Genomic DNA, 72,089 nt, shown 5'->3' with positions numbered 1-72,089 from the left:
CTTATTTGTGAGAAGCTTAGATGTCCCAACCTTCGATGCCATAACCAGTGCTCTTCATCCTTGCTAAGATAGCATTGTTGTTGTCCTTCTTCAAATATGTACAGATTATTTGGAGTTCTTTTGCCTTTGAGAACTGTTTTACCTGTATCAAGATCACGAACAAGACATCCATTCGATCTGAAAATAACCTCTGTTTTTTGATCACACATCTGGCTGACACTTAGAAGATTATGCTTCAATCCATCAACATACAAAACATTTCCAGCCTTGACCTTTTCTTTCAAAGGAGCAATACCTTTTCCTTTTATAGTTGCAGGAGTATCATTTCCAAAAGAAACTTTCTTTCCCTTTTCTAAAGTAGAATAAGATTCAAGTTTTTCTTTATCACCTGTCATATGTTTCGAACATCCACTGTCAATGTACCATAGATTTTCCTGTCCTTCTGCATAAAATGCTATCCCACATCTTTCTGTTTGAGGTTCCTTTATTCTCCATGTTTTGGTGCTTGTGGCTTGTTCCTTTTTCTCCTGAAACCTGCTCCTGCATTCAGAGTCTTTATGACCAAAATTATTGCAAATAGAACATTCAACTTCATTTTCAAGCACCGAAAAGTTGTTATAGGTCCTTTTTGTAATCCCTGTCATACTTCTTTGTTTTTGAGCTTCCCTAGTCATGATTGTTTTATATGAAACACATTGAGTTGCTTTGTGACCAAAGTTGTGGCAAGAAAAGCATTGTCCATTGAAGAAGCTTCTGCGGTTATTGAATCTACCAGCCAACTGATTGTAATTTCTATTTTCATCTATTCTTGAGCCAAACTGAGAAGATTTTACCTGTGGTTGGTTGTAGCTTTTGTTCATCCTTAAGGAGGATTGTCCCTGATAGTTTCTGTTTGTAACTCGTCCCTGCTTTACCTGATTATCTTCATTGTTCTTCCGCTCATTTCCTCTTGCTGCATCAAGATAACTTTTTGAGGTGGATGCTTGAGAGGTTTCTCCATTATAGCCCAAACCTGTCTTGTTTAGAGGAGACCGCTGCACACTGATAATCTCATCCAAAGTTTCAGATCCTTTGACAAATTTAAGATTAATAGCTTTTGTTTTCTCAATTTCTTTTCTGAGACCAACAATTTCACCTTCTAGTTTTTCAAGATGTTTTTCCTTTTCATCAATCTGAAATTGCAAAGTATCAATGATCACATTCTTTTCTTCTATGCCTCTCTTGAGTCTAGTGATTTCATTATAGAGATTATCCACATCTATAGCATCCTCATAATCATCATCTTCAAATGCCATTAACAGCTTATATTTATTACCTTGTTCATCTTCATCACTGTTTGATAAGCCATCACTATCTTCATGGGTGTAGTAGCTTTTCCTATTTGCACTTTGTTTCTTGTTCCATCTAGCAGGTTCTTTTCCTTTATCCTTATAAGGACATTTTGCAGCATAATGACCTACTTTCCCACAAGCAAAGCATTTGAAAGGTAGCTTACCTCTGAACCTTCCAGAACCCCTTTGAAGATTTCTGACAAAATTTGATTCTTCTTCCTCTTCTTCTGGAACATGGCTTGCTTCATAGTAATCTTCTTTTCCTGATGCCTTAAAAGCAGCTTCCCTTCTGTCAGATGGACCTCCCTTTCTCATTTCATAAGCGGTTAGAATTCCATGTAGCTGAGACATAGTGAGAACACGGAGATTTTCTTTTTCTTCTATTGCAGATACTTTAGATTCAAACTTGGGGGATAAAGATCTTAGAATCTTTTGAACTACTATAGTTTCTCTTATTTCTTCACCCAAATTTTTCATACAATTAACAATCTCATCTACCCGAAGAAAATAATTAGCCACACTTTCATCATTATACATCTTGAGAGTCTCATATTGAATCCTGAGTGTTTGAAGTTTAGCTTGCTTTACCTGTTCATCTCCTTCATAGCTAGTGATCATTTTGTCCCATATTTCTTTTGCTGATTTGAAGTGCATGACCTTCATGAATTCTGTTTGAGATATACTTCCTAATAGAGTACTGACTGCTTTTGCATTTGTTTCATATGCCTTTTTCTCAGCTGGATCTGTAGGAGTAGCTGAAGGAAAAGCATAGCCTGTTTCTACAATGTCCCAAACTTCTGTACCAAGAGATTGAAGATATGCAGTAACTCTTACCTTCCAATAATTGAAATTTGTTCCATCAAAAACCGGTGGCCTGATTGATGCTTCTTTCTCGTAGTTGCTCATGATGAAAGATCTTCCTTCAAGCGATCAAGCTTCTCTGAAGGACCTGCTCTGATACCAATTGTTGGAAATAATACTGAGAGGGGGGGTGAATCAGTATTATTAGATTAATCAAACTTTTCAAATGCCCAGAAACATATACGCTACTTCAGTTAAGTGAACCAGCGTGTACACGCTACTGTGACGAAGTAAAACAGCGTATAAGAAGAAAACTCACAATTTAGTTAGCTTATTCTTCAATTAAGTGCATCAGGACATTATTTAACAGTAAACATGTGCAGTATAACAGAACAGATAAAAAGCCACACACATGAACACCAAGATATAAGGTGGAAACCCAATGTGGGTGAAAACCACCTGCTGCAAGTTGTCTCTATCTTTCTTAATATGAAACTTCAGTTTACAATCTTTTGTACTGGTGCAGCCTTATACCAGTACGCAGGCTACAACCTGCAGAAGGCTTCAACCTTCTCTCGTTCTCCAAACTTCCTTGGAAGGGAGCTCCAACCCCCTTTGCTCTTGTACTAGCCAAGATACTAGTACGTAGGTGCTGACCTACAATCTTCCTTCTTCCAGGTATCACTTTTCATACATTTTCAGACTTGGATATTCCTGAAGCACAACATTACAATCTGAAGACCACAATTCATTCAATTTCCACAACAGATCATTGAAGCATAAAACAACCAAACTTTGAATCACTGAACCACTGAACCCTGTCAATCACCAGTTACCAGAACACAGAGCAGACTACAGAACTCTGCAATAACAGTCAGACCCCACTGTAAACCCAAATCAAGCTTCAAAAGATATACGCTACTTTAATGAGCAGAACCCGCGTATACACGCTCTTTTACCGAAGCCAACCTGCGTACAGATCTAAAAATAAACTTTCTCAATTTGCAGCTGTACCAGACATTAGTTAGACTCAGAACGTAACATTGCGACAATATGCAGATCTAGAAATACGCATAATCAACCATATCATGATAGTGCATTTCAAACCATTAGATCCCGATCTATCCTTAGATCTAGTCTTCCATTAACCGATGTGAACTCTCCTTGGCTTAGATCATGCAACTCAGAACCTGCATATCAGATCTCTTTCTCTCTTAGATATTCATGCCTTGTCGAAAGATGATTTTGCCTAATGATCTTCTTCTCCTTATATAGCCTTAGGCCTTTCTCAATACCAAGAGCCAAAACCATAGTAACACAATACCATCAACTTTAAAACTAGGGATCGACACGCCCGTCGAGACATAATGGTCCGAAATCATAGGCACAACTTCCAAGGACTAACCACCATGAACCAAAGGAACCTTTCCACATACACGCGCTTTTTCTGAATCGAACTAGCGTGTACACGCGACTTGGGCTTAACGAAACGGCGTGTATGAGCTTCCTTGGCATGCTGTACTGAGATCTGTCTTCTGATTAAGTTGCCATCACCTGTACCAACCTCTGAGCACCTGTACCATCTACTGAGTGAGTTGCCATCAAGGACAACACTTGAATCATAATGCCAACATAGAATTCTTATCCAATTAAGATTGCATGTCTATTAATGCATTTATTTTCATTTCTTTGTTAATGGAATGCATGTTGCAGGATTTTACCAAGAAGGTGAATGGAGAAGTTGAGTAGGAGACTCACTTTGTTGCTGCAACATTATATTTCATTTCAACTTTGAAAGTAAAACGTGCTTAAGAGAAAGTTGAAGGATGAAATTCATGCATGGGAATGTTTTGCATGAACACAGGGATGTTGATGATTTCCTTGTTTTGAACATGCATGTGTAATTAACTTGCAGGGTTGATTTCTTTGACATGCATGTGATGTAATGTTGACTTGGGAGAAGGTAACTTGGTCTCCAAGATGGAGATAATGATGAAGTGTTTCATCTTTTGAAAAAGAGTCCTAATGGTATTTTTCTACATGCTTGACTTGAAGGGTAATTTGTTTTAAAGGCATGTTTTGTGGGCTTGTTATCTAGACCACCATTTGTATGAAGATGTAAGACATGGAGGTGTTCACGAGATGTGAAATCTGTTTCTTTTGTTGAAGGAGGAGTTTAGGCCATCCAGTTGTAGTCTGTATTTCTGTTGTTGTTAACAGTTGTTGTTGGCAGCTTGTCAAACAGCTACAAATGAACGTTTTGTGAAGCAGATGTACTTCACATTTGTTTGAGCCACCTTGGATCAATGATCAAGGCAGAGAAGTTAAAACTACCTTCTGTGACCATTTCAGCAGGAGTTCTGCAGGAAGGCAAGGAGGAAGACAGTTCTTCCCAGGAGGACCAACACATCCAGGAAGGAAAGTTGTCAAAGGATTTGGTTCAGAGTCATTATGCAAGGCAAGTGCGTGGAGGCTGAAAGAAGAGGGTGTTGTTACTCTCATTTACCATTCAGATTAGTATATTAGTCTTTTGGAGAGAAAAATTTCTTTAACGTGAAGGTGTGATCCAAAATGGATTTTCGATAGACTTCTAAGTCTAAGTGTTCCTCACAGAGGAAAATGAAAGTCCAAGGATGTTCCTGGAAATAGCCCCATTGTAGAGATATTTTCCTATTGAATCTTCTGCAACTTGAATGGGCTAAAATGGACTTAGGATGCAGAAGTTATCATAGAAAGAAGCTGCCCTTTGTTCTTTAGAAAAAGAGCCAAAATCCCCTAAAACTGGCAAAGAAAACCCTTACAAAGGGAAATAGCATCGGAGATGGTCCAAGAGGCAGACTTAAGCAGAGGCAGAAGAGACCCCGATTTCCGATCCCCGACATATTGGGTCAGAGGCAGGCACATGCACATGACATAAGGTATGGACCCTATGCTGATGTGATATTGTGATCACTGATATCGACGGATCTGCATCAGCGATGGCATGAGACAAGGGAAAAACCCTCAGGCCAATGCGACTTGTGATTGTGATACATCGGATCACGAAGTTGCGTCATAGCGATATAAAGGAGCGATAACATGCCAAACCCATCAGATTTATAAGCACGACTTTATAACATTTGAGTTCCGCCATAAAGGGACTTTCTTGTGTATAAGCACATTTCGGTGTAAAAACCGAAATACAAAGGAAAGACGCTTGAAGCGATAAAGCCGGACCTGAAGGGGAGTGATAGGCGCAATTTCTAAAATTTGAGTTCCATAAGCAGGATTTCAGGTGGGCCTCAAGCGGTAAATGGTATTGGGCCAGCTCTGCCCAATCCCATACAATGAATGATGCATGGCTGGCAAAGGAGAGAGGAAAGCCACCATTCCGGGCCGGTAACCTTTGTACCCTTAAGCCATCGAAAATTGCATATTGACCATTGGGTCGGGGATCCCATAAATCAATGGTGGGACTTGAGATAGTAGCCAAAGGCAGACCCGATGTGATTATAGGGTGGATGCGATAAATTTTGAAGTCTGATAGAAAGCGCTTTGACATGTTTTTCAATGTATTTCCTCTATATTTGGGATTTTACCCGAAAATCTTATGCGATGTGATATGCCACCTAATGGCAAACCCAATAGGGATTTTAGGGGCGATTGAATGGAATTTCACGTCCGAATTTCACGTCTGATAGTGTATTTTCCAGAAATCTCTGTGTAATGAAATTTTCTCCGTTTTCAAGTTTTTTCCTAAGAGAAGGCCGTGAAAGCTCTGTAACCACTCCAGATCCTCATGCCACGCTGCAAGCAAGTGTTTTTATAGGAAATGATGCATTTTGAAGCCACAGATCCATAGAGCCAGATGGCCAGTGGAACTAACAAGGAGCAGGGAAGCCACAAAGGCACCGAGAGATGATGATACGTAGAGAAATGGCTGGGGTAGCCGAAAAGCTGGAAAGTACCTCAAAGGAGGTAGAGAGCTCAATTGAGGGCAGGCAGAAGCAAGAGAGCAAAGAGAGCAAAAGCTAATGTGCAGAGCAGCTGAGGGAGTCACTTGGAGGTCAAGCGATCCATTGGTGCACATAGAGGCCAAGAGAGAGCTCAGAGAAGGCAAAGCCAAAGAGCTAGAGCCAGAGCCAAGAGCCATGAGCTAGAGCCAAGAGCTAGAGCCAAAGCCGAGAGCTAGATCTAGAGCTAGAGCCAGAAAGCCTGAGAGCTTCAGAGCAAGGGATGAGATGGTGTTCTAAACCCATTGTTTCTGTGTAATACGGTGGATTTGAGCATGGAGCTTGTAAAAGGACCTTGCCATAATCCCAGAGAGCCTAGTTGAGTTTACTAGAGCTCAAGGAGATGTAGCCCAAAAGTTTTGAGTGAACTCCATATTAAACGTATTGTCTTATGTGTGATTCTCATTTGTTGCATTGTTTCACTGTTATATGTTTTATATTAGTTTAAGCAAATCAATTTACAACACATAAACATTTTTAAAATGACCATAAGCATACACCTTATTTTCAAGCACATATTTAATTCCGCATTGGTTAATCATAAAGACTTGGGAATATATAAGCTTTAGAAGCGGGAGAGGTACTTGTAAGCTCACAAGAAGCCTTTAGTGCCCCATTTTCATATCAGGTGGTATCAGAGCTTGAGATTGATTAACCACACCTTCAAAGAAGGTTATATTAGAATTCTTGATTGACAGACCAAAGATTGCTTGTCTGAAAGGTGTTTAAATAGTCAGAAATTGTTTGTATGCTTGTTTGCAAACTGACTATTGTTTGAGTTTGCAGAGGTGAAGGGAAAGCTATTGGTAGCTCAGTCCAGGAAGGACAAGAAGGAAGAAGGGTTGAAGGCACTCTTCTATCCCAAAGGACCTCAAGGTAATCCTTTAAGCACAAGAGGTTTGTTGCAAAAGGTTGCTGAATAAGCTCTTTATTAATCTTGTTTGAAGTTCTTTTGTTCATTGGCATAATGACAACTTCTACAACTGAGTCCTCAAATTCTTCTTTCTTCATCACAAGAATCCTTGATGAAGACATGAAGCAAGACTTGTCCACCATGATGAATATGGTGAGAGAAATGTATGAGGATGGAAGGAAGCGAAGCATACTTAGAAAGAAGTTGAATTCTGTGAAGGAAGAGAAGCAGTTTCTTTCTGAAAAATTGTAGGAAATGGAGAGGCAACTTCATATTGCAAATATGACCGTGAAAAGGATGCATGAGTTGGAGTCATAGATCTTTGTTGACAAAGAAGCCTTGGTCAAGTATCAGTTTGAAGAAGAGGTGTTCAGAAGCGCACACTTGAAACAGAGAGTTGTGGAGACTCTAACATCCTTGAAGAGATTGATGGTGTTCCAAAGGGAGCCACTTCTTCATTTGCTTCACCTCCTCATGAAGGCAATAAAGGTGAAAGAGAAAGGTATAAATCTGGTTCTAAACATTTTCCTTTTGATTGTACAAAGCATGATAAATTTCCATATAGGTATTGGAAAATAATTGCATGTTCCTTTTGTGGTTTGGATAACCATAATGCTTCTAGATGTTGGGAGAGAATGGCCATATACTGGAAACTTTTGAAGGAAAGGAAGCAAGAAGCCAAAGGTCCATTGAACAAGGAAAATCATGGTGTCAAGAGGATGCACATCCAATGCACTTACTGCCATAAGCAAGGCCATCTTTCTGAAAAGTGTTGGACTCTGAATCCAGCAATGCTTCCACAAAAGCTAAAGAAGATGGAAAGAGGATGGAAGAAATTCAAAGGAAGATTCCATGGATGATGTGTTTCAGGATGATTCACATGTTGATGCTGATGTGTAGACAAAGGTAGTACCTTTGAAAGGGATTGGTGAGGAATGGTTAGAATTCTTATCCAATTAAGATTGCATGTCTATTAATGCATTTATTTTCATTTCTTTGTTAATGGAATGCAAGTTGCAAGATTTTACCAAGAAGGTGAATGGAGAAGTTGAGTAGGAGACTCACTTTGTTGCTGCAACATCATATTTCATTTCAACTTTGAAAGTACAGTGCGCTTAAGCGAAATTTGAAGGATAAAATTCATGCATGGGAATGTTGTGCATGAACATAGGGATGTTGATGATTTCCTTGTTTTGAACATGTATGTGTAATTAACTTGTAGGGTTGATTTCTTTGACATGCATGTGATGTAATGTTGACTTGGGAGAAAGTAACTTGGTCTCCAAGATGGAGATAATGAAGTGTTTCATCTTTTGAAAAAGAGTCCTAATGGTCTTTTTCTACATGCTTGACTTGAAGGGTCATTTGTTTTAAAAGCATGTTTTGTGGGCTTGTTATCAAACGATCATTTGTATGCAAATATAAGACATGGAGGTGTTCACAAGATGTGAAATCTGTTTCTTTTGTTGAAGGAGGAGTTTAGGCCATCCAGTTGTAGTCTGTATTTCTGTTGTTGTTAACATTTGTTGTTGGCAGCTTGTCAAACAGGTACAAATGAACGTTTTGTGAAGAAGATGTACTTCACATTTGCTTGAGCCACCTTGGATTAATGATCAAGGTAGAGAAGTTCAAACTACCTTCTGTGACCATTTCAGCAGGAGTTTTGTAGGAAGGCAAGGAGGAAGATAGTTCTTCCCAGGAGGACCAGCACATCTAGGAAGGAATGTGGTCAAAGGATTTGGTTCAGAGGCACTATGCAAGGCAAGTGTATGGAAGCTGAAAAAAGAGGGTGCTGTTACTCTCATTTACTATTCAGATTAGTATATTAGTCTTTTGGAGACCAAAAGTTCTTTAGTGGGAAGGCGTGATCCAAAATGGATTTTGGATAGACTTGTAAGTCTAAGTGTTCCTCACAGAGGAAAATGAAAGTCCAAGGATGTTCCTGAAAATAGCCCCATTGCAGAGATCTTTTCCTTATGAATCTACTGCAACTTGAATGGGCTAAAATGGACTTAGGATGCAGAAGTTATCGTAGAAAGAAGTTGTCCTTTGTTCTTTGGAAAAAGAGGCAAAATCCCCTAAAAATGGCAAAGAAAACCCTTATAAAGGGAAATAGCATTGGAGATGGTCCAAGAGGCGGACTTAAGCGGAGACAGAAGAGACCCAGATTTGCCAATCCCTGACATATTGGGTTAGAGGCAGGCACATGCACATGACATAAGGTATGGACCCTAGGCCGATGCGATATTATGATCACCAATATCGGTTGATTTGCATCAGTGATGGCATGAGACAAGGGACGGACCCCCGGGCCAATGCGACTTGCGATTGCGATACATCGGATCACAACATCGTGTCACAGTGATATAAAGGAGCGATAACATGCTAGACCTAACAGATTTATAAGCACGACTTTATACCATTTGAGTTTCGACATAAAGGGACTTTCCTGTGTATAAGCATGTTTCGGTGTAAAAACCGAAATACAAAGGAAAGACGCTTGAAGCAATAAAGCTAGACCTGAAGGGGAGTGATAGGCGTGATTTATAAAATTTGAGTCCATAAGTGAGATTTTAGGTGGGCCTCAAGCGATAAATGGTATTGGGTCAGCTCTATCCAATCCCATACAATGAACGACGCGTGGCTGGCGGAGGAGAGAGGAAAGCCACCTTTTCGGGCTGGTAACCTCTGTACCCTTAAGCCACCAGGAATCACATATTGACCATTGGATCAAGGATCCCATAGATCGACGGTGGGGCTTGAGATAGCAGCCAAATGCAGACCTGATGTGATTATAGGGTGGATGCAATAAATTTTGAAGTCCGATAGAAAGCGCTTTGATGAGTTTTTCAATGTATTTCCTGTATATTTGGGATTTTACCCAAAAATCTTATGCGATGTGATATGCTACCTAATGGCGAACCTGATAGGGATTTTAGGGGTGATTGAATGGAATTTCACGTCCGATAGTGTATTTTCCAGAAATCTCTATGTAATGAAATTTTCTTCGTTTTCAAGTTTTTGCCTAAGAGAAGGCCCTTAAACCTCTGTAACCACTCCAGATCCTCATGCCATGCTGCAAGAAAGCATTTTTACAGGCAATGATGCATTTTGAAGCCATAGAGCCATAGAGCCAGATGGCCAGTGGAACTAACAAGGAGTAGGGAAGCCGCAAAGGCACCGAGAGACGATGATATGTAGAGAAATGACTGGGGTAGCTGAAAAGCCAGAAAGTACCTCAAAGGAGGCAGGCAGAAGCAAGAGATAAAAGAGAGCAAAAGCTAATGCATAGAGCAACTGAGGGAGTCACTTGGAGGTCAAGCGATCCATTGGTGCACATAGAGGCCGATAGAGAGCTCAGAGAAGCCAGAGCCGAAGAGCCAAAGCCAGAGCCAGAGCCAGAGCTAGAGCCAGAGCCAAAAGCCATGAGCTAGAGCCAAGAGCTAAAGCTAGAGCTAGAGCTAGAGCCGAGAGCCAGAGCCAGAGCCAGAGCTAGAAAGCTTGAGAGCTTCAGAGATAGGGATGAGATGGTGTTCTAAGCCCATTGTTTCTGTGTAATACAGTGGAGCTGAGCATGGAGTTTGTAAAAGGACCTTTCCATGATCCCAGAGAGCCTAGCTAAGTTTACTAGAGCTCAAGGAGATGTAGTCCAAAAGTTTTGGGTGAACTCCATATTAAACGTACTGTCTTATGTTTGATGCTCATTTGTTGCATTTTTTCACTGTTATATGTTTTATATTAGTTTAAGAAAATCAATTTAAAACACATAAACATTTTTAAAACAACCATAACCATACACCTTATTTTCAAGCACATATTTAATTCCGCATTGGTTAATCATAAAGACTTGGGAATATATAAGCTTTAGAAGTGGGAGAGGTACTTGTAAGCTCACAAGAAACCTTTAGTGCCCCATTTTCATATCAGGTGGTATCAGAGCTTGAGATTGATTAACCACACCTTCAAAGAAGGTTATATTAGAATTCTTGATTGACAGACCAAAGATTGCTTGTCTGAAAGGTGTTTCAACAGTTAGAGATTGATTGTATGCTTGTTTTCAGACCAACTATTGTTTGAGTTTGCAGAGGCGAAGGGAAAGCTATTGATAGCTCAGTCCAGGAAGGACAAGAAGGAGGAAGGGATGAAGGCATTCTTCTATCCCAAAGGACCTCAAGGCAATCCTTGAAGCACAAGAGGTTTGTTGCAAAAGGTTGCTGAATAAGCTCTTTATTAGTCTTGTTTGAAGTTCTTTTGTTCATTGGCATAATGACAACTTCTACAACTGAGTCCTCAAATTCTTCTTTCTTCATCAAAAGAATCCTTGATGAAGACATGAAGCAGGACTTGTCCACCATCATGGATATGGTGAGAGAAATGTATGAGGATGGAAGGAAGAGAAGCATACTTAGAAAACAGTTGAATTCCGTGAAGGAAGAGAAGCAGTTGCTTTCTAATAAATTGTAGGAAATGGAGAGGCAACTTCATATTGCAAATATGAACCTGAAAAGTATGCATGAGTTGGAGTCACAGCTCTTTGTTGCCAAAGAAGCCTTGGTTAAATATCAATTTGAAGAAGAGGTGTTCAGAAGCACACACTTGAAACAGAGAGTTGTGGATACTCTAACAGCCTTGAAGAGATTGATGGTGTTCCAAAGGGAGCCACTTCTTCACTTGCTTCACCTCCTTATGAAGGCAATAAAGGTGAAAGAGAAAGGTATAAATCTAGTTCTAAACATTTTCGTTTTGATTGTGCAAAGCATGATAAATTTCCATATAGGTGGGAAGCAATGCTTCCACAAAAGCTAAAGAAGGTGGAAAGATAAGATGGCAGAAATGGAAAGGAAGATTACATGGATGATGTGTTTCAGGATGATTCACATGCTGATGCTGAAAGGGATTGGTGAGGAATGGTTAGAATTCTTATCCAATTAAGATTGCATGTCTATTAATGCATTTATTTTCATTTCTTTGTTAATGGAATGCAAGTTGCAGGATTTTACCAAGAAGGTGAATGGAGAAGTTGAGTAGGAGAATCACTTTGTTGCTGCAACATTATATTTCATTTCAACTTCGAAAGTACAATGTGCTTAAGTGAAAGTTGAAGGATGAAATTCATGCATGGGGATGTTGTGCATGAACACAGGGATGTTGATGATTTCCTTGTTTTGAACATGTATGTGTAATTAACTTGCAGGGCTGATTTATTTGACATGCATGTGATGTAATGTTGACTTGGGAGAAGGTAACTTGGTCTCCAAGATGGAGATAATGATGAAGTGTTTCATCTTTTGAAAAAGAGTCCTAATGGTATTTTTCTACATGCTTGACTTGAAGGGTCATTTGTTTTAAAGGCATGTTTTGTGGGCTTGTTATATAGACCATCATTTGTATGAAGATGTAAGACATGGAGGTGTTCACAAGATGTGAAATCTGTTTCTTTTGTTGAAGGAGGAGTTTAGGCCATCCAGTTGTAGTCTGTATTTCTGTTGTTGTTAACAATTGTTGTTGGCAGCTTGTCAAACAGGTACAAATGAACGTTTTGTGAAGCAGATGTACTTCACATTTGTTTGAGCCACCTTGGATCAATGATCAAGGCAGAGAAGTTCAAACTACCTTCAGTGACCATTTCAGCAGGAGTTCTGCAGGAAGCCAAGGAGGAAGACGGTTCTTCCCAGGAGGACCAGCACATCCAGGAAGGAAAGTGGTCAAAGGATTTGGTTCAAAGGCACTATGCAAGACAAGTGTGTGGAGGCTGAAAGAAGAGGGTGTTGTTACTCTCATTTATTATTCAGATTAGTATATTAGTCTTTTGGAGACCAAAAGTTCTTTAGTGGGAAGGTGTGATCCAAAATGGATTTTGGATAGACTTCTAAGTCTAAGTGTTCCTCACAGAGGAAAATGAAAGTCCAAGGATGTTCCTAGAAATAGCCCCATTGCAGAGATCTTTTCCTTATGAATCTACTGCAACTTGAATGGGTTAAAATGGAATTAGGATGCAGAAGTTATCATAGAAAGAAGTTGCCCTTTGCTCTTTGGAAAAAGAGGAAAAATCCCATAAAAGTGGCAAAGAAAACCCTTATAAAGGGAAATAGCATTGGAGATGGTCCAAGAGGCGGACTTAAGCATAGGCAAAAGAGACCTCGATTGCCAATCCCTGACAAATTGGGTCAGAGGCAGGCACATGCACATGACATAAGGTATGGACCACCGGCTGATGTGATATTGTGATCACTGATATCGGCGGATCTACATCAGTGATGGCATGAGACAAGGGACAGACCCTCGGGCCAATGTGACTTGCGATCGCGATACATCGGATCACAACGTCGTGTCACGGCGATATAAAGGAGCGATAAAATGCCGGACCTGACAGATTTATAAGCACGACTTTATAACATTTGAGTTCTGCCATAAAGGTACTTTCCTGTGTATAAGCACGTTTCGGTGTAAAAATCGAGATACAAAGGAAAGATGGTTGAAGCGATAAAGCCAGACTTGAAGGGGAGTGATACGCATGATTTATAAAATTTGAGTTCCATAAGTGGGATTTCAGGCGGGTCTCAAGCGGTAAATGTCATTGGGCCGACTCCACCCGATTCCATACAATGAACAATGCGTGGCTGGCAAAGGAGAGAGGAAATCCCCCTTTTCGGGTCGATAACCTCCGTACCCTTAAGCCATCGGAAATTTCATATTGACCGTTGGATCAGGGATCCTGTAGATCGACAGTGGAGCTTGAGATAGCGGCCAAAGGCAGACCCGATGTGATTATAAGGTGGATGCGATAAATTTTGAAGTCCAATAGAAAGCACTTTGATGAGTTTTTCAATGTATTTCTTGTATATTTGGGATTTTACCCAAAACTCTTATGAGATGTGATATGCTACCTAATGGCGGACCCGATAGGGATTTTAGGGGTGATTGAATGGAATTTCACGTCCGGATTTCACATCCGATAGTGTATTTTCCAGAAATCTCTGTGTAATGAAATTTTCTCTGTTTTCAGGTTTTTGCCTAAGAGAAGGCCCTGAAACCTTTGCAACCACTCCAGATCCTCATGCCACACTACAAGAAAGTATTTTTACAGGCAATGATGCATTTTGAAGCCACAAAGCCATAGAGCCAAATGGCCAGTGGAACTGATAAGGAGCAGGGAAGCCGCAAAGGCACTGAGAGATGATGATATGTAGAGAAATGGCTGGGGTAGCTGAAAAGCTGGAAAGTACCTCAAAGGAGGTAGAGAGCTCAATTGAGAGCAGGCAGAAGCAAGATAGTAGAGAGAGAAAAAGCTAATGCACAGAGCAGCTGAGGGAGTCACTTGGAGGTCAAGCGATCCATTGGTGCGTGGAGAGGACGAGAGAGAGCTCAGAGAAGCCAGAGCTGAAGAGCCAAAGCCAGAGCAAGAACCAGAGCTAGAGCCAAGAGCCAGAGCCATGAGCCAGAGCCAAGAGCTAGAGCCAGAGCCAGAGCCATAGCCAGAGCCGAGAGCTAGAGCTAGAAATTCTAAGAGCTTGACAGCCAGGGATGAGATGGTGTTCTTAGCCCATTGTTTTTGTGTAACACAGTGGAGTTGAGTGTGGAGCTTGTAAAAGGACCTTGCCATAATCCCAGAGAGCCTAGTTGAGTTGACTAGAGCTTAAGGAGATGTAGCCCAAGAGTTTTGGGTGAACTCCATATTAAACTTGTTGTCTTATGTGTGATGCTCATTTGCTGCATTGTTTCACTGTTATATGTTTTATATCAGTTTAAGAAAATCAATTTATAGCACATAAATAGTTTTAAACAACCATAAGCATACACCTTATTTTCAAGCACATATTTAATTCCGCATTGGTTAATCATAAAGACTTGGGAATATATAAGCTTTGGAAGTGGGAGAGGTTCTTGTAAGCTCACAAGAAGCCTTTAGTGCCCCATTTTCAGATCACAATAATATCTTATTCTCCATTTATTCTAAAACTCCCCCTTAATGGAGAAAGGGTTCTTAAACACACCTAATATGTCCCTAAACAACTCAAACTTCAGTCTTCCTAGAGGCTTAGTAAATATATTAGCCATATTATCACAAGAATTACAATATTCAACACATATCTCTTTGGACTGCACCTTTTCCCTAACAAAATGAAATTGAGTGTCTATGTGCTTAGTTTTTTTATGAAACACAAGATTGTAAGCTAGTTTTATGGAACTTTGATTATCGCAATTGATAACCATAGCTTCTATCTGTTCTTATCCTACATCTTGGAGAAGTTTGCGCAACCAAACTACCTCATATGCTATTGCACACATAGCTTGCTATTATGATTCTGCTGAGGATAAGGCTACAACACATTGCTTCTTGTTGCACCAAGAGATGACCCCAGATCCAATGTTAAAGGCATAACCTGTAATTGATAATCTATCATCTAAATTTCCCGCTCAATCAGAGTCTGTATAACCTGTCAAGCTAACATCAAATGAATCAGAATACAAAATACCAAAGTCTGAAGTTCCTTGCAGATACATCAGTACTCCTTTCACTGCAAGCCAATGATATTCATGAGGTTGAGTCATGAACTAGCTCAAAACACTAACTACATAAGCAAGGTCTGGGCTCGTTGTAGTCAAATAGATAAGACTACCAACCAACTATCTATACAATGCTGCATCTACATTTTTCGAACCTTCATTCACCTGAAGTTTGCTATTCTGTTGTAAAGGTAAAAATATAGCCTTACACTCATCCATTTTAAATTTAGTCAACAAACTCTTAGCATACTTACCCTGGGACAAGAAAGTTTGACCTGAATCTCTCCAAACTTCCTTCATCTCAAATTTTTGTGATAACTACTGCTTGATTTCCTCAATGAGGTTGTCTACACTTCATGTCATGATAAGATTATCTACATATAAAGAAATCAACACTATCTTCCCCTCATCATTAAACACAGTATACAAATTAGGATCATTTTTGCTTTGTTTATAACCATGCACGAGGAAAAATGAATCAATTTTGTCGTACTGGGATCTAGGAGCCTATTTTAAATCACATAAATATTTCTTTAATCTACAGACTAAATTATCTTCTCCCTTCTTAACAAACCCCTCAGGCTTCATTAAGTATACTTCTTCTTTTAAATCACCATTTAAGAAAGAAGATTTAACATCTAAGTGATGTATTTTCCAATGATGCTTAGTAGCTAAAGAAATAATCAATCTAATAGTATTTAATTTTTTTACAGGGGGGGATTTTTCCTTAAAGTCAATATCTTATTTTTGGGAATACCCCTTTGCAACCAACCCTGCTTTATACTTATCAATAGATCCATTTGGTTTAAATTTCAACTTAAATAACCATTTGCAACCTATGGGTTGTTTACCATGAGGAAGCTTTACTAGATCCCAAGTATTATTCTTAATAATAGATTCATATTCCCCCTTCATTGCTTCCTTCCATTCACAACTCTTACTAGCTTCATGAAAATTAGAAGGTTCCCCAATGTTTAACATACCAGTCATGAACGCACAATTCCTATACCGAGATGGTAACTGTTTCTACCTGCTAGATCTCCTGAGTGGTGGAGTGTCCTATATTCTACTCGGTTCTCCTCTCTGTGGACTGAATTCAATTTTCTCCTCTTTATCTTGTTGCTGTTACTATTATTGCTGTTGACTGATCCCTGTTTCAACATCCTCATCTGAAAGTAAGGGTAGATGCCATTCTTCATTATCTTGAATAGGATTTCCATCATCAACCTGTTCATGGAATACTACATCTCTACTAACAAACACCCTGTGAGTAGAAGGATCAAACAACTTATAATTCTTATACTCACTGCATTATCCTATGAAAGTACATTTAATGGCCTTTGAATCTAACTTCTTCTTGTCTTCCTTGGGAATATGAGCAAAAGATTTACAACCAAATACTCTAAGGTGACTTACTACAGGCTTGAAGCCAAACAATGCTTCAAAAGGAGTTTTATAATCAAGACTTTTAGTGGGACTCATATTCTTTAAATATACTGCATGTATTGACAGCTTCTGCCCAAAAACCATTAGTTAGATTCTTACCTTTTAGCATACTATGAGCACTCTCCACTAATGTTCTATTTTTCCTCTCAGGTACTCCATTCTGCTGAGGAGTGTAAGGTGTTGTAAACTACTACTGTATCCCATGCTCTTTGTAGTATTTGATAAAATCCCCTTTCTTGAATTCTCCACCTTGATCTGATTGAAGAATCCTTATGAACTTTCCTGTCTGCTTTTCAATCATGATACTGAACTACTTGAAATACTCAAAGGCATGACTCTTATGTCTAAGAAAATACACCCACGTGAATCTTGTACATTCATCAACAAAAATTAAAAAATATTAGGCCCCACCTAACGATCTTGTCTGCATAGACCCACATAAATCAGTGTGTAGAAGTTCAAGTGTATCCCTCTGTTTCCTATCTTTAACATCAAGAAATCCATCTCTATGTTGTTTTCTGAATGCACATGCTTCACAATCAATATGAAATTTTTTCAAAATAGGAAGACCATTCACCATACCTTTATTCTGCAACAATAGAAGATCACTGAAATTGATGTGCCAAATCGCTGATGCCACAAGTTTTCAGCAAACTTATTTAATGACATCAATGCTTGTTGTGGTGTACTCTTCACATCTAGTTTGTAGAGTCCTCCTATATGAACACCTATAGCAATAGGCTTCATACGATCCAACAAGTCTTTAATAATACAATAGGATTTAAATAATTCTACCTTGAGATCCTGATATGTTATCTTTGATACAAAAATCAGGTTCTTCTTAATACCAGGTACATACCACACATCATATATATTCCTGATGTTTCCATCAGGTAGAGTGACAAGGACATCTCCATGTCCCTTGATCTCGTACCCTCTATCATCTCCAAGGTATACCTTCACTCCACTGTTGGATTCTCTAAATTTTTTGAACCATTTCTTTTTACCTGTCATATGTCAGGAGGCTCCCGAATCTATGAACCAGATTTCTGATTCATCCTCCTAAGTGACTCGTGCATTCTTATCCATAAATAACCTGACATCCTGGTTCTGATCTGCGTCAGTGAGATGACCTGAATTTCTTCTTTGCTTGTGCCTTTCCCTGTCTGCCTTTTTCTTATGGAAAAATTTAGCAATATGGCCTATCTTACCACAATAAAAAATTTAGGAGCAGAGTCATGTTTATAAGAGGTCATACCTTGTGGTGACCTTTTCCATGATGTGTTGTGATTCCTCTGATCAGCCACTGCTTCCCCTTTGACTTCATCTTGGTCATCAATGCAAGATCAAGATTTTGAGGTTTGAGGGAAAACCTCCTTTCCTCTTCCTGTAGCAAGATCTTGGTAACCTCTTCAAATATTGGAGGCTTTTCTCTTGCATTCAATCCCATGATAAACATCTGATAATCATTTGTCATGGGGTTCATGGTAATCATCACCAGATCACCATTCGATACAACCTCATTGATATCACTTAGTCTATCTTTAACATCTTTTATTCGGGATATAAATGACGATACATACTCATTCTCCTCCATCCTGATGGAGAGAATCTTTTTCTGAGGAACAAAGCTCGACTGGTATTCTAGATCTTGTACATTTCTTTGAGAGTTGTCCAAATTTAATTCGTCATCTTGCACTCCCGAATGTGAGGGATGATGCAATCTTTGACTGATAACTTGAGGAGAACCTTTGCCTTCATCTCCCTTTTCTCCCAGTCTTGAATTACTATATTATATCCACCTGTTGTAGTAGTCGGCTTGACCTCATCACCGGTGGCAATGCCATAGGCATTCTGTCCCTCAAGCAGAGTCTAAAGCTTAAACTTCCAATTGGTGTAATTGGAACCATCAAGCTTATTACTTTCATTGAGATAAGCTTCCGCAATTTGATTATTCTTTTTGAATGAATAAAAAAATTCAACAATTTAAAAAAAATAATCCCAGATCTTCTTGAAAATGATCTCTTCAAATTCCCTTTAAAAAAAAAAAAAAATACACCCCCTTTTTATCAAATAATAAGCCCCTTTCTTTATATCAATAAAGAGCCTCTATATTTTTTATAATTAAAGAATTGAAACTTTAATTAAAAAAAACTTAATAAAAAATGGTGAAGGGGTTGAACACTAACTAGTTACCACTGACGCGAAACTGGGGATAGAACTGGCAGTCTAAAATAGGCTTTATCATTTGTCGTGGAAGATAGATTTCACATTCTATCATACCAATCTGAAATTACAGGAAATTTTTCGGATTGCGTTATAATTTAGAGGGGAGGGAAAATATAAAGAACCCGTAGGGTTGTATCAATGCATCTGGTGCATTAGCTGCTAATCCATACTGGTTTTTTAGTTTTAATGGTGCAACTTGGTTAGCTCTAGGTCATCACTTTCATGACAATGCAATAAATGTCAAAAAGACTTTGATTTACCTCTGGGGTGTGTACAACACTATGAAAGGAAGCAAATTGATTCAGAGAAGTAAAAGAAATCTTATCAATGGTAGCAAATTGACTAGGATGTTAAAAAATAAAACAAAATTTAACAAGATACAAAATAGAATGATATAGATAATTTTTAATAAATAAATTAAATTAGAACATTTATATTTTATATAAAGGGTCTTTAAATTCTCATTAATATGAACCTATAATAAGTATCAAAGTATTTCATATATATAAATGCATAATAAGTATCAAAACACTTATTATATCATAGATTAAAAAATAGAAAAATAGTTTTCTTCTTATAATTATTATATAATAAAAACATAATATATATACATTTAAAAAAATATGGAACTATAGAGATTTATACCCACTTTATCATGGAGATTCTTAACCTATAAATAAGCTTTGTGACAATATCATGGGCCAATACCCTGGCTTATCAATACCACATGCCTAAAAAACCCTAACTCAATTCATATGGCACTTGTTCCTGTGACATTTTTTAATTAATCAATTTTATGAAAAAGGAAAAAAAAACATAACTACTTTGGAGATAAATCTCAATCTTTGATTCATGTATACTACTATGAATGTTCTAGAATATTTAGTGGAGATTAAATCTCTACAATCCACTCTATAATTATTAATAATTAAATTAAAATTGTGGAAGTCGCATTCGAAAATAGATATGTCTATTGACATAATTTTAATTTTTTTTTTGGCATCTAGTGGAATCATCAACCAATAAGGTTGTCGTGACCCCTAGTTGCCTTTCAACTATCACCAATTGGGTTGCCCCCATCATGGTGTCAATTTCAACCACTATAAACCCTAGGTGCCTTCCGACCATCACCAATTGAGTTTCCCCCAACACAATATCAATTCCAACCACTATAACCCTTAGGTACTTTTCTGACATCACCAATTGAGCTTCCGCAAAGAGCTACACCTATTGACATAATTAATAATATAATTAAATAAATTTATTTTAGGAAAAAGTAAAGAAAAAGGGTGAGTTAAGTTATATTAAGGAATTTTTAAACTAAATAATGATTGAAAGGATTTACCAAAAGTAAATTAAGAAATTTTAAAAAGGGATAAATATGTTATGGGGTTACTCTAAAGGAATGTAGAGTCATGTTTGGAAGTGCTTCATGGATGTGGGATGTATGATATATGGTTAGCATTGTTTGATTTGTGATGGATTTTCATATTGGAGGTGGCCTACTCATTGGTTGTTACATTCATATGAATGTTTGGATGACGTCTTCCTATGAGCATTGGAGATAACTTAATGACATTTTATAGGGTGGCTACAAGGAAGGGGTTGCTTTCTTGGAGAGCTTTTAATATTCTAGTGAGAGAATTTGGTGTTTTGGAGAAAGGCACTAAGTCCTTGAAATAATTGGGTTTCTTGGATGCCAACATAAATTCTTGAAGTCGACATGCATTTGGTTTGCAATAGTGATTATACACAAGGAGTGGACCTAGAGGGCTAATGGTTTAGGAGAAGCATTAGAGCATTGGAACCACTAGAGGAGGAATGATGAACCATGGACGAGGAGCATCTTTGTCTTTCATCCTTGCTTATGGATGACCATAAATCTAGAGATTGGCATGTGGCACTTGTAGGGGAAGCATTTTAAAGGTGTGGACTTACTATATGTTTTTTGCTAGGTCTATTTAATATGTATAATTTCCTTCACTTCTCATACTTATAGAGGAAAGAGAGAGTCATTCACATTATCATTGTACTCTTTTCTTTATACTTGTCTTAGAGTTGTAAGAAGCTAGGGTTCATGAGGAAGCCCTAGGAGAAGCTATGAAGAGGGAAAATTATGCCTTTGTTGTGAGGTTGCTCTTGTGAGATTCTAGTGTTTGATATTGGGTACAGGAAGTTGGAGATTTTTATCTCATACCAATCAATGTTGGGAGATATTACGACTTATTTTTCCTTGTTTATAGATGTATGAAAATGAATGCTAATCTCTCTCTCTCTCTCTCTCTCTCTCTCTCTCTCTCTCTCTCTCACACACACACACACACACACACACACACACACACACACACATACACACACATACACACACATACACATTGATTTTGTACTTTATTTCTTTTGTCTTAAGGTGCTAGAGTTAATTAACAATACTTTAGCATAGGATTTGTCTTTCATCATTAACAAGAAATTGCATGTACAATTTGTAGATAAAACCTTAGGTTGTAATTCTTTAAGAGGAAGAGAAGACAAGTCACCTTACATGATGCCAAGGAAGACCTGCTATTGTCACTCTATCTTGCTAGAGTATCTTTGGTGGACCATTTTTTTTTTTTTTTACTTTCCCTAGCAAGAATGTTGAAGGGAATGGAGGGTTGTACAAACTTATATCAATTTGAGAGTATGTACATGATATTTAACTCACGTGTGTGTGTAGTTTTAATTCAGTCAAAAATTTATTATTGTAGATTTGATTTTTAGCTACCATTACTGTCATGATACGGCAATTTTCATAAATCATGTGTTACTAATTTGACATAAGTTGAAGTTGAAATTGTTTAAGGTTAACATTAATATTGGAGACATTAATTTGTAATTTGTTTCTACAATTATTATTTCCATAAAATATTTTAGATCTGATTTACAATTGATATGATTTCTGCAGAGGAGTGAAACTTATGGCATAAGTCAATATACTTTCTCTCAAATTTCTTGGTAGATTTGGGTCATTACGAAGTAAAATATTATCCAATTTTGATTTCCCTTTCAATAAATTTTAGATCATACCTAATGATTTTGATTTACTAGGATTGGATTCAAGAAACCATTAGTGAGGAGGTGAGATTTCTTATGTTGCAATAAAATTGAATCCAAATATCTCTACTTGGTATCAAAGATTTATTTTCTAAGATAAATCTTTTGGTGAAAGGGGGAGTTAATATTTTGGTTGTGGTGTACATGGCTTATATTTTTTTATGTTGTTGATTTTTTTCTTTAGTTGTTTAAGGTTGTTTGATCTAAACCATTACATAACTTAGGAGAACCATCAAGACCCTTTGAAGGGTTTTGTATACTTTAGTTGCAACCAATTTTGTATTTGGGGATTGTTTCCAGATGTGTAATATGCCTCTTGGTCTATGGGAGTGTGACAGGTTGGAAGGAGCTTCCAATTTTATTTATTTTAAGATTATATTATATGTTTTTCCCGGAGGAAGTTGAACACTAGGAAAATGTTATGAAATTAGTTCGAGACTCTACTAATCCAAAATAGTGGTTTTCACATTCCAGGAAGCAAGCTAAGGTAAAGAAAATTATTCTAGATTTGGTGTACGGTCATTTTATCCATCCCATTTTAGAAAAGATATTAAGTGATGACATCTTTGGTTCTTTGGTTGATTTGCTCCAAATAGTGATGGATGCACTTATGAAACAAGATTTAAACCATTCATATCAGTAATATATATATTTTCATGAGCTATAAGAATAGGATTGTAGAGGGAAGAAATGAGTGGGACACCATTGTGTTAGAAATAGTAATTACTCCCACATGCATGCAATGCATGAAGAGATGAGTTGAGTTAAGTCAATTCCAATATTATAAGTCAAGTGTGAGTTTGCATGGAGCAGTTTGATGGAGAAAAGGCAAGTCAATTTAAAGTTTATATGATTCCATATTTAGTAAGTGTCATCCTTATATACCCATGGTTGGGTCATTGTAATGTGTGAAAGCGAAGAGGAAATAAGAGAGAAAAGTCGCAGGTCATTAGATGTAATGTGAGAAAGATTTATGAATTGCAGTTTATTTTGTGTTTTCCTCCTCTACCTTTCCATTAAATTGGTATTAGAGTTGAGGTGAAATTTCAAGATATCAGTAGTGAGAACGACATGAGTAGCTTGTAGAGCCACCATTGTAATGAGAGAAGGATCAATAACACACCTCACCAACATAATAATTCACGTTATAACCCATGAGAGGCATACCAACTTGTGTGTTACGAGTCACAAACTTCATAGTCACAACATTAACACAAATGCTCCTTCTCATTGCATGTGTTAGCAATAACACGAGATCTATCAATAGCAAGGCACCTTATTAATGTGGCCCATCTATTTCGTAAGGTGTGTTACTCATACTAAGGAAACCACGTAAGTTTAAGGCAATCACGAAGGTCAAAATTCATGTGGGCAAGATTTTAAATCGATTTTATTTGAAAAAAAATTAAATGGTCGTTGAAGGTTTGATGTTTAAAAGTGTTTAATTTTTTTTAAAGAAAAGGATCGTATTGTTCTAGTCATACCAACTATTATCATAGAAAGTTTAAAGTCTCTAAAAATTTTATGAAAGGGTTTTCTTTCAAGGTTGGAGATAAAAAATGGGTTATTGGAGTTTTTTAAAGTTTTGGACTATTAAAGAGGTATTAAAGGTTTCGGCTATTAAAGATTGATTGCCATTAAAAAGTAAGTTGGTTGGTTGGTTGGTTGGTTGTATCGTTTGTTTGTTTGTTTGTTAGTTAGTTAGTTAGTTAGTTAGTTAGTTAGTTAGTTAGTTAGTTAGTTAGTTAGTTAGTTAGTTAGTTAGTTAGTTAGTTAGTTAGTTAGTTAGTTAGTTAGTTAGTTAGTTAGTTAGTTAGTTAGTTAGTTAGTTAGTTAGTTAGTTAGTTAGTTAGTTAGTTAGTTAGTTAGTTAGTTAGTTAGTTAGTTAGTTAGTTAGTTAGTTAGTTAGTTTGTTTGTTTGTTAGTTAGTTAGTTAGTTAGTTAGTTAGTTAGTTTGTTTGTTTTTTTTTTTTTTAAGAAAAAAGTGCATGGTAGGAAGGTTTATGAAGAGCTTATAAAATGTTTTTCTAAGAGATATTAAAAAAAAGGTTTATGGAGATAAGGGTTTTATTTGAATGAGAGTTTAGGGCTTTGAAAAGGTGCATTGATCTGTAAGATATTTTTTGTTTTGTAAAGTATGACAATGTGTTGGGTGTTGGAAACATAATTAGTTTTGGTCTTTATAATTGTTATTGTACTTATTTCAACATGTATCTTATGTAACAAACAAAAGAATAAAAGAGAAAGTTATTATTTTAAAGCATGGGTTTCATAAACATTATTGATGTTAATCGAGTTTAGGCTTCTGTGATCCATATCAAGTTAGAGAAAGATTTCGGCGAAAATCACATGGAATCTCATTTGTCGACGCGTTTCGAACCAACCAGTGTGGTTCATCGTTAGGACAACATGTCCTGACGATGAACCACACTGGTTGGTTCGAAACGCGTCGACAAATGAGATTCCATGTGATTTTCGCCGAAATCTTTCTCTAATTATTGATGTTATTCTAGGTAAAATCGTGTTCTTCATGCTTCTAGGGTTTGTTATGTCACAGGATTTATTATCATGAGTCAAGAGAGCCAACATCATGTTTATAGGACCCTTCTGGGAAAAAGGTAACTTGTAAATGAATTTATTTTTTAGTCTATAAAGTCCTGGAAGTCGCCTAGCACAAGTTGGTCCTCGCAAGGAAAGTTGGCCCAGAGAGAGGTTATTAGACCTCTTGGAAAGGCTATATATAGAGACATCTTCGACCTCATTTGAGACACAACAACAACAAGTTTGATCTACAATAGAAAGAATGATAAAGAAGAGTGAAGGACAAGGAATCAAGAAGAAATCCCTAGCGAAGGAAAGAAGATGATTTTTTGGGAATTTTCTCTCACACGTGTGAGTTCCTGGAGCAACTACATGGGCCAAAATTTCTGTAGTGATTGCAGGTCCAAAATTGTGTTGCAGGGGGGGGGGATTTTTGAGATTGGTGCAGTTGTGGAGGGCTGACTTGGTGCTTGAAGGAGGACTTGGTCTAGGGTTTGGGTCTTTGTTGTCTCATTTGAAGCAAATTCTATAAGAAAAGAGTTTTTTTAGGTTTTCCCCTTGGAGAGGATTTCCCCTGGCTTGGAGCCTAGTAATTGTGTCCATTTTATTTATTGTTTTGATCTTTATATTTGTTTGATTAAAACATCTAATAAAGAAACACAAGAAGATAAATAAGATTCACAAGAAAGTAATAAAGAATAAGGAAAATCTGAATTAATAGTCACCACATTAGATTTTCCAACATGGTATCAGAGATAAGGTGAATAAGAAGGCAAATGGAAGGATCATCTTTTGGACATAAATAAGGGTTTTCTTGAATAGTTAGATTTCAATATGCCTTAAGGATGCAAAAATTATAGGTCCAAGTTGCAAGAGATTGAGTTGCAGTATTAAGTTTCTAGAAGAACATATATTCTATTTTGACCTTGTTTACCTTGGAAATATCTCTTGCTCAAAGGAGGAACTTTTAAAGGACTATTTTGTACCATAAATAGGGTTTTTGCACCATTCATAGGATCGAAGGTGCAGTTCAAAGTTGTAGGTTTGAAATTAAGGAAAAAAGGTGTAGCTCGTAGCTAATGTAGGATTGAACGAATCTAACCTAGACATCCTTGAAGGAAACATAAAACATTTTTGATATCATTTGTCACTCTCGGAAGTTGTTGCTAAAATTTATCCTAGAAGACATATTTCTAAGACATCATTGAAGTCTCACTGAAGATCTTTAAAGTCTCAACATGGTCCAGACAACATCAAAAAAAGGGAGGACTCTTGGTCGACAAGTAAGCATTGTATTCTATGTTTGAATATAAAGGTCTTATGGGTTCTTTCCCCAAGGAAAGCAATAAGCTCGTTTCCTCAACAAATTTCCTAGCATGGAAGAAAATGATTGACCTAGCACTTACAAACATGAAGTGATGGAATATGTCCATGGTGAAGTTACTGAACCTAACAAAGCTAGGACTCAAGAACTAGAAAAATAAAAGAAAGGGGAATTAAGGGCACAAAGGATCATTGTTGAATCCATTAAGGATCATGTAATTCCATTTATTTCAAATTTGAAAACTTCTATGGTTGTGTATGACAAGCTAGTGCATTTTTACCCTATAAGTACATCAGGACAAAATATGTCCTTGAGAAATAAACTATATAAAATGAAGAAATCGAAGAATGAGGATATGGCCTCCTTTCTAATGAAGACTAGTCAAATAATAGATTAGTTGCAGGGGCTTGAGAAAACAATTTCTAATTCTAAAAGGACCTATATTTACTAAATGCTTTACCACCAAAATGGAGCAATTTTTCAATGACCATATACTCTAATAAATACTCAACTCCTTTTGATGAGTTGTGGGCTCAATGCAACCTGGAAGAGACTAGGATCAAGGCAAAGGATGATATCAAATCAAATGAGTAGTCTCAAGCCCTCATTGAAAGAAATAAGAAGCTAAATAATAGAATGTTTGGGAAGTCCAAGAAGAAGTAAGAAATGTAAAAGGCTCAGTGATTTGGATGTAATGAATTTGGACACTTTATGAGGGACTGTTAAAACAAGAAGAACAACAAAACGAAGGAAAGAAGTGAAGCTCACACAACTGAGGAGGTGGGAGAACCTTAGAAGAAGCCAAAGAAATAAGATGTCAAAGATATTTACTATTGAAGAAGGAATCCTTCTTGTCATTTTCTTTAGGAATTTGGTCTCTCCTTTAGAATATCATGCATTATTGTTTGCTCTATGAAAATCTTGGTTTTGTAAATGCATAACATCATAGATAAAATCATGTGATAGTGGCATGTTTAGAGTCTACTTGATTAAGTTTCTTTGTATGATTCATATACTCTTTAAATAATGAGAAATTTGGACGATTTTGCATAATGTTCATCCATACATTGTCTAAAATTATGTTAAGGGTAGTCTTTTTTCTAGGATCGATCATTAAGATTCTATAGGAGCCATCATTTTGGAAGGCTATTGAAAGAAGCATTATGATAAGGTTAGTATATATTCCATATAATGCGGAAATAATACTCTTGAAGGATGAAGGAATGAAGTTGGTCAAGTTACAAGCTCATTTTCGGGCGCAGAGCTAGATGATTGAATGAAAGCATAACATTGCATATTTCAAGTATCTCTTGGGTAGGATTCATGCATACATAATCCTATAAAACAAGTTGGTCATGAAATTCTTAGTATGGTTATATGATTATTAAATGAAGAAGTTGACTTACCCTATAATTAATAAAGGATCAATAATTTCTCACTAGACTATATAGAATAGTAATCAACATCTAGTATAGTCTTGAGAAGAAAATTGAAACTTGGTAATCAAGTCAATCCTTGGGCACTCTGATGCATCAAGGAAGTTTCGTGTGGAAATGGACAATGAGGATGCTAATTTCTTGATGAGAAATCCATCACGATGAGATAAGTCTAATATGAATATTTCTAGTTGGTTATATGGTTAACATATTAGTTTTCTTCCTGGAAGGATATTGGAGGAATATGTGATGATTGTTGAGGCAAGATCAACATATGATTTTGGTAATTATGAAGTCAATATATGCTCATCTTGGGATTAAAATGTAGTTGTGTGAGAAGATAACTTGAAGGTCAAGTTTGTACAATAACAAGGAGAACACTTTCATGAGGAAGCTATGATCAACTTGAAGACTGAAAATGTTAAATATAATGCCTTTATTATTGATGACTAGATGAAAGTGATGTGCAAGATTGATGACTTGAATCTTGTTCCAAGATTGAAGAAATAAGATGGCTCCATGATACCTCAGAAGGAAGAAAGCTCGGTATAATGAGATGTGAAGGAAAGAGGGAGCCATGCAACTAAAAAGAATAGGTAGTTGATACTCTTATGGAGACAAGCTATAAGGTTTGTGGTGTTGAGTTCCCAAATAGAAAGGAAGTTTGGAATATCCTCTATGTTTGAGAGGGGGTAAGGGATTCTCCTTGAATAGGATCAATGATATATTCCCTGGTTCCAGCCTCAAGCCTTTAACAAACTCCTTCCATGACTTACTCCATGATGTCACAAGTGGTGGATGAACATCAACACACAAGGAAACAAGGGTTTCCTGTACAAAGGGGGAAGTGCAGGAGGCACAAGGATCTTCAGACCTAGTTAGGGGAAAAATCTCAGCATAATAACCTTTCTCTCTGTTCTCTCCTCCCTTAGGCCTTCCCATTGAGGTCTTTTTATACCTCTCCCAAAGTAGTTTTTTAGTTGGGAGTTGGTTGGGAACAGTTGGGCCACGGGCACTAACAGGTGATCACCAGGTAAAACCCGCGATCTCTGCTCGAAATTAAGGAATTTTATATTTTTTTTAAGTGTTTTAATACGCGGGTTGGGTATATGCCTACCCGCGTATACATGCGTTTAACTCAGGGCAATGTCGAGTATAAGGGATAAAACACTGTTTTTAAATTTTGGACCAGGTCTGGAAGGAGGGGTTGCTGTAGGCCATGAGTGCAGCATCACAAACCATAAGAGTGAGATTTGGAGATATAACAGATGCCCCCTAATATATGAGGTCAGAAGGGGTACATGATGGCCGAAATGTATTAAGCAAGTACATGGAAAGGAAATCTGTCAAAAACCGAGAAGGACTTCACCAGAATTTAGCCTGCCAAGCCACAAAAGGAGATCAGAAAGAAACACTGTCTGAGGCGGGCATACCCATGCTCAGAAAAAGTAAAGCATGTCCGCATATCAAGTACAAGCGGATCCACTAAGTATAAAATTATAAATGACTGGAAAATACATAATGGATCATTTGATCATGATCGAACAAGTACATGTCTGAATATCACATATAAGACTGTCAATGATGTTGAAAGATGCAACGGATCACTGATATCAAAGACTGATCCTGAAAGGTACCAACTAAACATGATGGAATAGGATGGTACTACACTACCAACTCAGGTGCCAGCATATAGAATGTCACCATGACTGACTGCAACATATAAGGTGGAGTGGTATCAACTAGCAGCAACAGGAGCAACTGTCAAGTGAACCAATGAATGTTGATACAACCTGAGGTCTTCACCGATCGTCGTGGTACATTTCTACACCATGGGAGTAAATGATCTGAATTTGACCATGTGAGAAATCATTTGATTACCAGTCATTGATGTATATCATTAACAAATGTGAGACTACTCACCGATAATGATAATGAGCGTCAAGGTACCCAGTACAATCTAACAAGTGTGAATAGATGAGCTAGAGTTGAACACCTGTAAGAATTTATCGATCAGGAGACAATGATGGTTTCCCACTGTCGATAGCGAAGGATCTGCCACTAATGACTGCAAACCCCAAGGTACTGCCAAATGGACTCTAGATCTTTGCCCCAGAGCAATGAGTCGGAGTGAATAGGGAAAGATCCGCTAGAAGGAAGGCATTAAGGCATCCTTCATCAATCTAGCGCGAGTGTAACCCGTAGGCCAATAATGTGGAAGGAATCAGATGAAAGAGATGTAGTAACACAACTGAATTATGTTTCTTGCATACACAAGATGTGGCTAGCGCACGACAGAAACCCTTTGAGCCAACCAATAATGGAAGCTGACACAGAGGCGAGGTATCCACCAATAGGGTCAAATGGAAACCAAGGTACTGCACGAATCCCAATGTGTGATAATGTAAGCTGATGTCGAACACAAGGGAAACCACTCAGTCAAAGACACATGATACTGATCGATGCTGAGCACAAGGTGACCTATGAATAATGAAAATAGGGCCAGGGTGCAACTCTAGGCCTATCCTCAGAGCAAGATGTCGTCGTCGATAAGGAAAAGACCCGCCAGCAAGAAGTCAATGGAAACCTTCTCAAACTGGCACGAGTAAAGGACCAATATAGCTGATGTGATGATAGACATGATATTGACAACTAGGGATGGCCGACTAAAAAATGAGTCAAGAGACACCGCAAAGAGGGCGACTCAGGCTAACTTCCCTTGAACAAAATCACGACTCAACGTGACTATGTGGCAGCATATGATGACTCTGTATAAGTTCTTCATGTAGGAGGCATGAACGAACCCTCCATATGATTGGAAGAGATAACCAATTGGGGGAGAACTGACTCAATAACAAGGTTACGACATACCTAAGTCAAACTAAATCCCGCCCAAACGAAGGAGACTTTGCTTTGGGTGCTTTGTTCAAGGGTGACACGACTGACTCTAGCTGCCAACAATAAATGGAAATATTGTCCCGTTCCCTCTCTTTTTGGAATATTTAATTTTTTTGTATTTTTCTGTTAAGCTTGAAAAATAATAAAAGAATGCTATGGTATAGTGGAAAGAACAAGTGTCGGTGAAACAGATGATCTAGTTCCTGGGAATGGAACTTTCCTATGCTCAATGTAGGGAGGTGAAAACTGGTCAGTGACACTCAAAGGTGCGTTCCTTCCACGGGTCAAGGTGTGTCAAGTTGCAGAAGTCAAAGGTATGCAAGGTTGATTTTGCAGTCATCATGGTCAAAGGTTGGGTTAAAAATGAGTCCAAGTGAAGCCGGCTCTAGGCCAAAAGGTGCAAGTGGTCAACATGCAATGCAGTAGTACAAGTCAACACAAAGGAGCCTAGGGTATAAGGCCAGAACGAAGCGAAGAAGCAAAGAGGAATGAGTCTTCAATGCATAAGTCATGGCGGGACTAAAGAGGACTCCCGAGCCTAGGGACGAAAAATCAACATGAGTGCCAAGCGACAACAAGGTACTAACTAGGGCACCCATGATAAGGTAGGCTCTACCACATAAGTCATGATACTTCTAAGCAATGATAAGGTTCCGCACCATAACTTGGTGGGGTCGATCCTAGGGCCAAATGGGAAAGGAAACTGATAAGTGCACAATGCAGGTGGAAAAACTTAACCTATATGCCAGTTTCAAGAACCAATACCTATCAAAACAGACCAACCATAAACTTCCAAAGGAGAAATCTTCCAAGTTCTGTAAACATAAATAGGAACACTAGACACGAAGTTAATACATCCCACATATAAACTTCATATAAAATCTTGTGCTATAGAATACAAAACCTGAAAATGCGTACCTTATATATACAATATGGTACAAGGAACCACATAGCCCTGCGGCTTACGCATAATAGTTCTCCTGAACAAACCCCTTGCAGGGCTCAGACCAAGGACTCCTTTGGTAGTCAAAACTCATGGCTTCAAAGAGTTCCTCCTGTTAAGGAAAAACAAGTTCTAAGAAATCATGAGAACTACAAGGATTAAAAGAGGGAATTAAGGGGTCCCATGTCCCTATAGGAAGAATCTCTCGGTCAACTGCCGGGACCAAGTCCCAAGAAGGAGAATAATAGGTCAAAGGATCCTTCTTAGAAGCAATTGAACATGGAGGATTCAATGCCACATAATTGACCCGTGGCGGGGTAGAGTCTAATTGAACACTTGGAACAAACCAAGAGGCATTCTGTAGTAAAGTCGAATTAGGGTGTTGGTTATCAGATGCAAGCTGATCAATAGTGACAATATTCCTGTTATGAGGAAAGAACATTACTCGAAAGAGTGAAGACACCACAACATTCATAGCATAGACATAATCACGCCCAAGTAGCATATTAAAGTCTAAAGGGCTATCAACCACCATCATATCAATTAAGACAGTCTTCCCACCTAAAGTGATAGGCAATTGAGGAAGAACACCCATAGATTCACCAGGTCTTCTATCATAGACTAACAACTGACTCTGAGCTATCAACAACTTTGGGGAACCCAAAGCTTTCCAAGTCAAAGAGGATATAATACTTACAGAGGATCCTTCATCCACCATACATCGATAGACATTTGTGGAATTAACTCTGATCTTTATTTGGAAAGGCACAGTGAAAGGAAGACGGGGCTCAACAAGACTATCCCAATCAAAGGAAACACTCTTAGAAATTGGAGGGGGAACATTCGAAGAAACTGGAATGCCCCCTATACCAGAAGACTCTCTATTAGAGATCAAACAACCTCCCTTGTTAGGCACTTCACCCCCAAAAGAGGAGTGTAATCAGCCAACGATTGCACTGGCTCTACCACATAATCAACCAATGGTTGATGGGATTGATGAGAAACCATATCAGATCTAGGAGTAGAACTACTTTCAAACTCAGACCATAACCTTTGAACCTCTGGAATACCAGGGCATAAATGAGTAATATGGTCTCCCTTGCATATCTTACAAGGGAACTTAGGTTTAAAACTTCTACGTCCAGGTTTCTTATCATCCTCCATTCCGCCAACATGACTAGCAGTGGTTTGCGGAGAGTCCTGAACATGACTTGTAGAGGTCGGTGACTCTTTGCTAGTATGACTCGTAGTGACTAGACTAATGCCCCCAGCATGACTTGCAGCGGCTGAAGACTCATCTCCAACATGACTGGCAGAGGTTGAGGATGAAGTGCTAGTGTGACTTGCAGTGACTAGACTTGTGCCCCCAGCATGACTTGCAGCAGCTGAGGACTCATCTCCAACATGACTGGCAGAGGTTGAGGATGAAGTGCTAGTATGAATTGCAGTGACTAGATTTATGCCCCCAGCATGACTTGCAGCGACTGAAGACTCATCTCCAACATGACTAGCAGAGGTTGAAGATGAAGTGCTAGTGTGACTTGCAGTGACTAGACTTGTGCCCCAACATGACTTGCAGCGGCTGAAGGCTCATCCTTGACATGACTAACAGAGGTTGAGGATGAAGAATTATTCTTCTACTTTGACTTCCTCTTTCTCCTTTTTTTAGATTTCTTGTTACAAGAAGGAGGAGAAGAAGGAATCCCATATTTCTCTTTGAAAGAAGATGAAAAATTAGCATCCATGTGATGCCCTTGAAATAAAGCACTCGATTGAGAAGCTTCAAGAGCATTTGGAATATTCGGAGTGGACCACAGCCAAACGGGTAGTCCAACATCAACCCAGGAATATTCAAAGTGGCCATCAAGGGAGTACCAACGTTTCCAAAGAAAGGAAAAGCATAAGGATCCCCTTTTGGAAGGGTACCTTGGTTGGTTTCCACAGGAATATTAGCCATATCAAATTGATCCGCAGAGCCTTCCCTTACGGGAATGTAGAAATAACTTTTCAAGGAATATGGATAAGCAATCAAAACCTTTGCCCTTGAGGAGGCAACTCCACAACTTCTGAAAGAACGACCAAAAGCCTTTCAAGATCGGTAGGGTGGTAAGCTGGTCACTCAGAACACAAAGTCCAAATGTGACTAGAAAAAAATACCTAAAGCCAACTATATACAAGGAGAAAAGAACACTCAACTATAAAGTCCCTAAAAGACGTCAGCCAGTCAAACAACTTTCAAGTATTTCCACTCCGGGTGATTAGGACCGGACACCAAAATACAAGAAAATGAAGTCAGGGGCCTTCCGAAGATAGTCTGGGATGATGAGGGCCCAGTCCTATCAGCAAAGGTAACAGAGGAAGTTACGCTGACCTCCTAACAACAGCCTGCGCTGGTGCAAGCCCCCAAGCTTCGCAAGGGTGCCCTCCAGTAGTACTATTGAGAGTGATGCAACATCGACCTCAGGTGCCACGGGATTCCCCTCCGTAGCCACCTGTGTAGATCCATAGGAGTAGCAACTGTGGATACCAACTCGTCGCAGAAGCCAGGTGAAACAGTCGTGAGGTAAGCTCGGACAAGTAGGAGAGGGGGTATCTCTCTTCCATGTCTTCACAGAGCCTTTTGCTTAACTCCCAGATCCGGAGCTTTCCTGGTCTTCCTAACGCTATTGGATTTTCTCTCACTATTCATACTCCTATGTTTGACAGTTTAAATGGCCTTGGAGAGTTAACTCTCCACTCGCCTAATCCAAGGCCCTAAAATCCTAAAACTTGTTGGTGTATCTAACTTGATAAAAAAAGTTTTAGTGAATTTTAATTAGCGCTTGATTTTAAAATAGGCTGTTCTTTAAGTCACAGGATAAATGGAAGTAAAATTAGTGGTGTTTTGACGCAAAAGAAATTAATAAAAACTAAAATACATGCACATGCACTTGTTTTTGTTTTTCGATGAAAATCAATTTCTACAGGGTTCAGAGGAACTTCTAATAAAAAAAAATTTCCTTTTCTTTTTGTTAATTCAAGCTTCACACTCACAAAATTTAACAAAGATATGGATGCCTAAAAAGATATGCAACTCTATCCTAATGAAACAAGTATATGCTGATACAAGACTCAAAACTACTCTAAAATCAAGAAATTAAAGTTGCTTTCTTATCAATTTTTATTTTACCACTTAAAATGTTTAGATGGAATATGATATGCTACCATTCATTTCGTCTAAACACTAAAAAACAAGTTTCAAGACAAACATAAAGAACTTTCATTCACTAAAAGGAAACCAAATCAAAACAAAGTTCAAGAAAGCAAAACTAAGTTTTTCAAAAAGTTTTCTTCAAAAACAACAACAAAGATGTCTTTTAAAAAATGCTCTCAACAAGACTCAAACTTTGTGATTGAAGAATAGGCAACAAACACTTTTGCAAGTTGACACCACACAATGGATGAAAACTCAACAAAAAGAAATGTGTTTAAAGATTCTCTTAACAATCAAAAGAAGCAATGAAATCTTTGGCAAGAAAGACCAAAAAGATCAAAAAGACAAATTTCAAGAAAGTATCAATCAACAACTTTCATGAAACAAAGAAGTGGATGGTCACAAAAAGCGGTTTTGTCAAGCAAACAAAAAGTCACAAAAAGCAAGATTTAACACAAAGATTGAGATCAATCTTCCTGCCTTGATGAATCAGAGCAGCCAAGATTCCCAGTAAGAAATATTGCATGCTTAAGCAAAAAACGATGACACTTGCAACAACAAAAACAAGACCAATACTTCTTACAATCAGAGAGAATTTGGAACAAGATGCTTGCTGTAAAACTAACAACTGATACTGGACAGTGACTGTTTAAGACTGAATCAAACCATAAGATAGACCTTCAGAGACAAAAATATTTAAAAATCTTGAAAATTGCAAGATATACGCGACTGTAGTTATGTACAGATTGCATGTATATGCGACTGTGCCTAAGGAAACCTGAGTATATGTGGGTTTACTTAAGGAAACATGCGTATATACGCTTCTGTAACTAAGAAAAACAGCGTATATAAAAGATTTCAAGAAAAATAAAAAACAAACTGAAGAAACTGGCAAAACTTAGAATTCAAGAACAGACCACACAGCAACAACAAGCAAACAGGTAGCTGAGCCCTGATTGGCATGAAAGAACCCAAACTAGGAACAACAACAATGTTGTCCCCAGAAGAGTCACCAATTCTGTTAAGGGAAATGTTCCCCTAGGGCTTTTGGGTTGAAACCCTAGCAGACAGAAAGTTGTCTATACAGAGAAACACACATTCAGACAGCCATTATGCTATTATAAACAGATTCTATGATAAGGGACGTACCTGAGGTCCTACATTTGAGAAGGTCCTTTAGGGTCCAAACCCTTCTTGGAGTTCTCTTTTTGCTCCCTTGATCTGCAAAACAACCAATTCAAGAGAGCACAACAGTATATGGAAAAAACCTTATAAAGAAACCATCTTCATGTTATAAAGAAAGGTAGTTAGTTATGAAATTTAAAAAACCATTCACATATGAATTCGAACATGAATATCATAAACATGAAGAATATTTATATCAGGAACCAAGACATGTGTTTATTTTATTATAGACAAATAAAGTACAGAAAGGCATAATTTCACCTGAGTCGTCCTTTCGCAAGCTCCAAGCAAAGCTTCCTTCCAGATTCGTCGAGCCTCAAGCCTTTAACAAACTCCTTCCATGACTTACTCCATGATGTCACAAATGGTGGATAAACGTCAACACACAAGGAAACAAGGGTTTCCTGTACAAATGGGGGAAGTGCAGGAGGCACAAGGATCTTCAGACCTGGTCAAGGGAAAAATATCAGCATAATAACCTTTCTCTCTCTTCTCTCCTCCCTTAGGCCTTCCCATTGAGGTCTTTTTATACCTTTCCCAAAGTAGTTTTTTAGTTGGGAGTTGGTTGGGAACAGTTGGGCCACGGGCACTAACAGGTGATCAGCAAGTAAAACCCGCAATCTCCGCCCAAAATTAAGGAGTTTTATATTTTTTTAAGTGTTTTAATACATATACACAGGTTGGGTATATGCCTACCCATGTATACACGCGTTTAACATAGGGAAATGTCATGTATAAGGGATAAAACGTTGTTTTTTAAATTTTGGACCAGGTCTGGAAGGAGGGGTTGCCCTAGGCCATGAGTGCAGCATCACAAACCATAAGAGTGAGATTTGGAGCTATAACAAATAGGCATCTAATAATACATGAATCCACGGTATGGACATAACCATCCGAATAGGAGGGATCATGTACAAAGATCCTTGATATGGTTACAACCATCTAAATAGAAAGGATCATGAATATGGACCCATGGTATGGTCGCAGCCATCCATCTAGAGGAAACATGTGTACAATCATGAAAGACTCATAACTCCATGCAACCTAGACTTTTTCAGACAAAATATAGGGTCTTGCACTCCTATCTCGACACGATCAATGTATGAATTCTAATCACGTGAACAGATGTGTCGAAGTTGAACATGATGGAAAATCACCTGATTACCAATCAATTATGTAAACCATTAACAGGCACAAGAAAAACCACCAATAATGACAATGATTCTCAAGGTACAATCAACACAATCCATGAATGTGAATAATTAAGGTGAAGTCGAACACTTATGGAATCATCTGATCGAAGGTCGATGATGTAAACCTCTCATCGAATGTGAAGAACTTTCCATTGAGGCATGCAAGCTCTAAGGTACTGGAAGGGATTTTCTATATCAGCTTCCCGGAGAGTGAGCTGACATCGACAGGAATTGACCCTGTCGAAGGAGGGCCATAATGAATCCCACATCATTGACATGAAACAAAAGGATGTAGTAGAGTAGATAAGTCTGATCCAAGACTCTGGAAGAAAGTAAGACAATGTATAAGTGGTAAGGAACTGCAGGTAAGACTTCTGTTGAGCATATCAGCGACACGAATTTGGTGTTTGGCATAATTTAACTTAACATAGGATCAAAGGTCGTGATGAAAAGATGGTACGATCAGAAGAGAGGATAAATGGATTCTCCAAACCCAGGAAGGCTATTAACCAAGTGAGGATATCCCAAACCCAACATAGGAAACAAATGAGTGTCATGTTCAAGAGCGAGATACTGCCTTTATAGAATACAAGAGATGATCACTTTCACTTTTCCCCCACCATTTCTGGTGAGTACCCCATATATTTTTTATCGCAAGCTTGAAGGGGATAACATATGCTTCCCATATAAGTTCACCCTTCGGATGAGTCCATCCTAGTAAGTTTGATGAGCCCCAAGAAGGAGGAACTCGGCCCCATCATGGTGACAAGTCTTGTGTTGTTTATGTTTTACGAGTCCGATGGAGGTGAAACGTAGGATGTTTTTCATGTTTAGAGAGTTCGAAAAGAAGTGAAAAAGAAAACTCCAAAGGTCCCTTTTCGTAATTCGTATCTTGAACCCGAAAAGGTAGAAAGTGATATCCAAGAGAACCTCTTAGCCATATTCGGCTAAGGTATTCCATTTTCGAACAACAGTCTATCTCATTTTGGAAAAGGGTAGACGTCATTTCATTTACTTTTATGAGTTTTAAATGACAAGTACTTGACAGTCTTTTCATTTTTCGAGAGTCAGGAAAGAGCTTAAAGATGACTCCAGGGGGTAACTTTTTCGTTTATTTTGACGAGTCAGAAAAAGTGATAAAATAAAACTCGTTGAACCAGTCAAGATAAATCATCGTCACCAAGAAATTATGACTTGTCGTTGCATAAGAAAACACACATTATCAATTTCAAGAAAAAAAATATTAAAAAATGAGTTAAATATGTCCTAATTTGGTAAAAATATTATTTAAAACTTATAAATTGGGCAAAAAGTAAGTTATTTTTACCATTTACCAATTTGCAATTGTGAGAGCATTTTTACCTCATTTTACCGCGATTTTCAGGCAAGGAGCATGACCAATTCGGGACACCATTTGTCGATCTGCTTGTTGCAGGTAAGAGATTTGTCCCTTACCTTCATTTTGGTAGTCATTTTATGTATTTTAATCGATAGGGTAGGCTACAAGGAAGACTTGTAAAAAAATTATATCATGGGTGATCAATGTGGGTTTCACCCATCAGACTCGTGCTACTCACCCTACAGTCAGTTAGGCCCTCACATTGGCAACACGAGAAAATTCCTAAAATGTGGCGCTAGTGCCAAGGTAAAATTTTTAAAGTGAAAGATTCCATGTAAAATAGTTAATCTTCGATTTTCTCTCCATGGATGGTCATGAAATGTTGGTTTTTTTTATTTTTTGCAGGATAACCAGTCCAAAATGGTGATTGAATGGAAAGAGAGGAGTCATGAAGTTTAAGATCATCAAGCTATGTAGGATCAAGACTGTATTGATGCCCTACAAGCATGTGGATTTATCAAGTTCTTCATGATTCCCGGGATTAGAGCACAACCTGAGTTATTACAACACTTAATTAGTTGGTGGGATGTAGATCACCAACTATTCATGTTTGGGGATCAAGAGCTCGAAATAGAGGTCGCTGACATTTATTTCATCACTGGGTTGTCCAGAAAGGGACAATGGGCATAGTTATTTGGATCATGTGCTAGAGGAGAGAGCATGGATATGCTCATTGCGAGGCATTGTCTAGGGCCCAAGAAGACTAACAACAGGAAAATTGACATAAAGAGAATTACCAACCTCCCTGTGCGATCAATCGTGAACACCATGGCCCGAATAGTTGGGGCACAAGCATTGCATGAGTCAAAAAAGTCTAATTTCCAGTATGCAATCGAGTACCTAAATCCCATGGTTTTCAATTGGTGTGAAGTTTTGTTGGTGTGCATGAAGCACCAACTAACCAAGTGCAAGTCGGGGAATCTGAAACAATTTGGTTTTGGATCTATTCTGGTGACGTTCATCCTATAACATGTGTCATTGTTCTGTTATCAGTGGTTGGAAGTGGATCCACCAGTGCCCAAAGATCCACGATTACTCATATGGGGAGAGTTGATGCCTCGACATGGAGGCGGTCAACAAATGTCATTCCCTCCAACATTTTTTGGATGGCTGCGTCAGCAGCTAATCATGGTCGATGATTGGGCGTATGCAGGCATGGATTTTCAAGGAGATCCAGATCTTCCACTCCCTCTAGGGGCACAATGGACTGATTCAAGTAAAAAACTATTTTTGAAATTTTTGAAGTTTTTTATCATTTTTTTATATATGTGTACTGAGATTTGACTTATAATGTTGTGTAGATGTTGGACTAGAGAGACCTCCAAGGGTTTCTCCAATAGCCAGGCAAGTGGCATGCCAGATTGAGGAGGCTCCTCCATATGTGGAGGGAGTAGATCCTATCATCGAGGTAGAGCGTAACCTAGAAGTTTTAACCAGGGGGATTCCAGAGTATGCCTCAATCGATGAGGTGCCATTACACTATTAGAGGCACATTGTAGGGGTTTCTGCTAGACTACGTTGGCTATTGGGCCGAGTCATTAGAGTTGTCTCGTGCTATCATGAGCACCATGTGGGTGAATAGCCAACTTCTAGTTTACTTTCTGCATAATGTAGGCTTATAAATCCATGTGTCTTGGGACAAAAATTTTGTTATTTTGATGTAGAAAACTCTTTTGTAAACACTCACTATATATCTATATATATATATATATATATGTTTTCTTGTTTACCATGTCTGATATGTGATGCTTTACAATTTACAAGTTTCGCAAATGTCTATCTAACACATAGCTAGCCAATGCATCTATTAATGTGTTCATGCATCTTGGAATATGATGATAAGTAATAAATTCAAATCCTCATTCCAATAAACGAACTCGCAAATACATTCTCAAAATTTGATGGTTTCTAACTGAATATTGTCCATTAAGTTGTAGCACAATGAGCTGTGAATCAAGTTTTACTATTAACTCTCTAATTCCAAGAGCGATAGCTTCTGATAAATGTTCGATGATTGCACTATATTCATCAATGTTATTAGTTGTCCGACCTAAACATATACCTTGTCAATTCACTAACTCACCATTAGGTTCATAGATTTCCCGTGCAACGGAAGATATATTCTGTGTACTATGATAAGCACCACAACAAAACTGACATAATGGTTGGATGACATCTACAAACCAAGTAGAGCACGAGGCAAGTAGAAGAAAGCATTTGCAAAAGAAAACTATCACACCAAAACCACACTACACACTAATGAACACGCACTAATGTATACAAGTATTTACACAAAAAATGTGTAATTGTTTTCATATGGAGTCCATTTGCAGACTCGGGCAATTGATCAACAGAGAATAAAACCATATTTTCACCATTGGCATGACATGTAAGCATTGAATTGGCCAAATAGTGGAATAATACACATAATTGACAGGGAAAATTTTAAGAACCCCCCTAAATTTACATGTATAATAAATGGGCGAATCTCCATGGTATATAGGAAAAATGGAAGGCGATTTTATCAATAATATGATATGTATATATAATTTTTTGGTGAATCTCTCACCAGGCATGGCGAATATTTTACTCAATTATAAAATCTTGTGTTTATTGAATACACAAATGAAATCATTGCATTTCTTTAAAATATCTTTTGAAATCAAAATTACCGAAATTACATATCGATAACCTAGTGGGTGTAGGATAAAATTCACCCATGCCATTCACAGAAAGCATGAGAAAAAACCTAATACTATATATAAAACCAAGAAAAATTCAAATTCATCACTTCTAGGGACCTCGTAACCACCCTTCCAATACAAAAGTATGTTCCTGTTTGCAATTAGAAAAATTACCCAAATTACAATCTCTTTACTCCAGCATATGTTGGAAAGTTATAGAAGGATGACTAGTGCAATCAATCCATTCCTTTTAGAGCTGGATTTGTTTCAGTTTAAAACAAAAGTATACAAATATACTTGTCCAATGTCTATGCTTTAACCATTCACCTTAAGATGTTTTTACAATATAATTTCCTAAGTCTATTTAATATCTTCATTATCATAAAAACCAACGTATATCCATCTTAACTCCATATCTACCACTCTTAGGGGGATGAAATCTATTTATCCCTCTGAGCACTTGGTAGACCTAGAATTAAGATGGATGATGATAGAATTCCCCCCTTAAATAGTCTATGCTCACATGAATACCATGGTATTACCATGGGTCAATACCATGGGTTATCATAAACCTGGAGCTTAAAAATTACTATTAGTAATTTATAAAAATTAATAAAATTAATAGTTGATTTTTATTTTATTTTTTATTTTAACCAGGCTAAAATGTTTAACATACATTAAATTACAACATCCATTTTTACTCTTGATCGGATCAAATATTTTTTCACTCTATGCTAGTTTGCATATCACGATATTTGATACCTCTCGAGGGTTAGTAGATCCAGAGTAAAGATGGATCTATGCTGGTTTAATTTCCCCATTTAAATAGGCTACATTCCAGGTGAATAATATGGGTCAATACCATGTGCCATTTTTATTTTTATTAATACTAATATTAGGGTTAATAATGTTTTTTTGCATGGTATTAATAACAATCTAGTCCATGGTATTTGTCCCATAGTATTTTTCCCATAGGTTTCACCTAAATATAACACATTTTTTGAGTGTTCGTAAATATAAGGTGACTTATGGAGTAAATATAAAAAAATGTTTTATTTGTTTACCATACCTCTCGTTTATTTATATTTTTATTAATTTACCATACCTCTTTTACAAATATGGTATTTGGCCCATAGGATTCACTTAAATAAAACCTCTTTCTTGAGCCTTCATAAATAGAATGAGGGTTATGGACTAAATATAAAAAGAGGTTTTATTTACTTACCATGCATCTAGTTTATTTATATTTTTACTTATTTACCATACCTTTTGAGTAAGTATGAAAAGACGTTTTATTTATTTACCATACCTCCACTTTACTTATATTTTTATTTGTTTACACCCTTACATGTATATAAGGTGACTTATGGAGTAAATATAAAAAAACGTTTTATTTATTTACCATACCTCTCATTTATTTATATTTTTATTAATTTACCATACCTATTTTATAAATATGGTATTTGGGCCTTTGGCCCATAGGATTCACTTAAATAAAGCCTATTCTTGAAAATGGGCGAATGGATTCACTTAAATAAAACCTATTCTTGAAAATGGGCGAATGGAAGGTTGTAAATCCTAATTTCAAGGGCTAAATTTACCTTTTTTACCCTCTCCCTTAAAATAAGGTGGGCTATTTGAGGTGATTTGTAAAAATGTACTATGATACAAAATATTCGCCCACTAAAAATTTAAAACCCCTAAATTTCGCCAAAGGGCAAACATTCGCCCCTAAAATTTTCTATGATAATTGATAATGCCCCCATGCCTGCCGGGCAATTGAGGGTTACAAGTCATAGGATGAATATCCCATTGTGATAATGGACGAAAGGTAAAACTCAGTAAGAAGATCTCATGAAATAAGGTAAGAAAATATTAATCTCATTGCAAGGAAAAGATACTTCTAGTTGATAGATTTTGACAATTTCAGGTGGGACTCAAATGTCAATGGGCAAGGTAATGTTCCCAAATTTTCCCTCAGAAAAAATTCATGCACCAAAATGAGAATTTGAAGTGGACGGGAAGTAAAGGTATCAAAACACGATGAAATCTCTCTGAAACTTGGGAGAAACGAGGAATGATGATGAGCATCATTCCAGGGAGTTTCCTCAAGAGACATAACCTCGATAATACTCCCGTCAGTGGGAAATGTCTTATTCAAGGGATCCGAAGAATCCCAAGAATCAAGCCAAGGAGACTATGAATATGCATCTAGATGCATACTAATATAGTATGACTTTCACAAGTGGTCGCCAAAGGAAAAACAACAGCTTAATAGGCTTGTTCTACAGGGCTGAGTGACATGATATCACTGAAAGAATCAACTTGATTGGGGGAAGGAACATTCCAAGGATCACAAGAAGTAGAGATCATGTTGACAGAAGCGACATGAGGAGGTGGGAGGGAAAAAGTTCCCCTAAGAGTAGAGTCTCTAAAAATACCTGCCCCAACGATCTCATAAGGAATGTTGGTATTTCCCACATATGTCATGTTTCCATTTGAAGCACTAGAAGATATAAAGGCTAACTAATCAACAGTGACTATTTTCCATTCATGAGGAAAACGGAGCATGCAGAACAAAGAAGAAACCACACAAAACATAACATGAGTCTAACTTCGTCCAAGCAGAAGGTTATTATTAAAATTTTCATCAATGACTTCTACTTCTAATTCAACAGTTTTCCCCTCCAACGTGATAGGAAAACTCGTGAGAATATCGTAAGGACAAGATCCTCTGCCATCAAAGGCTTCTAAGGTGTTTATAGACTAGTTGAGAGATGGAGAGCAAACAAATTTAGAGCATGAAAGAGACATGATGCAGGTGGAAGCACCCTCATCAATCATAGTCCGATGAATCATCTTCCATTTTACAATGACTTGGATTAAAAATGCAAGTTGATGGGGAAGACAAGGAACATGATTTTCCAGTTCAAAATTAATCAAACTCGAATCCATACGGTCAATTCCTCCTATAGCGAACAATAATGTTTTCTGCTGTCTTGGACAAGTCTGGAGAACTTTCGAGGCAAACATCTCTGAAGGTGCTTGAGCTAAATCTTTGACAATATTGTAATGTTCGGGAGCTCGCGCATTCAGATTGTAAGATGATTTTTGAAGGACACCCTTGGGAGGTGGTCCAATAATAGAGTTATTACTAGGTCTCTCAATATGAAGAGGGCTAGACTGGGTGGCATAGACATAGAAGGTGTATCAGTAACTTGTTTCTCCACAGTCTATTTGGGAGGAGTTTGATAGTCTTTTGGCTAGGTGGAGATAAAAATAGGCAGTGTTCCACTCATATAAACCTGAGAACCTAAAGATGTAGAAGACTGTGGTTATTCTACCAATTGGGTTTGCTGTGAAGGGAAAGGTTCTTTTAGTACAATCAGCTTCCCTTGAGTGCCTTTTAATAAGCAACTAATTTCTGCATGACGGGGACAATCCTTGGTATAGTGATCTTCCTCACAAATGAGGCAAGGATATTTGGGCTTACATTTAGATGCATCATTAACAGATGAATTTGGAGGATCCTATTTTGGGGTATCAGATTTTTATTTTCCTTTACCCTTCTTTTTACCTTTGGAGGCTTTGTCTGCCGTGGTAGACTGAACGACATTAACCTCAAAGGTTTTACCAGGATTTGGAGAGGGATTCGAAGGAGGATTGGATGCAGAATTTGAAACAGATTTTTTCTTCGAAGAAGCTTTACTGGAAGTTTGAGTGAATTATCCAATAATACCATTGAAAGGTGGTGCATCCGGAGGTTTTGAAGATGTTGGATTCATAGATGGCCTCAGATCATCAGTAAAGAGATCATATAACATGCTAGATTGGGAATACACCAAATCTAAATATTGGGCACGGGAAATGGCTTGATCTTTGGTTACACAACCTCCCATAGCTATGTCTGCAACAATTTTGTTGATGAATGATTTGGTAAACCATTCAGTTAACAACTCATCGAGTATATCAAACTTGATATGGCATCACCGACGCCTCTATTCATGGATATGATCAGAGATGTGGGTAGCAGTATTCTGTTTCAAAGACGTAAGCATATGGGTACCAGTTTCATAGCAAACCAGTAACTGGAAGTGAGTAAGGAAGGCCATTTCCAAAGAATTGAAGTCTTGATAAGCACCTCGAGGCAACTCGATGTACCATTTTACAGCAGGACCCATAAGGGTGCACTGAAAAAGACGTAGACGAATAGAGTCATCAACCCAGGAATTAGATGAACACCATAAATGGTAAGTCATAACATGGGCCTAGGGTCTTCTCCAGATTTTCCTTCAAATTTTAGACAAACACCAGGAATATTAGTGGGAACTAGAGGGCAATACAATGAATGAAGTATTGGATCATTAGTGAGTCTTGACACATCCGACAGTCACAACATTGCTAGAAATAGCAATTGTGGATTGAAAGGTATGGGAGGCCTTTGATAAGGCCCAACTTGTGGATTCCATCCTTGTGGGTATGGGTTCTACCCCCAAAGTGGTGTTTTTTTACCAAAAGGAGCTTGATATTGCCCCAACTAAGGGGTATTCTAACCATACAAAGGTGGCTTATGCCCCCACAAAGGTGGGTTTTGACCAAGATAAGGTTGATACTGACCCACCATTGGCCGTTGAGAACCATAGGGTGGATAAAAAGCTTGCAAGGCATACAGATTATAAGTTTTTTGTTGCAACTATCAACTTCGGTGATCCGGACTTAAACAGGAATGCAACAAATTAAAGAGATAACCATATACACAAAAATGCAGCGAAAATAATACTTCATTTCATTAATGGAAAATATTGAAATATGCTTACAAACAGTAATGGAAATAAACCACCTAGGGTGATGGTAGCTTATCTTTGATAAGAGATGTGATGGCTACATGCCTCTGAACTGTCTTACAATGAGGCTTAAGGCCTATTTATTGTTGAGAAACAACGGAAAACCCTTCACATCCCAAAACCTAACCCTAGAAGATGAAATGCCAGATTGTGGGCCCCGTTTCGGTAAATTGGTACATCAATTTCCCGGGGTTGTAACTTTGGCATACGATCACCGTTTGATGCGTACGATAGCTCGTTATAAATATTTATCCGAGCACTACCACTTTGGGAAGGGCAACATCGGTCCATGGACCCATGTTGCCCCCAGATTTCCCAAAAAATGTCATTTAGGGCCTCAAAATGGTTCCGAAAGTTCTCTTTGTAGATGTAACCAAACTTTGTCGGCCACCTTTAACTTGTGTGGTACCCCTGTGGGTGAGGAGAAGTTGTTCCTGTGTTCTGTCATGATCGTATCCCTTTGTTGCTACTGCTGCGTGGAGGAACCCTTTGCGGGGGTCATGGATGTAGCAACGATCTTCCCCTTAATTTGGGAGCGAACCAGACAGAAAATAAATTTCCTAGTCTGTGAGATGAGCTTGCTGCCTTTCTTAGCAATGATCAAAGAGGTGGCGGTAGGTGGGGCTACCTCCAGTATCTTGTATAATGAATCACCCAAAGAAATAATGGCAGCACGAGGCCTTGAATCATACACAACATGTCGCCTCCACAAGTGTGGCTGGCCTAATAGTACATCAAAAACATCCAAAGGTGTAACATCACACAATACCTCATCTGTGAAGGGCTTGATGCTGTAGGGAAGGCGACACTACTGGCGAAATTTGAGATCTCGTCCTTCATGAAGCCACCCGATACTGTACGGCTGTGGGTGTGGTGTAGTCGGTAGGCCCAACCACTTCACGACCTTTGCTGAAATGAGGTTCTTTTGGTTCCCACTATCAACAATGAATTGTAGCGGTGAACCCTTCACCCACATTTGTGAGTGGAAAAGGCGCTCCCCCTCCTCTGGGTCTTCAAGCTCATTCTTTTGGATCTTGGCGGTGGAAACAGTGGCGTTGGGCTCCGCATCAATGGTCTGCTTCCCTTTACCATTCCCCTTGTCAGGTTTTGGCTCAGGGTTGGAACATGCATCTGATTCGGAAGCCTTCAACTCGGCCACCAGTGACTGCTTGGTCCGACCCTCACTTGTGTTATGAGTGGGACTCTTGTGGAACTCACACCACTTTCCTGTGTCCTTCTTCAGCTTTGTGGTGTTGTTCTTTTCTTGTGGCTTTGATGGGTTGTCTTGGGTCACCCTGCCTTGGCTTTATCCTTTGGGCTTTGGATTTGTAGATCCAAAGTCTCGCTTCTTCTGTTTGAACTTTTGCTCGATTTTGACAGCGTATCGGTATGCTGTGCCGAGCAAGGAGATGTTCAAGAACTCCATCTCTTCCTGGATGTGTCTGTGTAGGCAGCTGCGGTATTTGAGTACTAGATGCAGCTCAAAATCTTTGATACCCAACTGTGTGCGAAGGGTATGAAAAATGTTTGTGAACTCCGACACATCTTGGTCTCGTCCCTGCGACAGTGTGGTCCATTTGATGTATTTGTATTCATAGCTTTTGATAGGGTAGTACTGCTCCTTGATGGCATCCCGTAATTTATTCCAAGTGGGTGCGGCTAAAAATAGTGAGCCTGTACTTTCATCCTTTTGCTCGCAGTAGGTTTCCCACCAGTCCTTGACGTGGGGAGCTGCTTTGAGAAGAGCGAAAACAATCTTTTCCCGACTTGAAAATTCATGAACAGAAAAATACCCATCTAGCAGATTTAACCATTTATCTACGGCATATGCATCTATTTGACCCTCGAAGATGGGGATTTAAAAATTAACTTGTACCTTAAACGGTGTGGCATTTCCCGAGTAACTGCTGGAAACCGATGCGTCGCTTTGGGTAGCCACTGAAGAATCTGTGCAAAGCTATCCATCATCACATTCCTTTGTCGCTCAAGGGATTCTTCAAGCAAGATTTTGATAGGATCTCCTGCCCCCTTGTCTTTCTTCTCATCCGCCATGGGAGGTCGTCAGGATTTGTGAGACTGGCCTTGCAAAGGTTCGACCAGTTCAAGCCCTAACTCCTTATATCCCGACCTTGTTGGGGACATGCAAAGAAAAACAGAGAAAAAAGCAGACCGCTCTGATACCACTGATCCGGACTTAAACAGGAATGCAACAAATTACAGATATAACCATATACACAAAAATGCAGTGGAAATAATACTTTCTTTCATTAATGGAAAATACTGAAATATGCTTACAAACAGTAATGGAAATAAACTAGCTAGGGCGATGGTAGCTTATCTCTGAGAAGATGTGTGGCGGCTACATGCCTCTGAACTGTCTTACAATGAGGCTCGAAGGCCTATTTATTGTTGAGAAACAATGGAAAACCCTTCACATCCCAAAACCTAACCCTAGAAGATGAAACGCCATATTGTGGGCCCTGTTTCGGTAAATTGGTACATCAAGTTCCCGGGGTCGTAACTTTGGCATACGGTCTCCGTTTGACGCGTACAATAGCTCGTTAGAAAGATCTATCCGAGCAATACCACTTTGGGAAGGGAAACATTGGTCCATGTGTTGTTGGGAAAAGTATCCAATTCGGAATGCCCCTATCCCACTCTAAGAGGTGATAGTGCCTTAGCAACAAACAAGGTAAACCAATTGAGTATTCTTCTTTATGAAATGTAAATGAGGAGAAAGGATCTAACTAACCTGTGTCTCTTGCTAGTTTGTCGATCCAATTGCTCCTCTCTTCAGTGGCTCCCAGCTCCTAGCTCTCTCACCGGCCCAACTTCACCAAATTCCTGCAAGATCATAAGAGAGAGAAACTACAAGAAGATACAGATATACATTCATAAAAAGCTCAAGATCAGATTAAGCTAAACATGTAAGCATAACAAAACATCATTGGTACACAGCATGTAGGAGAAACTCAAATAGTTTATTGATAGAATAATAAAGTCCAGGAGGAGATACAACCAAGTGAGGCCCGATCCAGCATCTACCTCCCAGCAAAGGAAACCCTTCCTCTCCTCCAACAAAGCATAAATCACCCAATGTACTAATCTCAATCTCAAACCAACAACAATTCTCTGCAAAGTACAAAATTCCAGCCTCCTGAACCTCTGGGTGAGAGATCCATATATAGATGTAAGCAGAGAGGATGAGTCAGCTTATGTTTTTACTTGTGGCTTCTCTCTGTCAGTTCTTGCTTCCACTTGGAGGTTGAGAACCTCTTACTCATCACTAGTCGAATTCATTGAGGCAAGTGTCATTGGAGAAGATTCTGGAAGCTTCCAGGGTCTTTCCACCTCGTTGAATGAGCTTGCCATTTGTCATTTCCCGCTTAGCGCACCCTGGTAGTGCTCCCACCTGCGTTGCAGTGCACCTAGCCAGTGCAACTTCTGCATTTCAACGCAGGCAGCTAGTGGAGCCTCTGAATTGATCCTGAATTGACTGTTTTTGAGTGGTTTTTGGTGGAGAACTTCTGGGAGAAGCTGTCATTGGTTGACCTTGTTCCTTTAGGAGCTGTAACAACATATTTAGGGACTTTGGATCCCTTGGATTATGGACATTTCATGCTTATAGCTGTAAGGCACAAAAATGTCTATAACAGTTGCCCCCTAAGTATGAGGTCGTTTATCGGGTGAAATGCTTTATTAGGAGGATCTGAAGTTCTTCCAATGCTAGGAGGAGACCTGTAATAAGATACAATACAATACATTATTTTTCATACTACTTGCATGATCTAGCTGAGGCGGGCATTCCCATGCTCAGCTTTATAAATTCATTTTTCTGTACATAGAACAGACAATCGTCTGATGGTAGACTGATGATTTTGATGAAATCATCATCCTTTTGGTAGGATGATTATCTGCTGCAATGCTGTACATGTCAATGTCTTTATTTTTCTTGAATATATATCGCAGCTCGGATGGATGAAACTAGATCCGGGGTCTTCAATCTCGTCCGATCTTCACTCTAAGTACAAGTCGATCCATGTGAGAAATGTTCTGAAGTCGAACATGGAAAGACATCGCTTGATTACCGGTCAATGATGTAAATCGTTAACAAGCGTGAGAGGAATCACCGATAATGATAATGACCCTCAAGGTACTGCAGTACAATTCACGTGGTGTGAATAAAGGACTTGGCGTCGAACACCACGCAAAATCTTTCGGTCGAAGGTCATTGATGTATACCTGTCGCTGGAAGTGAGAAACTTGCCATTGAGGCATGCAAGCTTCAAAGTACTGGAGGGGTTGTTCCTAGATCAACTTCTTGGATAATGAGTTGATGTCGACAAGAAGCGATCCGTCAAAGGAGGGCCTTGATGTATCCCACATCAGTGACACGGAACGGAGCAAATGATTTTGATGGAGGTGAAAACGATCTGATGATATATGGTTCAGGGTGGCGGTCATGAAAGGATGAAGGATAATGTATGGTAGTGGATGGGACACGGTTGACTTCTCTGGATGACTTCTCTTGAACATATCGGCGACACTTGTGTGATGGATTGGTAGCATTTACCCCGAAGGTGGATGGTATGGCGAGACCATGGCGATGTGACCGGTGAATGGAACAACCCAACCCGACTCAGGCATGGAGTGGAAGTGTCATGTTCAAGAGCGACTTGCTACCAATAAAGTTCTTTAAGTTTCTTCCCAATTTTTCCCCAGTCATTGCTGACCAGTACCTCTTTATTTTTGTCAAGCTTGAGGAGGATAACATATGCTTGTTCTATAATTTTCCCTTCAGGCAAACCCATCGCTATGTTTTAACGAGCCTAGCGATAGTGAAACTCGTTCTCGCCTAAAGACAAGTTTGTCGCTATTTAATGTTTTTAACGAGTCTAACGACAAAGATAACTCGGTCCTTTTCATTTTTAGAGAGTCTGAAAAGGTACGTAAAGTTAACTCCGAAAGTCCTTTTTCGTCATCTAATCCCTTAAGTCCGAAAAAGTATAAAACAATACAGAAGGGATGAGTTTTCGATAGTTTTAACGAGCCGAACAAAACAAGCGCTCGATCTTTTTGTGCAATAATCCCTCAGGTCCAAAAAGATTAAAATCTAGAGGAGGGATAGCTCTTCCGGTCGCTTTAACAAGCTGGAAGGCCAAAACTCGGCAATCTTTTCATATTTTACGAGTCAGATGAAAAGAGCTTAAAGAAGACTCGTCTTTTGAGGAACGAGTGATAAACCGGGTTAGCAGCTAATTCCAGGTAAGGGTTGGAATTTTCCAATCACGGTAGTGTCACAAGGATGGCTAGTGAAATCACTCTTCGTAGTTGTTCCTCAAAATGGGTAAACAATCAATATGGAGGTGAATGATCGGCCAATGGAAAAGTGGAGGTGACAGTGCAAACACGACCAAGGCTGTTGGAGAGGTAAATCCCCTCTACGGGTAGAGGCGATCCCTACTAGCCCAACAAGGGTCTAGCAACAATCACACAATGCTGCTACGCATGTTCCTAATTACAATTAAACAAGAGGTAAAGAGCACCTACTTGGATTCCTGCGCTTGTCGTTTGACGAAGAGATGTTGCCTTCGCTCCTCCGCTTCGGCTGGTCACAATCCTCCGCGATCTCCGCGAATAGATACCTGCACACACGAAGGGGAAACAAACACAAGCGTAAAATCTAGTAAAAGCAACCATACATCAGTCAGAAAAGATGTAGTTCACATTTAACCATTGCATAGACAAATGAGAATGGAACAATAATAGCAGTCATCTATTATTAATCAGAATAGAGAAGAGTACAACCAAATGTTCTGACGTCGGTAACCTTCTCAGGAGGGGCCAGTCAGCATGTATCTCAAGCATTCACCTTTGAGGATGATTCTCCCAAGACAAGCAACTCTCTCTCTCACACAAATAACACAAAACAACCTTCCCTAAGCAATCAATCACTTCCACACCTAGCACACCACACCTATAGCAGCAATCTGAGCACTACAAGCTCTGTACAATCCAAGCTATTCCAAGCTAAGTCTAACTAGCTGCTCATGGTAATGGTGGAAGTTTATATAGGAGAAGGAGTCTCCTAAAAGGGTGGAAGGATGAGCTTATCTTTGAGGGAAATGGTTGCAAAAGGTCGAACAGTCATGCCATAGAAAGGAGTCGATATTCACAAAGCTAACAACCAAGCCTGGAGTTATCTGGAAGGCTGGTTGTTTGAACGAATTCGCCCAAACTGGATCAGCGCGGAAAATGAGGAAACTGTCGCGCTGTCGGCGCATCTCAATAACTGGGACAGTCATGTCAGCGCGGAAGCACACGGGAAAGGCGCGATGTTCACCAGCGCGGGAAAGGGATGTTCTTCCGCGCTGGCAGCGCACGGAATACACTGTGGAGCGCAAGTCATCGCGGTTATTCTTAAAACAGACGCGCTGATGCATAAAACTTTGGAAAAATGGGTTTTTGGGCTAGTACAGAAGGCATGAAGCTTAGTGATTGACACAGCAGGGTGGCTGACAGGAAGGCAGTGACAAATTACTGTGTAACAGATGCCCCCTAAAGCATGAAGACCGAGAGAGTGGGAGGGGTGAAATGCTTTACAACACACGCCGAACTGGAACACCACCAGGAAGGACCGAAACATCTCTGATAATCAAGTACATGCAGTCGAGGCATGGGCGCAGCCATCCAAAAGACATGCGAAAAGGTCTGTGGAATGGACGCAGCCACCCAGCTAAAGAGACCATAATAATGACAAGGTATGGTCGCAGCCATCCATGAAGACTCAGGTATGGGCACAGCCATCCATCAATGAGTCATGTAATGATCATCCACAAAATCGCAACCTGGACCATAACAGACAGGGGTCCAGGGTCTTGCGCTCCGTCCCGATCCGAACAAAGTACAAGTTCAAGCATGTGAATATATGAGTCGAAGTCGAACATGCATGAACATCGTCTGATTACCAGTCAATGAGGAAAATTGTTAACAGACGCGAGAGGTACCACCAATAATGACAATGGCCCTCAAGGTACTATAGGTACAATCCGCGGTATGTGAATCAATGAGCTGGTGTCGAACATCCACGGAATCATTCGATCGGAGGCCAGTGATGAAAACCTCTCGTCGAACACGAAGAACCTGCCATTGAGGCATGCAGGCTCTAAGGCACCTGAAGGGAGTCTCTAAGTCGCCTTCCCGGATAATGAGCTGAAGTCGACAGGAAGTGACCTTGATCGAAGGTGGGCCATAATGTTTCCCACATCATCGACGCGAGACAGAGGAAAACTGATTTGTGTGAGATAGCAGATGAGGTTGTATTATTACAGAAGTCAACTTCTCTTGAACATATCGGCGGCACTGTGGCGGGCTTGGCAGTATTTGACATCAAATGAGTGAGGGTCATGGTGACAGGGCAATAAGCAGATGAGAGGTCAAATAGGATAACCCAGACCCACGGAGGCCAGTGAAAGACAAGATGAGATGGTCCCACCCAGACACGAAGCAGAAGAGTGCCATGTTCAAGAGCGACATACTGCCGACACGACTACGATTACAGTTCCATTTTCCCCACCATTTCTGGCAGGTACCCCGATTATTTTTGGATGACAAGCTTGACGGGGATAGCATATGCTTGAGGAGCGTCATTTCGACAATACCCGATGTCATCAAATGTTTAACGAGCCCGACAAAGGAAAAACTCGGCGTCTTTTCTTGTTTAGAGAGCCTGAAAAGACAGCAAAAAGAAGACTCCACGGGGGTCCTTTTTCGTACAGTTGTGTCTCTCGAGCCCGAAAAAGTATAAAACTATGCTCGAAAGAACCGCCCGATCATTATGACCGAGGAGTACTGTTCGTGAATAGTGCTTTGGACCCGAAAAAGTAAAAAAGCGGTCGAAAACACGTCGTTTTAGGGCCTATAACGAGTGTGAAACGACAAACACCCGGCAATCTTTTTAAGTTACACGGTCCGAAAAAGAGCTTAAAATGACCGCCTCTCGTTCCTTTTAACGAGCTGAAAGGAGGCTCGGCTATCTTCTCTTGTTTAATGTCAGAAAAGAGCTTAAAGACGACATGTTCGGGGACCATATGATCGGAGGACCGTCATGACCAAGTCGTTGTATCTGAACCTGCACAGAAGCACTACCCGCATAAATCCATTCGATATGTGTAAAAAACATATTAAAACATGTATTTAACAAACTCAGGGCTAAAATTATGGTTAAAAATGGAAAAAACCCAAAAATATGGCAAGTTTATGAGTTTTTACTATAAATAGAGGGGGGTAAGAAGTCATTTTTACCATTTTACTATTCTGGAACGTGAAGGACGTGGAGAAGCTAGAAAGTTGACGGAGTGATTTCTAGCTCGTACGGACACTATTTCTCGAAGCGCTTTCTCCAGGTAGGTTCTCGTTCCCTTGCCCTGCATTCTGGTTGTTTTTGGTAGGATTTTAATGGTTAAATTTGCCCGATCGGGTGAATTTTTGGTGCATGGATGCGCCCTCGGTCAGCGCGGATATCCCACGCGGGTCCGCGCTGACCGAATTAGAACAAAACGTGGCCAACTTCGGGTCAGCGCGGAAAACCCGTGTTCTTCCGCGCTGACCTCGAAAATTAACAAAGGGCTGCTGCGGCCAGCGCGTCTGTTTTTAAAACAGCCGCGCTGGCGCGGAAAAAATATTTTGTTTCAAAATGAACGTAAAATCTCCAATGCTAGCGCTTCTAATTGGTTTTTATGGTTTGTGCAGGACACCATGGCTTTCGTTTGGCAGGAAAGAGTGCACGATGTGGAAGATGTAGCTGCTTGGGGGAATGTGGATTGCTGCAATGCCATGCGAGCTTGCGGTTTTATGAAATTTTTCCTTACACCTCGCCTAAGAGCTCAGCATGATCTTCTCGAGCTACTGATCAGGGCATGGAACCCGGTGGATATGAAATTCACTATCCGGGGTCAGGATATCGAGTTCGACCATATGGATATCTTCTTTTTGACTGGGTTGTCTCGCCGGGGTGAGCGGCCCATCATAGAGGGACAGTGACCTAGCGGCGGCACGCTAGATGATCTGATGGCTCGGGTATGTCCGGAGGCTGAGAAAGCGCGAAGTGGGAAAGTAGCAATCCCCACAGTGGGAAACATAGTGCTTCGCACCATCCTGTTCATGGTGACCCGGGCAGCGGGTAGCATGGCCAACCACGAGGCCTCCAAGACTCATCTCCTGTTAGCTCTCGATTGCCTCGAGCCTACAGTGTTTGATTGGTGCACAGCAGTGACCAATAACATGAAGAGGCAGCTGAGCAACTGTCGTGGCGGGGAGACAAAGCAGTTCGGCTATGGGTCCATCTTAGTCCCGCTCATTCTAGAGCGAGTGCCAGCCATGCGGCTGCAGACGATGGCTGTGGATGCTCCCAGGGATCCTCGGGAGACGAGGGCCTCACGATGGGCTCGAATCATGCCACGCGGAGGTGGCGGCCGGCCACATAGCTGGGGAGCATTTTTCCGAGACTGGCTGGATCAGCAGGAGATTTTTGTGGAGGACTGGCCATATGCGGGCATGGATTTCCGCAATGACCCTGATCTGGCATTGCCCCCAGGTGAACAGTGGGATGATGCAGGTATAACCCTTTGGCTTTTGAATTTTTTAAATGTTTTTTGGATTTTTAATGTACATGTCTTAATAAATGTCATGGTATGCAGATGTGGGGCCCACTAGACCGATTGGCCTGGCTGCGACGGCACGGAGAGAGGGACAGGGAGTTGGAGCCTTGGCCCTAGTCCCTCCAGGGGTTGACACGTCAGAGACTGTAGCTCGCAACCTTGAGGGGTTGCTGGAGGGAGTGCCTGACTACCAGGGGGTCGAGGAGGTCCCCATAGAGCATCAGATCCATACAGTGAGGGTGCAACCCAGGGTTCACCGCCTTCTGAGGCGGGTGGCATGAGCGGCTGTGTACTACAGAGAGCATCATCCAGCCGAATAGTCACCTAGGCTTTATTTCCACTGTTATTTTGAGACTCATGACTCAGACATACTGATTTTTGGACATATACACTTATTTTTGAGCGCCTTAGTGCGCCACACGATATATATATATATACATACCGGTTTTTGGATGGATCATTGTTACATGTGATGATGTTTATTTATGTTATGCAATTGTTCAGTACAACTGTGATCTTATGTGTGAATTTGCATGACACATGACCCATGAATTTTATGTTTTTTAATGCAAGCTTAAAAGCACTCATATGCAAACTATGCTTGAAATGATTTATTTACATATGCTTCACTCTATTATGCTTTCTATGTCTTCTTGTATGATGTTATCTGTTTCGCAAATGTCTATCTAACACATGATTTGCCAATGCATCAGTCAACGTGTTTAGTCGTCTCGGAATATGCTGATATGTAATATAATCGAAATTCCGTTCCAACAATCTTGCACGTAGGTACAACCTTAGTATGCGTTGGTCTCTGACGGAATATCGCCCGTTAAGTTGATGGACGACCAACTGGGAGTCCAGGTTCACTACCAATTCTCGGATGCCGAGGTCAACCGCTTCGGCTAGTAATTCAATTACAGCGCTGTATTCGGCAACGTTGTTAGTGGTACGACCTAGGCAGACACCCTGAAGGTCTACCAATTCTCCGTGAGGATCGTAGATCACCCACACCGCAGATGACAAATTGCAAGTACTACGGCAGGCGCCATCAGCGAAACCAACATAAGGTGCACTAGACATCTGCACAAGAAGAAGAAAACACAATAAGAGGCAAACACGCTTTCACACCAAGGCAAAAACGAAAACATGCACAACACACAAAACACACATATATACAAAGTGAATGCGCGAAGTTATGCATAATATTTCTTCAGATACAGCCCGTTGCGGGGCTTGTCCAGAGGATTTCCTTCATAATCAATCAACTCATATGCGCCCTTTTGTAAAACTCTTTTCACGATGTAGGGACCTAACCACATGGATTCGAGTTTTCCTGCCCCCAGCTTATCCTTAGCTTGATCGTAGAGCAGTACTAAATCTCCCTCAACAAAGGAACGAGGATGAATATTCTGATCGAAGTGAGCTTTGACTCTCTTCTTCTGTGCTTCGATAGCCAGAGAAGCCAAACGACGAGTCTCGTCTAACCGTTCTAAGTAAAGAAGCCGTTCTTCCACCGGAGTGGTGTTGGGGAGCAACTCGACAACTAATTTTAACGAAGGAATCTCGTATTCGACGGGAAGGGTAGCCTCCAGTCCGTAAACTAACTGAAACGGGGTGAAACCGGTGGCATCCTTCACGGAAGTTCGGTAGGCCCACAAGGCTGGGAAAAGCATAAGGTGCCAATTAGACTTGTGCGTATTGACGGTGCGTTGAAGCATGGTGATCAAAACTTTGTTCACGGCCTCTACTTGACCGTTGGATTGCGGATAGTACGGTGTCGAACTATCTTGGCGCAAGCCTAGTTGGGTTGTCAGCTCCGTCATCATATGATTTCGGAAATGCTTTCCATGATCTGTAACAATAGCCTGAGGGACTCCGAAACGAGTGATAACATGATTGAATAAAAACTGCGCCGCGGTGTAACCGTCTTCGTTTAATGTAGGCATTGCTTCGGCCCACTTGGTGAAATAGTCCACAGCAACGATAATGTACCCATGCCCCCCGGCCGAACGAGGGTTACAGGACGTATAATCGATGCCCCATTTTGCAAATGGACCTACGGTTACGACAGGGTGCAGTGGTGCAGCAGGTGCACGCATCTTCCAGTGGTAAACCTGGCATTCGTGACATGCACGTACAGCAAGGATGTAATCCTTGAAGATAGAAGGCCAGAAATAACCAGCGCGGAGGATCTTCTGAGCGGTAGCATATCCGGACATATGGCCGCCACAAGCACCGGAGTGGCAGTCATTCAAAACTCGCTCAGCCTCCTCAAGGGTTAAGCATCGGCGAAGAACAGAATCGACGTCGAGGCGGTACAGGATATCGCCCAAAATGCGGTATGGTTGAGCTTGGTGACGAATCCGTCGTCGAGCCTCTTTCGATGTATTGGGACGAAACGAGGACGTTTGTAAATATACGATAATGTCCCCATACCATGGGTCGAGAGTGCTGATGAGAAATAGCGTTTCATCCGGAATATGTTCCTCTGAACGAGATGGTGTAGACTGAGATGGTAAGGAGCAGAGTAGTTCGGCGAAGACCAGTGATTTCTTGGACTTGGCTGCAGTGAATTCCAAGTCAAACTCTTGGAGGATTACGATCCACTTTGAGTATTTGCCCCCCAGCAACTGACGTGACAGAATATAGGTCATGGGGTTGCAATCAGAGATCACGGTCGTCGTGCGCAACAGGATGTAATGACGGAAACGTTGGACGGCACAGACAGCTGCCAATGCCAACTTCTCGACGTATGCATAGCGAGTTTCCGTATCCAGAAGGTTGCGGCTAAGATAATATACAACATGCTCGGTGCCATCATCGTCGTCTTGCACTAAAACCATGCCGATGGTGGTATCGGCGGCGGCCAAATAAAGGGTATAGTCGCGGTGGTAATTTGGAGGTCTTAGGAGCGGAGCTGAGACCAGAAGATCTTTAAGACGCTCAAAAGATTGCTGAGCGATAGCGTCCCAGCGAAAGGGCGTGTCTCGCTTCAATAATCGCGTGAAACCCTTAGCCACCTCGGCATAATTTGGGATGAATCGTCTGAGAAAATTGGCTTTCCCCTGCAAGCTCTGTAACTGCTATAGGGAGGCAGGGGGAGGAAGATTCAAAATGGCCTCGACTTTAAGGGGATCCAAGCGGATGCCTTCCCGGGAGACGATAAACCCGAGCAGTCGGCCAGATTCTACGCAGAAGACACACTTATGTGGATTGAGTCGAATACGGTAGTGTCGACAGCGGAGAAAAATTTCGCGTAGATGAGATGGATGGTCTTGACGTTTAGCTGAATGAGCTGGTAGGTCATCCAGGTAAGGCTGTACGATGTGTCGGATATCATGAAAAGCATACGACATCGCACGCTGGAAAGTGGCACCGGCATTTTTGAGACCGAAAGGTAGCTTCTTGTAAGCGAAGGTGCCCCAAGGACAAATGAAAGCAGTCTTGTGCTGGTCTGCGGGGGCTATGTTGATCTGGTTGTAACCAGAGAAGCCGTCCATAAATGAATAAATTTCGCTTCCTGCGCAATCGTCGATAAGCTGATCAATAAAAGGCGTAGGAAAGTTATCTTTTGGACAGGCGCGATTGATGTCGCGATAATCAACACAAACCCGAATAGTACCCTGTTTTTTATTCACAGGGACTATATTCGATACCCATTCCGTGAGGGGAATGGCATAGATGAAACCAGCTCGAAGGAGTTTCTCAACTTCGGCCTTGATGGCTGCAGCCTTTCGAGGGTGCACTGGGCGTAAACGCTGACGAACAGGCTTAGCGCCGGGATAAGTAGGGATTTCGTGCTCCACGATACTGGGGTCAATGCCGGGCATTTCCTCGTAAGACCATGCGAAAACGTCACGAAATTCACGAAATAAATCAGTGTAAAGTTGAATTTCCTCAGGAGTGCAGGTGACTCCAATATGAATATTTTCGACCACCCCTGTTTTGACAGAGATGTCGATAGCCAGAGTTTGCGTAATGTTGCCCATGTTTCCTTCCGAAGACACTTGATACAACTGAACAGGCGTTTGGAGAGGGATAGATGGGACACATGAGGCAAACCGCTCGAGACATGTGGCCATTTCTGAATGAGGAGGGAGAAACGAAGAGCGATGGTGGTAATCTGACCAAGGGAGCTCCTCGGGAGACATAGTCTCAATGATAGCCTCGTCGGAGGGAAATGATTCCTTCAGGGGATCCGAAGTGGCCTCTCCTCCCATCCAAGGGAAGTGGTCATATGAATCGGGAACGCTGCTTGAAAAAGCAGGTTCAGGAGGTGGAGCCGATGCAGCGACAATCTCGATGTAGTTGAGCTCGGCGGGACTCAACGGCATCATCTCGCCCCAAGAGTCTTCCTGATTCAAGGGAGGGAGAACCCATGGATCGGAACGTACTGTGATCATGTTAACGGAGGCGAGATTCGGAGGTGGGAGGGGAAAGACTCCCATTAGAGAGGGATCTTTAAACAATCCAGCACCCACACTCACTAGCGATTTGGAGGTATGCTCCACGAATGGCACATTCCCTTCAGAAGAGGAAGCGAAAAAGGACAACTGGTCCACAGTGACGATTTTCCCTTGGTGAGGAAAGCGAACGACACGGAATAAAGAGGAAGCCACGGCCTGCATGGCATACGTCCAACTTCGTCCAAGGAGGAGGTTGTAAGTGAGATTAGCGTCAACGACTTCAACCTCGACCTCTACCGTTTTCCCTTCTAAAGAGATAGGCAATCGCGGGAGGATACCATATGGACGAGATTCTCTTCCATCGAAAGCCTCTAGGGTGGTTGGAGACTGGCTCAGAGCAGGAGAACCAATAGCTTTCCAACAAGCAACCGACATAATGCAGGTTGAAGCACCTTCATCAATGACCGTACGATGGATCGTTTTGCCGTTGATGAGAACCTGTATAAGGAAGGCCACCTGGTGAGGCAATCTCGGCGTGAAACCTTCGAGATCAAAAGAGATTAAATCCGAATCTGCCGGGTCTATGCCACCAATCGCTGATAGCAGGGACTTCCTCTAAGAGGGGCAGCTCTGGAGGACTTCTAATGCGGACATAGCAGACGGAGCCTGCGCTAAGTCCTCGACAATGCTATAATGCTGTGCAGCACGAGCATTGGGATTATAAGATGACTTCCTGAGTACACCTTTGGGAGGGGGTCGGGGGATCGTCTCAGTGCTGGGCCTTTCGATGTGAAGGGGACCAGAACTAGACGGAGGAGCATTGGAGGGAACTTCCGGCTCCTTCCCGGCTGAAGATGGATAATCTTTCGCTCGAGTTGTAACATGGATGGGGATGGTTCCAGCCATGAACACCTGAGAACCGAACGAGGAAGAGGATTGAGAAGGATCTGTCACCTGATGCGTCTGCTGGGACGGGAAAGGCTCTTTAAGCACAGCAGGGGACCCCCGAGCACCTTTCAAAAGCCGACTAACCTTGGACCGCCTGGGGCAATCTTTGGTGTAGTGATCCTCTTCGCAAATGAGACAAGGATACTTAGGCTTCCGTTTGGCTCCTTCCTCGGAGGGAGGTTTAGGAGGGTTCTGCTTAGGCTGTCCAGATTTATCTTTGGCCTTCCCTTTCTTTTTGCCTTTGGAGGATTTGTCTGCCGCGGTGGACTGAACGGCATTTACCTCGGAGGTATTCCCAGGAATGGATTGGCTCTGAGAAGCATTTTCGTTAGATGCATTTTGTTTCTGCTTCCCAGGATTCGCGGCCGATTTCTTAGATGGTGAGTTTACGGAACCGATAACTCCATCAACAGAAGGCTTTGGTGGAGCTTTGGGTTGTCCGTGTCTCGGGGCATCTGGCAAATACTCATACAAGGTACCTGACTGAGAATACACTAAATCCAGGTACTGAGCTCGCGCGATTGCTTGCTCCTCAGTTACACACGCCCCCATCGCGATATCTTTGGCAATTTTAGGGACAAAGGACGTGGTAAACCAGTCGGTCAGGAGTTGATCAGGGATCCAAAATTTAATCAAACGACGACGCCTTCTCCATTCATGTATATGATCGGAGATGTGCGTTGCCGTATCCTGTTTTAGAGACGTGAGAAGATGGGTCCCAGTCTCGTACCGAATGGGTAACTGAAAATGAGTTAAAAAGGCCATAGCCAATGAGTTAAAATCAGAAAACATGCCGCGATTGAGTTCGATGTACCATTTAGCAGCTGAACCAGTGAGGGTCCTTTGGAAGAGGCGAAGTCGGATAGAATCATCAAGCCATGAGTTAGATGAGCACCAAAGGTGATAAGTCATTACATGGGCCTGAGGATCCTCTCCGGCTTTGCCGTCGAACTTTGGACAGTCACCTGGTATCTTGGTTGGAACTGGTGGCCAATATGGATTATGCAAAATAGGGTCATTTGTTAACTTGGACACATCAGGTAGTTCCAACGTTGCCAAAAATGGTAGCTGCGGGTTGAAGGACATCTGTGGCTGCGGATTCGAGGCGACATTAGGGTTCCACCCAGATTGGGGTTGCCCCCACGAACTTTGTCCGGACGGGCCCGGCCCAAAAGGACCTGACGCGTAGGAATTTTGTCCCGACGGACCAGGTCCAAAAGGACCCGGCGCATAGGGAGTTTGTCCATAGGAGTTTTGTCCGTATGGATTTTGGCCATATGCGGACGGCTGTCCCTGTGTCTGCCCCCCAGCTCCCCAAGTATTAGCAGCTTGCCCGACAGGTTGACCATATTGATAATTTTGATAAGGAGTGGCCTGTGGTTGCTGATAATTTTGATAAGGAGCATACTGATTTTGCCCCTGGGGCGGCTGGTAGCCAGATGACTGCTGGGTCCCATACGGAGCCTGGTAGGCAGGCTGCGTTTGGTATGGAGGTTGATAACCTGTTTGAGTTTGAGGCCCAGAGTAATGTCCTTGAACCGGCTGGGGTTGAACTATATGTCCCGAAGGTTGACTTGGTCGGATTCGAGATGGACCTGGTTGGCCAGCAGGGTAGCCTTGCTGGGCGCCAGGTTGTCCATGTGCCACCAAGGGTTGTCTTTGCGGAACGGATGGTCGAATCGGCTGGATAGCTGGTTGACGCCGAGGTTGGCCAGCTTGTCCAGTTTGACGATGAGGGTGGACACCGGGTTGATTTGGCTGTATAGATGGTTGGCCCGTTTGTCCCCCAGCGTGACCAAATTGAGAAGAGGGCTGGGCTTGCTGCATGGCAGGCTGCCCTCCTTGGTGCATGGGCTGAGCAGAGGGTTGGCCTTGCTGTATAGCAGGTTGCCCCCCTTGCCCAGAAGGATTCGTGATTTGAGGGGTGGGTTGGCCCTGTTGAACATAGGGTTGTCCACCCTGCCCAGGGAATTGACCAGACTGGGCGGTAGGTTGGCCCTGTTGTACATAGGGTTGTCCACCCTGCCCAAGAGGATACCCTTGCTGGACTGCTGGTTGATTTGGAGGATTGTAAACTGAGCCAGTTTGTCCAGAGGGGTACCCTTGCTGGAAACCGAGTTGGCCTTGTTGAAAAGGTTGCTCCGGTTGTCCAGTGGGTTGATTTTGATATGGATATGGTGGACCTCCAATGCCCAAGGGTTGTTCCTGGTAAGGTTGACCTTGTGGGCCCCCAGATTGTCCTGGGTCAGGCGGGCCATAAAGTGGTTGCCCCTGGGGGGTTTGCACGTAGAATGGCTGGCCTTGATTGGGTGGTCCTATGGGCTGCCTGGGAGGATCCCGGTTCCCTTTGAACATATGAGTAGCGTAATCGTACGTGATATTCAAGGGTTCCTCGTTTTCTTCGAAAGGGCGATGAGGGAGGCCCGAGATGCTTTCAAGGAACTCACCATTTTCATCATAGAAAAAGAAGGGACCTTCGTAATCCGGGTCCGTTATGGGTTCCCCGTAAGCATCATACGGCCCTGATCCTGGAATTCCGCCGACAAAGGAACCAACTTGAGGGATTTCAGACGAGGAAACCGGTACAGCACTGACGACCGGAGTCGAACGTGCTACACAGACAGTAGGTTGAGTGGGAACTGAGGTGACGGGCGTGTTAAGCCCTGACGTAAGGGGTGTACTAAGGGGCTGCGAAACAAAAGGCCCAGTGGAAGCAGCAAGACTAGGATCCCATATAGTCGTAGAAGTCGTTCTAGCGGCATACCTATCCCTCAGTGAATGGTATCGCGGAGGGAGGGGAGAGGAAGCCGGGATCGGGGTCTCGATGTCTGTGACCACGGGCGTCTCACCGATGCTAGAAGATGCCTCATCCATGTGGGAAGAAGACATTGGAGACGACATACCGAGAGGGGTACGAGGGGTACGTGGGGTATAATCGGGCTCCCAGATAGGATTCCAATCCTCTATGTAATCTTCGTCGCCTGGGGCACGTACGTTGATAGGTCGGATACTCGGAACAATGGGAAGAGTACCGCTTACAACTGGTACCTCTGGAGCAACAGAGGACGGAGAACCTTGATCACTTGGACCGGGAGTTGATGGGTCAGCCAAGATGACCAGACCCCTTAGAAAACCTAAAGGAAACTAATGATAAAACCCTACTCAAAACTATCGCACACAAGACCTAAAATGGGTGATGTTATCGTGGCCAAATTAATTTTAAGACACAAGAACCAAACTTGACCTTTTCATATTTCAGGAGTCGAGAAAAGGACGAAAAGATGACTCCAGTCTCCTTCGAATGTTTTATGAGCACGAAGTGACAAGACGCTCATAGGCACCTTTTCGTTTAGGGAGTCTGAAAAGGATCAAAAGTGACTGCTCTGGAATTCTAGGTAGAGGGTGTGCCAAACTTTTCGCAAAACCACAGAATACTTTTTAGGGTACGGGTGGTCAATCTTCGTGAATGCTGTGTTCACTGCATTGCGAATCGTAGGGCGGCCGACTCGGCTTCCTATGGATAAAGGATAAAAGCCTAGTGGGGTCTCCCTATATACGCGACGGTACGTGGGAGCACAGTCTGTGTTAGACCACTATCGAGTCACAGAAGGAGGAATCACCCAACCTAATGTGAAACAACAGTGACTATGTTTAAAGACGCCGGAACACGTCTCTAACCTAGACCTCTAGATATTTGCGTTTAGTTCCAATGCGTTTTTAGATTCATTTGGTTCATTTTATAGTTGATCTTGAGATTAAGTTTCGATTTCAAGCTCTATCGTATGTTCGCTCACAATTACCTAGATGCAATCTATATGCCAAAGAATTCCGTTTTATTCGATGAATTCTAGCTACGAGAGGGCAAGAAATTTTCTATCAAACAAAACAAGTACAAGCAAACAAGCAACTTAATGCAACTAAAGCGAGGAAAGGAAACTTTTCTTTTGAAGATGCAAATCAATGAAATGTTCTTTTCCTTTTCAATTTCCAAAAGCAAAGCTACTAGTTTGATTTTCTTTCAGTGACACAAAGCATCTAAAATAATTTGGAGGAACCGGAACACCAAGTAAACTACTTAATGAAAGCACACAAAGTTCCCAAAACATTCAACCAAAGCTTCCAAATCGAAGGAAAACAAGGGTCTACACGAGCTATGTAATCTAAGCTCTGTAAGACAAGCAAGGATTGCAAGCAAGGAGGAAGCGAAAAGAAACCACTTGGAAACACAATCTAAAACACTCCAACAATCACTGAACAAGTGCATGAACAGATCTGAACTTGGCTGGTCGAACGAACAAACAAGCTCCCTACGGTAGGCTTGACACACACGCAACCTCTAGATGTCCTAGAGTTAGAGCGCGAAATCAATAGAAAAAGGCAAACACCCGAAGGACGAAAGTCACAACCAGTCAACTAGAGACACAACACAATCCAGCAATTGCAAGAGTGATGGTGGGAACACGAACCAAGCAGCGAAAGCAAAAAGGGAAGGTATTTGCAAACTTAAAACCGAGCAAAAACGAAACCTTATGGAAACAAGCTTCGCAATCAAGCAGTTCAGAGTTCAAACAATGAAAAACAAGTCGTCAGACAGGAGGAGAGAAGAAGGGAAAGTCACAGCAAGAGGTTCAGGAGGCCAATTTGGTCAAAAACGAATTTTACAGGATTAGCGCGGGTAGCCTTCAGCAACTCGGCGCTGACAGGGGGAGGCCTGTAGCAACTTTACGACGTCAGCGCGGAAAGACATGAAAAAGGCGCGCTGTCTCGGAAAAACGAGGTCAGCGCGGAAAGAAAACACACAGACGCGATGACAGAAAACACAAAGAAGCGGAGGCGCGATGCCAGCGCGGAAGGACACGAATAAAGCGCGCTGCCTCTGAAAACGAGGTCAGCGCGACTGTTAGACGTACAAGCACGATGGAAAGAAAACCAAAGAACAGGAACGCGATGTCAGCGCGACTGTTTGGAATTAAAACGCGCTGAGCACAAAAAACAAGCAAGGCCAAACTAAAAACTTCCCAAACCAAAGCAAGAGCTTTTTAACAATAAAGATGCTTCCCAGAAATGCCCAGAAAGTTCATAAGCAAAAAGACAATCCCAAAAACTCGAAGGAAGATCAATCAAAGCCAAACACAAAAGTGGACTCAAGAGACAAAAAGGCTGCTCCCCAACGGAGTCACCAAATTGTTGGAGAGGTAAATCCCCTCTACGGGTAGAGGCGATCCCTACTAGCCCAGCAAGGGTCTAGCAACAATCACACAATGCTGCTACGCATGTTCCTAATTACAATTAAACAAGAGGTAAAGAGCACCTACTTGGATTCCTGCGCTTGTCGTTTGACGAAGAGATGTTGCCTTCGCTCCTCCGCTTCGGCTGGTCACAATCCTCCGCGATCTCCGCGAATAGATACCTGCACACACGAAGGGGAAACAAACACAAGCGTAAAATCTAGTAAAAGCAACCATACATCAGTCAGAAAAGATGTAATTCACATTTAACCATTGCATAGACAAATGAGAATGGAACAATAATAGCAGTCATCTATTATTAATCAGAATAGAGAAGAGTACAACCAAATGTTCTGACGTCGGTAACCTTCTCAGGAGGGGCCAGTCAGCATGTATCTCAAGCATTCACCTTTGAGGATGATTCTCCCAAGACAAGCAACTCTCTCTCTCACACAAATAACACAAAACAACCTTCCCTAAGCAATCAATCACTTCCACACCTAGCACACCACACCTATAGCAGCAATCTGAGCACTACAAGCTCTGTACAATCCAAGCTATTCCAAGCTAAGTCTAACTAGCTGCTCATGGTAATGGTGGAAGTTTATATAGGAGAAGGAGTCTCCTAAAAGGGTGGAAGGATGAGCTTATCTTTGAGGGAAATGGTTGCAAAAGGTCGAACAGTCATGCCATAGAAAGGAGTTGATATTCACAAAGCTAACAACCAAGCCTGGAGTTATCTGGAAGGCTGGTTGTTTGAACGAATTCGCCCAAACTGGATCAGCGCGGAAAATGAGGAAACTGTCGCGCTGTCGGCGCATCTCAATAACTGGGACAGTCATGTTAGCGCGGAAGCACACGGGAAAGGCGCGATGTTCACCAGCGTGGGAAAGGGATGTTCTTTCGCGCTGGCAGCGCACGGAATACACTGTGGAGCGCAAGTCATCGCGGTTATTCTTAAAACAGACGCGCTGATGCATAAAACTTTGGAAAAATGGGTTTTTGGGCTAGTACAGAAGGCATGAAGCTTAGTGATTGACACAGCAGGGTGACTGATAGGAAGGCAGTGACAAATTACTGTGTAACAAAGGCTTTAATGGCTGATAATGTTACATTCACGGTGGTTATTTACCGAAGGGTAGTTCATTTTTTTAACGAGCTTAAACGCGGAAAAAGACTGCTCGATCTTATGTTTATTTTTTAGCGAGCATGAACTATGTGCTAAAACTGCTCGATAAGAAGTTTGCATGCCCCCAGCATAATAACGCAAATCGAGGTGCATACCCTCCAAGCTTCATTGCATTCAACTCGGTGGCTGGAATGAAGGTTTACCTTTGAGATTTGAAAAGGGGATTTGTTTCATTTTTTAATGAGGTTGACACAGTAAAAGAACTATCCTCATGACTCCTTATTTCATTTTTTAACGAGGTTGACACGAGATAATAACCATCCTCGGAGCCCACTGTATTTACAGTATTTGATAGAAAATCGAAAACTGAAGGATGATAAAGGTCATCATGAGTATCTTCTCCACAATCCGGGAGAAGGGAATGATGGTGGGAATCATTCCATGGTGCCCCATCAATTACCATTGATTGGACAATTCCTTCGTCGATGACATGCACTTGCGACCAAGGATCTGAAGGGGTACCATATTCTTTAGATCTATCTATCCAAATGCTTGATGAGCGTTGATTTGGGGTTGCCCCCCAGGCCAAGAAAATTGATTGCTACAATATTTCTAAAATGGCGATGATCCATGCTGACAAAATGTTTAGGAATCTTTGGAATCCAATAGATATAGAAGATTTCATATTGTAGGTTTCCACTGTGGCCACTTCCGCCAGATTACTCGCAAGCGGTAGGGCAAAAGTACCCATTAAGGCAGGGTCTTTTAGGAGACCTACTCCAATATTTTGAAGCGAATGATTGCTTCCATGGATCGTTGGAGTGCTTCCCGTAACTTGTGAACTGTCGGGGAGGAAAGTTTGTTGGTCGACGACTGTAATTCCTCCTTGAAAGGGAAATGAAATCTTCCTGAAGTAGGTCAATACAACTGCGGCCATGGCATATATCCAGGGCCTTCCCAGTAGGATATTGTAATCGAGGTTTCCATCAATTACTTCAACATCAATTCCTACTGTTTTGCCCCATAGTTCAACTTGCAAGTTACTTAAAATCCCGTATGGAGTGTGTTAGCTACCTATATCAATAGGTTTCATATTTCATGATTGGCAAAGAAAGGTCCAAATATGCTCTGCTTTGGTGATACAAAGATCCCATATTTCCTAGAGAAAACAATGTATGTACATAGTTCTTTGTTGACTCAAATTTGATGGGTGATCCAAAAGCCTAATCTGGATCATGCCATGTTTCAATTTTTTGTTGTAGAATAGAGGAAGAAGTTTGTCCAAACTGTTCAATCTTGGCAGACCAGTAGCTTAGGTAGAGAATTAAGGTTCCCAACTGCTTAATCTGGGACCTTGGAAGCAATAAGGGTAGTTCTAGATAGAAAATCAAAAGAAAAAAGCCAAGAGAAAAGAAAAGGCACATAAGGGTCTGCAAGTCTAAGTGCACCCTCCATGGAGAAATAAAAAAATGCTAGGCAAATAGATGGGTAGGCAGATGGGGTTGCAGAAGTGTCATTCCTTACAATTGAATGTGGGCTAACCTATTCACAAAGGAAAATCAATGGTTTGAGAAGGACCTCTTCTCCATCATGTTGCAGCAAAGCAAAGGAGCATGTCTAACTTCCCATTGTCCCCTTTCCCATTCATCACTAATATCCCTTCATTAGTTGAGATTTATGGAAGAATTGGTGGTTTTATGGTGGTTCTTATTCCTTTAAAAGCCACATTTCTTGTCTAAAATTCTTTTCATTTTGATCTACTCCCTAAGCTAAGTGATTTTCCAGTAAACTTAGTGATTTCACTCCTCATTCACCTTTTCCATCCATATTAACCCCTAACTTCTATTATCTAAATCCCCTATGTTACCCTTTCCCTACTATTATAACACTATGGTGTATAAATCCCAGGCATGGTATAAATATCCCTCCCCTTGGCATTATAGCCATATGTTCACAGTCAGGGATTAAATTGGCACTAGGCCAGTTTAAGAACCCTAAACCCTACCCCTCTTCCCCCCTTCAAGAAGTCATTTGACCCATTTAACCCCTTCATATGCTAAAACCTTATAAAAACCCCATTACTATACCCCTAACCCGCTTCGTTTGCGAAATACCCACCAAAAACCCACTTTTTCATTTTATCCAAAGTTCTGGCGCTATGCGCATTTTTACAAAATACATTGAAAAACCATAAAAATCCGCCATAGTCCAAAGTTTTCCGCCGAGCGCAAATCCCAAAAGAAATACTATTTTATTGCCGCCCTCCGCCCGTATCGTTCAGCCATCTCAGCGTCCCGTCAACCGTCGGATCGGGCCCCTTTGATCTAACGGCCCTCGTGCATATCGGACCGGCCCCGACGTGCGAGATTTACCTTCCTATATCTGTCAGAGGGTGACGTCAGGCCTCTGCCACGCGCCACCCCCACAGCGTATCGGAGGTACATCTGACATTCCTGCCTCCGTATCAAAAGCCGTGCGATATGAAACTGCTAACCACTTCCGGTTTCGGTTGATCCGCCCTGCCAGCGTCACCGCCGTGTCAACGCCCTGTCCTCCAGCCACCCCCACCTGTCTGCCACTTCACCATCCCCGTGGACCTCTTGTATGCCGCCACGTCACCTGATGACGTCATGCTGAGGTCATCCGACCTCGACCCCACCTGATGACGTCATGCTGACGTCATCCCAAAAAGGCGCCAAAGTCCTAAAAAAACCATATTTTGGTCGAAATGTCGTGTTTTTTACACTTTCTGCAAAAACGCTGTTGTAACCTTTGCATGTATTTTTTACGTCCGAGCCTCCGCCAACCTGCTGAATCAACCTGGAGACCGCTGGCGCACCAATTCACCTACACTCTTGACCATTGCTGACTGTATATCAGGTATTTACTCATGCAAATCCTTTATGCGCCCGATTCTGTCTGTAAATTGCCAAAATAGCTTAAAACACTGAAAAAACATAAAATTCACCGGCAAATCCCTCGTGCCCGGTCCCCATTTGCACCTAGAATGTCGAAATTCACCAGCTAAGCCTCGTTTACCTGCAATTTTGATCTAAACTGCATTATGTTCGCGCAATCGCGAACTAGTAACCCAAACCATACCAATTTGCTGTAAAAGAGGGAGTAAGGCCAGACATTTGCCTTAGTTGTGTTCAAAGCAGTATTTCAATTGCTGCAACTCACCTTTGTCCTCTGTTCCTGAGTAAATTCACCTTCCTGGTAATAGAAAAACTCTTTGGTATTATTCTACACAGCAACACTAGTCCATAAACAGCAGAATCCTAAAAAGAAATCATGGATCCACCAGTAGCCCCGGTGGCATTAAACGTTGCTCCATTGAATGCCCCTCAGAGACAATTGGAGTGGCAGCCTCAGGCAGACCTAGACTATCAAATTTCAGAGGAAATGCTGATGAGGACCAAGTTCCACATCCACCTGCTAAACGAATTAAAGGCTAAACATGAGAGTGGGACAGATGTGCTGGGCATATGAGACTCTTTTCTCCCTATATTCAAGCTTCCTCAGGTCAATCAGTTCCCTGATTTGATCCACCTATGTGCTGAAAACTATGACCCTACTCAAAGGGCAGTTCTTGACCCTTCAGGCTCGGCTGTGTTCTATATCACCCCAGAAGCTATCAAAGAGATGCTCTGCTTCAGGACTGAGGAGAAACTGGTCCCTCTATCACTCATAGACTTGATAAATCAAGGAGCCAGATTGACAGATGCTCAGGTCACCAAATTAAATCAGCTGTACATTGACTCTGACTCTGTGAAGTATCCCCCTATCAATCAAGTATATCTCAACCAATTGGGCAGAGATCTTGCAGACATGATTAGTCCCACTTTGGGCTACAATTCAATTGAGTTTGTTGATGAAACAATGTTGGTAATGATGCTTATGTTTGCCCCTAGCAAGTCTCCTATCTACTATGACTATGCCACCTATATATCAGACAAAATACATGAGCAATTGATGAACCTGGCAAGAGAAAGGGTGTTCAGATACACCTCCTACATCTACCATTTGATTTTGTATTATCAACACGAGAGATTTCATTTTGCTATGAAAAGAGTGGATGCCCAAGGCAATCCAAGGTCAGTGGTGTATTGGTCCTCTGCCTTCCACTACAGATCTCACTCTCCATACACTTACTGTGAGTTCATAGATCTCTTCATCCACCCAGCCATGTCTATGTTAATGAGCTCACCTCCTCCAAGGCTCACTGATGACATGCAAAGGATCCTTCAGTTATCCAAATCATACAACATTGGGGACTGGTACTTCTACCAGAACCACACAGTCATCAGGATCTATGGGTGTGAACTGCCTCCCTACAGATTGCCCAAGTATGTGCCCATGAGATTATTTGCCTTGGAATATTTCAGGAAATTTGGGAATGCCGATGTGCTGCACTTTTCAGGCAGAGGCAAGAAAGCACAACTAAAGGTCAGGAACCAACTTGGCCACTTTATATACAACAAAAGGGAAGAAGGTTGGAAGGAGGCGGATAACATGTTAGAATCCCTTGGCCTGCAAACCAGTTTCCTGTGGAAACCATATGACCCCAGTCACTTCATAAGTCTAAGAAGGGTCAAGTATAGACTGTCCGGTTATGATCATGTGAGGATTCCTCACATAGAAAAATATGCTAATCAAGTAAAATGGAGAAGAGGAACCCTAGAGGAGCCTGTTACACAAGAAGAGTTGAATCAAAGAGCAGTGAGAAATCTGAAGAAGATGGCTGACCTTGAACTTTGTTCACA

This window comes from Pinus tabuliformis, chromosome X, assembly GCF_031772625.1.
Source record: "Pinus tabuliformis cultivar Carrire ecotype Pingquan chromosome X, CPIR1, whole genome shotgun sequence".
Taxonomy (NCBI): Eukaryota; Viridiplantae; Streptophyta; class Pinopsida; order Pinales; family Pinaceae; genus Pinus; species Pinus tabuliformis.
Note: the sequence above shows the minus strand (reverse complement) of the source record.